The following is a 72,089-nucleotide window of genomic DNA, read 5'->3' on the forward strand; positions in this document are numbered from 1 at the left end:
GGCCAAAGGAGTTGTATACCAGAGTGGGATGGGGGGAAATCACTGAAGGGACGCTAGTGTAAAAAGGCCAAGGAATCCAAGATGGAGGATTGAGGGATGGGGACCACCAAGGAAAATGCTAGAAAAGATCCCCAGAGCCTGGGGCCAGGGGCTGCTCATGCAGTGCAGGGAGTATCAGTCCTGTGAGTGGGCAGGATGCCGAGGTCTCTGGCTGGACACAGGAACAGGAGCAGTCCAGTTAGGCATGCATCACCCTCCCGTGACCTGTGATAATCTGTCATGGTGACTGGGAGCTGTGAGGCACTCACCAAGCCCATGTGAAGCAATTAGTACCAGGCAGAGGGTGGGACCTGACAGAGTGGCTTGATGGAGTCTAATGAGATTGAAGAGGCTTCGCCTAGAGTCCTGCCTTCTAGCGGCATGGCCCAGCGTGTGACAGCATGCTCCCCACTGCAAGTTGGAATGCAACCATGACTCACTTGGGCTCACCATGGCATCTCCAACCAAGACATTGGACTCTGTAAGCTGTCACCACTCCAGGAGCTTGAGTCCATCCCTTTTCACTTAATCCCAAGGACAGGGAGGCTTGTGAGTGGTGCTTCCCAAACTTTACAGTGCATGCAAATCCCCGGGGGACCTGGTTAAAATGCAGATTCTGATTATGAAGTTCTGAGAGAGGTGGAGATTCCTTGATTCTAAACAAGTTCCCAGGGAATCACACATTGAAGACTTGAGAACCTTAATAAGAGTGAATGAAAGTGAACCTTCCCCTCTCCTTCATGAGTGAGTATGGTCAGATCTACCAACTATTACTCATTCAGCAAGTATTAGTTGAGCCTGAGGACTGGGATAATGATGGCACCAGTGGCAGAAGTAAGGAAGTCAGAGGTAGGAACTATTTTAGGGGGAAATAATAATAAAGGTTACCTTTGCTTGAATGCCTGTCATGTGCCAATGATCTTGTTTTATCTGTATGTTTGGCAAGGTAGATATTAGTAATCTTTATTAATTTCATAATGGAATAAAGTCTTGGAGAGGTGAAGTAATTTCCCCTAGGGTGTTATATCTGGCTGAAATTTGAACCTGGTCTGTCAAACTCCAAAACCTATCTGATCCCACAATGACACGCTTCCTCGTTTTGAAAGGTAAGGAATTAGAATTAGATTCAGTCCAGTGGTTCCCAATCTTGCCTTCATGTTAGAATCATCAAGAGGACTTTTAAAGCTGCCCCACCCCAAACCAATGACATCAGACTCTTTAGGAGAAGGAGCCACTATCAACATTTTTAAAAGCCCTTCAGGTAATTCCAACGTGCAGACAAGACTGAGAATCAATGAGTTAGTCCAACTCCTCTTCTGATAAGTGAGGCAGTTGAGAAGTGATGGATGAAGTGCCAATCTTGTCAGAAGTAGCACCTCTCAATTCCTACTCCAGGACTCTTTCCAATAAACCAGCTAAACAAAAATTATGTAGTGGGTTGAAGTAGAGCGGGAGAGGAAGTAGGATGGAGGTGCTTGCCAAAGGAATATACAGAGAGAAGAACAGAGAATTTTAGTGAACAAGAGGCATTTCACATTTAAGAGATGAGGGAAAGATTCAGAAAGATAGAAAAGCTCACCAAACGGAAATCCTTGAAGTTAGAACAACATCAAATTCATCCATGAGTCCTCTACTTAGCATACGTTAGACGATGGATGAGTGAATGGAGGGAACAAGAAGGACAGGGTGTGTCCAATGGGCAAGAAAGTCTAGAAGTCAAGTTGAGTAGAGAAATGGGAGCCACACTGGAATTGAGGAAAGAGATAATGATAGAACAAAAGGACTTTACCTGGGATGAAGCGACTAATGTAAATGTGAAGGGTCACTATCAGGAAACCATGTTTGGGGATTTTATTTTTAGGACTTGGATTATTTTTTATGATAGGATGAAATGCACCAAGTGGAAAATAAGTGGACAATGTGTTTGAAGCAAAAGAGGCTTGAGGCTCTTCTAGGGATTTCAGTGCTTCATCTCTTGCCATAATCAAGGTAAAAGGCTGAGGCTTCCCACCACCTCCACAAATAAAAATCTCAGATTCTACACTGAACAAAGCTCTGGGTCCTCCACCTGCCCCCCAGGCTGCCTTTAGGTAACTTTTTTCTCCCTTCAAGGCTGTAATGGATATTAATTTAAAGCTAGTTTCTTCTTGTAAGTTGTTGGGCATGAGAAGCTATTGAGAAATTGGTTGTCAGATTAACATGGCCGTTGACTCTTTCTGAGGTCTGTAAACCCCAGATTCTGCAAAAATGTGAGCCAGGAGGAGCCAAAAATCTAAATGATGCTGTGTATTAAGAATCCACATGGGGATATTGTTTTGCTCATCACTTACCAGTATGTTCCTTTAAATTTCTTACTGGATTTTCCCCCTCACTCAACAGTGTTTAACTCATCATCCATGTCATATCTGGGTTCAATCATGAGCCCACAGACCCTTGTCTTCAAAGATGGCATCCCTTGAGCTGTGTCCTAAGCATTCTTCTGTAAGGAGGAAGGACTTTTCCTCATCCATCCACTCTCCCTGGCCCACTCTGTGACCTCAGCTGACACGTGGGTATGGCTGGCCAGTGCATTGGGGGGCCAGAGAGCTTAGGTAACCTACTCAGGACTCTCATAAAACTACTCATAACTTCTGTGACTTCACTCACATCAGCACATCCTAACCGCCAAGGCCACCTGACATAATTAAATATTAGCTCTCTATTCAAATATGTCCCTTGATCCAGGTATTGGGAGAAAATAAACAACAACCTGGGCTGAGAGAGAAAAGGCTGTAGGCAGGGGAAGTGGATAAAGCAGTGGAAAATCTGTTCTTCCCTGTCTGTACCCTACTTCTTCACATATTAATATTTCTCCCAGTCCCAGAGTTACCCCTTAATTGGGAGAAGGCACCACTAGCTCCTAGAAGCTGAGTTCTAACCTGACTTCTTCCATTTAGAAACAAAGTGAAGCAAGTCATTTCTCCAACTAAGGATAACAACAGGGAAATTCTCTGGCTGTCCAGTGGTTAGAACTCCATGCTTTCACTGCCAGGGGCCTAGGTTCAGGCCCTGGTCGAGGAAATAAGATCCTGCAAACCGCACAGTTCAGCCAAAAAATAAAAAAGGATAAAAACAGTGTTGAGAATTGCTATATTTTATTTTTTTAAAAAGTGTTCGTGATTAATTATGAATATTTCTAGTTCTATCACTATTTTTGCATCATAATATTAATAAATTAATTTTTATTTCAAATAAGTATCTGCAGAGAATAATGGTGCTATAATGTTCAGCTGAATTTTTTAAGTTCTAATAAAAATGGTTGCATCAAAAAATATCTAAGTCCTTCTCCACCAGGTTTACTTTTTTTTTAATACAGCACATTCTTATTACTTATCTATTTTATACATATTAGTGTATATATGTCAATCCTAATCTCCCAATTCATTCCACCACCAACACCATCACACCCCCTGCTTTCCCCCGTTGGTGTCCATACATTTGTTCTCTACATCTGTGTATCTATTCTTGCCTTCTGAACTGGTTCATCTGTACTATTTTTCTAGATTCCACATACATGCATTATTATATGATATTTATTTTTCTCTTTCTGACTTACTTCACTCTGTATGACAGTCTCTAGATCCATCCACATCTCTACAAATGACCCAATTTTGTTCCTTTTTATGGCTAAGTAATATTCCACTGTATATATGTACCACATCATCTTTATCCATTAGTCTGTCAATGGACATTGAGGTTCCTTCCAAGTACTGGCTATTGTAAATAGCGCTGCAATGAACATTGGGGTGCATGTGTCTTTTTGAATTATGGTTTTCACTGGGTATATGTCCAGTGGGGGATTACTGGGTCATAAGTAATTCTATTTTCAGTTTTTTAAGGAACCTCCATACTGTTCTCCATAGTGGCTGTATCGATTTACATTCCCACCAGCAGTGCAACAGGGTTCCCTTTTCTCCACACCCTCTCCAGCGTTTGTGTTTGTAGATTTTCTGATGCTGCCTATTCTAACCAGTGTGAGGTGGTACCTCATTGTAGTTTTGATTTGCATTTCTCTAATAATTGGTGAAGTTGAGCAGCTTTTCATGTGCCTTTTGGCCATCTGTATGTCTTCTTTGGAGAAATGTCTATTTAGGTCTTCTGCCCATTTTTGATTGGCTTGTTTGTTTTTCTAATATTGAGCTGCATGAGCTGTTATATATTTTGGAGATTAATCCTTTGTCCATTGATTCGTTTGCAAATATTTTCTCCCATTCTGAAGGTTGTCTTTTCATCTTGTTTATAGTTTCCTTTACTGTGCAAAAACTTTTAAGATTCATTACGTCCGATTTGTTTATTATTCTTTTTCTTTCCATTACTCTGGGAGGTGGGTCAAAAAAGATCTTGCTGTAATTTATGTCAAAGAGTGTTCTGCCTAGGTTTTCCTCTAAGAGTTTTATAGTGTCCGGTCTTATATTTAAGTCTTTAATCCATTTTGAGTTCATTTTTGTGTATGGTGTTAGGGAGTGCTCTAATTTCATTCTTTTACATGTAGATGTCCAGTTTTCTCAGCAACACTTATTGAAGAGACTGTCTTTTCTCATTGTATATCCTTGCCTCCTTTGTCATAGATTAGTTGACCATAGGTGCATGGGTTTATCTCTGCACTTTCTATCCTGTTCCATTTATCTATATTTCTGTTTTTGTGCCAGTACCATATTGTCTTGATTACTGTAGCTTTGTAGTATAGTCTGAAATCAGGGATTCTGACTCCTCCAGCTTCATTTTTTCCCCTCAAGATTGCTTTAGCTATTCAGGGTCTTTTGTATCTCCATACAAATTTTAAGATTTTTTTGTTCTAGTTCTGTATAAAATGGCACTAGTAATTCGATAGACATTGCATTGAATCTGTAGATTGCTTTGGGTAGTACATTTTCACAATATTGATTCTTCCAATCCAAGAACATGGTATATCTCTTCATCTGTTTGTGTCATCTTGGTTTACTTCATCAATGTCTTATAGTTTTCTGAGTACAGGTCTTTTACCTCCTTAAGTAGGTTTATTCCTAGGTATTTTATTCTTTTTGTTGAAATGGTGAATGGGATTGTTTCTTCAATTTCTCTTTCTGATCTTTCATTGTTAGTGTATAGGAATTCAAGAGACTTCTATGCATTACTCTTGTATCCTGCAACTTTACAAAATTCATTGATTAACTCTAGTAGTTCTCTGATGACATCTTTAGGATTATCTATATATAGTATCATGTCATCTGCAAACAGTGACAGTTTTACTTCTACTTTTCCAATCTGTATTTGTTTTATGTCTTTTTCTTCTCTGGTTGCCATGGCTAGGACTTCCAAAATTATGTTGAATAATAGTGGCGAGAGTGGATATCCTTGTCTTGTTCCTGATCTTAGAGGAAATGCCTTCAGTTTTTCACCATTGAGAATTATGTTTGCTATGGGTTTGTCATGTATGGCCTTTATTACATTGTAGTAGGTTCCCTCTATTCCCACTTTCTGGAGAGTTTTTATCATAAATCAGTGTTGAACTTTGTCAAAAGCTTTTTCTGCATCTATTGAGATGATCATATGGTTTTTATTCTTCAATTTGTTAATATGGTGTATCACATTGATTGATTTGCATATATTGAAAAATCCTTGCATCCCTAGGATAAATCTCACTTGAACATGATGTATGATCCTTTTAATGTGTTGTTGGATTCTGTTTGCTAGTATTTTGTTCAGGATTTTTACATCTATATTCATCAGTGATATTGGTCTGTAATTTCTTATTTTTGTAGTATCTTTTTCTGGCTTTGGTATCAGGGTGATGGTGGCCTCATAGAATGAATTTGGGAGTGTTCCTTCCTCTGCAATTTTTTGGAAGAGTTTGACAAGGCTGGATGTTAGCTCTTCTCTAAATGTTTGATAGAATTCACCTGTGAAGCCATATGGTCCTGGACTTTTGTTGTTGGAAGATGTTTCATCACACTTTCAATTTCATTACTTGTGATTGGTCTGTTTATATTTTCTATTTCTTCCTGGTTCAGTCTTGGAAGGTTATACCTTTCTAAGAATTTGTCCATTTCTTCCAGGTTGTCCATTTTATTGGCGTAAAGTTGCTTGTAGTAGTCTCTTACATTGCTTTGTATTTCTGTGGTGTCTGTTGTAACATCTCCTTTTTCATTTCTGATTTTATTGATTTGAGTCCTCTCCCTCTTTTTCTTAATGACTCTAGCTAAAGGTTTGTCTTCTCAAATAATGAGCTTTTAGGCTTATTGATCTTTGCTATTGTGTTCTTTGTTTCTATTTCATTTATTTCTGCTCTGATCTTTATGATTTATTTCCTTCTACTCACTTTGGGTTTTGTTCTTCTTTCTCTAGTTCCTTTAGGTGTAAGGTTAGATTGTTTATTTGATATTTTTCTTGCTTCTTCAGGTAGGATTTTATTGCTATAAACTTCCCTCTTACAACTGCTTTTGCTGCATCCCATAGATTTTGTGTCATTGAGTTTTTGTTGTCATTTGTCTTTAGGTATTTTTTGATTTTCTCTTTGATTTCTTCAGTGATCTCTTGGTTATTTAGCTGCTTATTGTTTAGCCTCTGTGTGTTTGTGGTTTTTACGTTATTTTCCCTGTAAATTGTTTCTAATCTCATATAATTGTAGTTGGAAAAGACGCTTCATATGATTACAATTTTCTTAAATTTACCAAGGCTTGTTTTGTGACCCAGGATGTGATCTATCCTGGAGAATATTCCGTGTGCACTTGAGAAGAAATTGTAATCTGCTGGTTTTGGATGGAATGTCCTATGAATATCAGTTATGTCTATCTAGTCTTTTGTGTCATTTAAAGCTTGTGTTCCCTTATTAATTTTCTGTCTGGATGATATGTCCATTTGTGTAAGTGAGGTGTTAAAGTCCTCCACTATTTTTGTGTTACTGTTGATGTCCTGTTTTATAGCTGTTAGCATTTGCCTTATATATTGAGATGCTCCTATGTTGGGTGCATATATACTTATAATTGTTATATCTTCTTCTTGGATTGATCCCTTGATCATTATGTAGTGTCCTTCCTTGTCTCTTGTAACAGTCTTTATTTTAAAGTCTATTTTATCTCATATGAGTATTGATACTCCAGCTTTCTTTTAATTTCCATTTGCATGGAATATTTTTTTTCATCCCCTCACTTTCAGTCTGTATGTGTCCCCAGGTCTGAAGTGGGTCTCTTGTAGACAGCATATATATGGGTCTTGTTTTTGTATCCATTCAACAAGCTTGCGTCTTTCGTTTGGAGCATTTAACCCATTCACATTTAAGGTAATTATCGATATGTTTGTTCCTATTACCATTTTCTTAATTATTTTGGTCTTGCTTTTGTAGGTCCTTTTCTTCTCTTGTGTTTCCCACTAGAGAATTCCTTTAGCATTTGTTGTAGAGCTGGTTTGGTGGTGCTGAATTCTCTTAGCTTTTGTTTGTCTGTAAAGCTTTTGATTTCTCTGTCAAATCTGAATGAGATCCCTGCTGGGTAGAGTAATCTTGGTTGTAGGTTCTTCCCTTTCATCACTTTAAATATATCATGACACTCCCTTCTGGCTTGTAGAGTTTCTGCTGAGAAATCGGCTGTTAACCTTATAGGAGTTCTCTTGTACGTTATTTGTCATTTTTCCCTTGTTGCTTTTAATAGTTTTTCTTTGTCTTTAATTTTTGTCAGTTTTATTACTATGTGTCTCAGCTTGTTTCTCCTTGGGTTTATACTGCCTGGGACTCTCTGGGCTTCCTGTACTTGGGTGGCTATTTCCTTTCCCACGTTAGGAAAGTTTTCAACTATAATCTCTTCAAATATTTTCTTGGGTCCTTTCTCTCTCTCTTCTCCTTCTGGGACCCCAAAATGCTAATGTTGGTGCATTTAATGTTGACCCAGAGGTCTCTCAGGCTGCCTTCATTTCTTTTCATTCTTTTTTCTTTATTCTGTTCTGCAGCAGTGAATTCCACCATTCTGTCTTCCAGGTCACTTGTCTGTTCTTCTGCCTCAGTTATTCTGCTACTGATTGCTTCTACTGCATTTTTCACTTCAGTTATTGTATTGTTCATCTCTGTTTGTTTGTTCTTTAATTCTTCTAGGTGTTTGATCTTTCATTCTTCTAGGTCTTTCTTAACCATTTCTTGCATCTTCTTGATCTTTGCCTCCATTCTTTTTTCTGAGGTCCTGGATCATCTTCACTATCATTATTCTGAATTCTTTTTCTGGAAGGTTGCCTATCTCCACTTCATTTAGTTGTTTTTCTAGGGTTTTATCTTGTTCCTTCATCTGGTACATAGTCCTCTGCCTTTTCATTTTGTCTCTCTCTCTGTGAACATGGTTTTCATTCCACAGGCTGCAGGATTGTAGTTCTTCTTGCTTCTGCTGTCTTCCCTCTAGTGGATGAGGCTATCTAAGAGGTTTGTTGAAGCTTCCTGATGGGAGGGACTGGTGGTGGGTACAGCTGAGTGTTGGTCTTTTGGGCAGAGCTCAGTAAAACTTTAATCCACTTACTGATGTATTTCCTCCCTGTTGGTTGTTTGGCCTGAGGCAACCTAGCTCTGGAGCTTACAGGCCCTTTGTTGAGGCTAATGGCGGGCTCCAGGAGGGCTCATGCCAAGGAGTACTTCTCAGAACTTCTGCTGCCTGTGTCCTTGTGAGCCACAGCTGCCCGCCATCTCTGCAGGAGACCCTTCAACACTAACAGGTAGGTCTGGTTCAGTCTCCTATGGGGTCCCTGCTCCCTCCCCCTGGGTTCTGATGAGCACACTACTTTGTGTGTGCCATCCAAGAATGGAGTCTCTGTTTTCCCCAGTCCTGTCGAAGTCCTGCAATCAAATCCTGCTAGCCTTCAAAGTCTGATTCCTGGGAATTCCTCCTCCCATTGCCAGATCCCAAGGTTGGGAAGCCTGACGTGGGACTCAGAACCTTCACTCCAGTGGGTGGACCTCTGTGGTATAATTTTTCTCCAGTTTGTGAGTCACCCACCCAGCAGTTATGGGATTAGGTTTTATTGTGGTTGCTCCCCTCCTACCATCTCATTGTGGTTCTCCTTTGTCTTTGGATGTGGAGGGTTTTTTTGGTCAGTTCCAGTGTCTTCCTGTTGATTTTTCAGCAGTTAGTCATGATTCCAGTCCTCTCACAGAGGGAGTGAGTGCCCATCCTTCTATTCCACCATCTTGAACCAATATCCGGGTGCATATTTTTATAGACCGGGTTTAATTTTTGTTTTGAATAAAACATGGAATCAAGTTTATTCTTTAAGAATAGAATGCAATATCAGAGCTCCATGGGAATTCTCCTCCATGTCTGTCATAATAACCCCACACAACTGCATTTCCTTAGCCAATGTTATTATAGGATTACTAAGGCTCTGTTATAAATCTGTGGCCAGTTGAATCATAATAGCTCAATTTACCAACTCAAGAAGTTGAGGGTGCAGTGTAGTCCAACTTTAAGCCAATTGACCAGACATGTAGTTGAATAATGTCCTCTCAATGTCCCTCTGCCTTTGGTCCCCACCCCAGCCTTGGCAGGTGCCGACAGTAGAGAAAGAAGAGGCAAGGGGAATGGGAGGAGGAGTGAGAGCCAAGAGACTCTGAATCCTTCTGTAAATCTTGGCAGCCAATTGGTGTGAGGCAGGGAGATGATAATAGGGAGCATTTCTGATCTTTAAATCAGGCGGAGCTGGCAACACTGTGCAACCAGCAGACATTAAGCCTCTAGTTAGGGCAACTGTGAGGAGGCTGAGCCAACTGCCACCTCCTTAGCTCCCGAAAGCAACCTTAGTTTAACATATCTACCCTGGCCTTTGCAGCTTCTTGGCTGCATTAATGCCAGCTCTCTCCAAGAGGCCCCCTAGTGAGTAACCCCGATTCATGTGCCTGGCTAGGAGAGAGCCTCAGCCCATCCTACTCAACCTCCAGTGGCTGACGTCTTTGCCAAGAGCCTGTAACCCTTGGCCAGCCCACTGGCTCAGAGAGCCTCATTCGCAATGCTTGTGCTAGGCCATCCCCCTTCTCTTCCTGGCCCAATTATAAAATAAAGCTCGACTTCCTAAGTTTAGGAATATTACAGATAAACAGGGCCATGCCAGTCCCCAACACTCATTTTCCTCTACACTCCAATCTCTTCTTTCAACCTAGTCTATGTAGATTACAAAAACTCTCCTCCTACACTTTTCCCTATTGTCCCTCATTGGGAAATTATTATTATTATTATTTTTTTTTTTTTTTTTTTTTTGCGGTATGCGGGCCTCTCACTGCTGTGGCCTCTCCCGCGTGGAGCACAGGCTCCGGACGCGCAGCCCCAGCGGCCACGGCTCACGGGCCCAGCCGCTCCGCGGCATGTGGGATCCTCCCGGACCGGGGCACGAACCCGTGTGCCCTGCATCGGCAGGCGGACTCTCAACCACTGCGCCACCAGGGAAGCCCGGGAAATTATTATTTTTAATCCTGAATAAACAAAAGCACCAGCAGGACCATTGTTAGCCAGTATGACCCTTTCATTCAAAGGCACCCCAGCACCCCTTTCATCAAGACATTTTAGCACCATCTATAGGAGTTTTGTTGCAATAAATACATAAATGTCTAGGATGTTAAAGCTGCCCCTTTAGCCATGGTGCATTTTTGCAGTGCACACCCTTAGGTACTGGCTGAGGACACCAGATACCTACATGATGGGCCTGAAACTCGCCTGAGTTTAATTTAAGAGCTGGAAAGAAGGTGATGCATGGAAAGAAGGAATCTGATAGAAGTCATAGGTAGGGATGGAGGTTTTCTCACCCTTCTGCTGTGTGCAGAAGGACAAACAACCAGATACTCAATGGGGCTGAATAATTGCACAAGTGCATTTAAGAGCTAAAAATGTAGGTGCCTCAGTGCTTCCTACCATCTCCCATCCCCATGCTCCCCTGGCCAGGTGGAGAGATGTGTGCACTTAGCGCCTGCCTGCCTCTTGGCTCCACATCTAGGGAATGCCTACCACAAAGGGTACCCAGAGTGGTGTTCTGGGCCAATGGGGGTTTTGGCCCTTGTCTGGAGCCCCTTTGTCTGACTGTTTACCAAACCAAACACTGTGGTCCCAGAACACAGTGCAGAGGGACACTCTGTACTCCATGTGCTTTTCTCTGTGGGGGGCAGGAGGATAGGAGAAGAAGACTGAGGCTGCTTTTTCTTTAATGCTCTCTCTCCCATTTAGAAAAGCCCTGCTCAGGATGCAGAATAGCCCTCTGCTTGCTTGTTCCTCTTCTGCAGAATTCCTGAGTGTGGACACTGTCCTGTTATGCTGTGGTGCAAATTATTTGTAAAGTTAAATTGCCTATAGAAACATCAATATCAAGCAGCAACCAAAATGAAATAATGTTGGGATAATTTCTGAGTCAAACAATACATATTTTAAAATACCTACAAATGGGGGCTTCCCTGGTGGCGCAGTGGTTAAGAATCCGCCTGCCAATGCAGGGGACACAGGTTCAATTCCTGGCCCGGGAAGATCCCACATGCTGCAGAGCAACTAAGCCCATGCACCACAACTACTGAGCCTACACTCTAGAGCCCACGAGTCACAACTACTGAGCCTGCGTGCCACAACTACTGAAACCCACGCACCTGGAGCCCATGCTCCCCAACAAGAGAAGCCACGACAATGAGAAGTCTGCGCACACCCCACTCACCACAACTAGAGAAAGCCTGCACACAGCAACAAAGACCCAACACAGCCAAAAATAAAAACAAATAAATAAATTATAAAAAAATAAAAGTATCTCTTATAAAAAAAACCTACAAATGCAAGACATTGTAGGAAAAATACTTAAATCACATCATTATCCATAGTTTTTTCCTCCTTTCTTCCCCATTTATTTATCTAGTTCTTAATTCCTCTCACATATATTTTTATGAACTTCCTCAAAACCTTTCTGGAAAGAAAGAGATCTGTTATCAATAAAAAGAACAATTAGTATCCTCCAGCCCAGGTGGGACTGCACACCATAAAGTATTTTTTTAAATAAGAGACAATAGCAGAGCTGTCGCAGGGTCCAGGGGGATAGTCACTTCTCCAGTGAGGAACATGGACATAATTGCTTTCATTTCCCAGGAGCATAGTGTGGATGGGCGGAGGAAGAAAGCTGGGTGTGGATGCTTATGCAAAGTGGGTGGGGAGAGAGGAGAGAAAGAACTTTCTAGGGGCAGGAACTCTATGGAGAAAGTCAGAGGAGGGAAACCTCCTCATATGTTCATTGTGATTGAGGCAGAGAGAGGGTGACAGATGAGTTCCAAGAACGAGGAGAGGGGGGCACCTCCACCATGAGGAGGCCTGGGGACAACTCGGGAAGGAAAACAATGTCGGTGCTCAAACTCTCAATAAATGATACCAGGAGAGGCTGAAAAAAAGTCATTGAATTGTGTAATTAGAGCTGTTTAAAAGCACCTAAGAACCTATGTATGCACTTGTTATTGGGTGCCCAATTTTCCCTCTAATGTCCAGCTCAGTGTTCTCTCCAAAGCCACAGCCACTGGGCAAGGGCAGACCCTGGCACCTTGGGGTCTTGCAGTGTGAGAACTTGACTCCCACCTACCCACTTCAGGGTTCTTCCACACTCATAACTACACCACTTTGGATGTCAGAGCCAAGAAGTCTTTTCCCCTGGTTCAGGCAGGGAAGAGGGACCCTTTCAGGAATCCCCAAGGACAAACCAACCCAAATTGAGAAGAGCAGACATCCGAATGGTGACACCTCCATGTGTCAGGTAGAGATTTACATACATAGTTACAAAACTTCATCACAACCTTACAAAGTAAGTCAACTTACCCAGCTTTACAATGAGAAATCTGAGGTCCAGAGACAGTAACATATCTCAGGTCACACAACTAGTAAGGGACAAAGCCAGGATTCAAACTCAGGTCTGCCAGGATTCAAACTCAGGTCTGCCAGGATTCAAACTCAGGTCTGCCTGACTTGGAATCCCACGTGCTTTGCATTACTTTAAGTAAACCGTATAGTATGGCTCTATCTTGTAATCAGCAACTTAAGGTGTGCCTTTACAAAGATCAGGGAAGAGGGCAGGGAGGGAGGGTGGGTGGGGAGGAAGTTGCTCTGCAAGAAGACTTAAGACTCAGTACACACCCTCCACCCCTGAGCAGCCCACTCAGGCCACTGAGGCAGAAGGCTGCTTGGGTACCATGTGGAGGTGGCTTTAGGCTGAGTTCTAGAGATACATGTTGATGGCTGAGCTCATTGAGTTAATTAATGAATTAATGAAAGACAAACAATAGGCAGAAGTTGGAAATACTGGATGATACTAGAGTACATCCAAGTACAAACCTCAGCGTTAGACTTGGGGCAAGTTATTTAAATTCTGTGAGCCTGTTTCCTCCTCTGCAAAAAGGGGATAATGGCATTCACCTCAGAGGATTTTAGTGATGGTTAAATGACTAATGCATACAAAGCGCTTAGCCCAAAGTGCAGAGCCCAGCACATAGAGTGAATGCCCAACCATTTGTGCAATTCCAATCATTATCATTACTACCACTATTACTATTATTACCACGAGGGATTGTAGCCCATTTGCATAAGGAACTCATGGAAACACTAGTGTGATTCCTTTCATTCCTATACCAGGCCCTCAGACTATCCTCTTGTGATTCATTTTTCTCCTTCAGGGTAACCTGAGGAATTTATTTTCTCCTTATTTTACCAGGAAGAAAATGTTGAAGGGAGATTTGCCTGAACCTCAAAATTCTGGTCATAAACCTGGACCTGTGGTCTCCCTCCCAGGCCCCAGACACACATACCCTGAGCTGCAGGGGGACACTTGGAGGGAGGGAATCCCCCCACCCCCCCACCCCCCACCGCATGGAGCCCTGTGGTTTGGCTGGTGTCCAGGGGGTGGAGCCAGAGACTTGCTGGCCGCCTCCCTGATGAGGATTATCAGCTCGTCCAGGTGGGCGGGAGGCCCCGCTGACACCTGCACAGCTTTCTGTGTGTTTTATTGGTTTTTAAAATTCTGTGCTCATAGAAGTGAACCAGAGTTCCCGTGATTTCTGTCATCACAGAACAAGCCACAAAAATGAAATTTAAGAAAAATGGGGAAGAAAGGGATTTCTCACTTGAATTTTAGATTCCTCTGCTGTGTAGTGTTTGCCTCCTGACTTTTAAAGGCAGCAGAGTTTGTCCCGGGATTCTCACCTGGAAAGGGGGACAATTCCAGAGGAACATTTATATTTTTGTTTTCCTCCTCACTGGGGACAAGGGCAGGTTGGTTTCCAGAAAACAACTTGTGGACCCCGGTTCTCCCCCACGTTCGCACCACACTCTGCAAGGCTTTGCTGGATTCCTACACCTGTGCAGAAGCCACGTCAAGTCTGAGAGAACATTCCACCCCGGGAGCTGATACTTAGCTCCAGAGTCTACTGTGTAGCAACGTGTCTCTCAGTTTTTAGTTTGAGTGACACTTGTTGATCCTTTTCAGTTACAAATCTTCCCCAGAATATCTCAGGGTAGAGGAAACAGCACCGGGAAGACAACAATGAGCTTGAGCAGGATTGCTGCTGGACAAAGACCTGGGAACCCGCAGAAACGATGGCAAAGCTGCTGGCACCCAATCAAGAACAGAGACAGACAGACAGAAGGCACGGGACAGGGGGCCATTTGCTTGGCAGTACTTTGGCCCTGGTGCCTGAAGTGGGAGGAGAAAAAAAGCAGCACAGATACGCAGAGTGGGTTCTGAGTATCAAAGTGCTGGGTGCCTCCCCCAGCACCCTCCTCCTAAGCACCTCCCTTTTAATAGAGCCCAGCAGGGTTTTATCAGCCAGTGCCTTCTGCCCAGGAAGCCAGCTGCAGTGTGAGTACTCTCATCTCTGTTCATTTCTAACTGTTCCTTGTCGGGGGGTTGTCTTCTTAGACCTAATTTTTGCTCTTTTTCGCTTTTCTTTTTTTAATGGAGAAATATATTCAGATGATTGGAACTGAGTAAAAGCAGCAAAGACAGAGTTCTGGTATACTAGAAAGCCATTTACCCAAACCATGGGCTTCTTCCTGGACGCTTGCAAGCAGCGTCTTGGTTCATGGTTTCTACAGCAGGTGGATCAAACTACAGCATGGTTTCTTCCACCGGAGTTCGTGTGGAAGAGGGTTTCAGCAAGGAGTCCACTTGAGGTGCTAAAGGACTCAGCTCACCGACGCTCTATAGGAGTTTCAGGCTGTGTTTTTGAAATAAGTAAAATTGGAGATGTATCAATCCGACTCAAAAAAAAAAAGTGGGTACTGGGAATGACCCTTTCCAACTATGGTTTTATGTGCTGTCGTGCTGGAGGGAGAGTGCTGGAACACCCATTGGGAGAAAGAATCAGTCCCACTACAGGCACGAATCTGGCAGCTTCTTTGCAGCTACCCTTTCTGATGTGGAATTCAGACCTCAAGGCTTCTAGGGGAGTGTGTTCTGAAGAGAGAAGTGTTTTAATCAGGAGACAGGATAGCTGACAGCAGTTTCTTTGTTTCTGATTACAGCTTTAGAGAAACCTGAGCACCTCCCACCGCTTAGAATCAAAAACTACCTAAAATAAAGATTACTGTAAGTATCAGATAAATGTCAATGCTGAAAATTCTCTTATGTATGATAGAGCATGAATCTTTATATGCTTTCTTCTATATCTATATCCAAAACTTTGTATTATTTGTAAAAGTGATACTTGAGGCATAGAAAATTAACAACTTTCAGGGCTCTCTAATTGTACAAATTTCTAATGTATGTTGACAATAGAATGAGCTGTACTTCCTGTAATAAAACAAGGAATGTAGTTGAGCTGAAATCTTGATTTTTCAGAATGATGAGTACTGCTTTGTTGTACTAGTGATCTGGGCTATGAAAAGTGCTTTCTAACTCCTGCTGTAAGCTCATCGGGTGCAGCTTCCAGAACATTCTTGGGATGTTACCTTCAGCACATATAGGCCTTGTTGTAGATATGTCAGCGATGCAGGAGAGTGAGGCTTACTTTGAGGCACAGTGAGATGTTTGTCAGGAGAGTCACTGCTTCGGGCAAGGGCATGGGGTGAAACCAGACGTAGCAGAGCCCTTTGCTGCTGTGCAACACTCCCTCCCCAGGGTTATGTCAGGGAGGCCACGAAGGCTGTGTCTAGTGTGTCACTGAGCCCTAATGCCCCTTGCATCCCAGCATTCAGAAGCTGCTCCTTCACTGTGTGTTGACTTGAATAGAATCTTGGGGGCATCAATGTGTGTGGCTCCAGCCCGGAAGACGAAGAGCCACCAGGGCTTACCTATTCCATAAGGCTGACCCTGCTGAGTGAACGTGGATGGTCTCCACTCTGGACCCCAGTTTTCCCTTCTATAAAATGAAGCCTCAAATTATATGCTCTCTCAACTTTTTCTCTCTCTCTCTCGGCTAAGGAAATATCGTTGTTGAGCTCAAGGTTGTCATTCTCCAAGACGTGGTGATTTTGGTGGTGGGGAAATGTAAAAGGGGAATGTAACAGTCCTACCTGTCTCTTTCTCTCCTTTTTTTGTTTGTTTTGTTTTTGTTTTTGTTTTTTTTTGCGGTACGCAGGCCTCTCACTGTTGTGGCCTCTCCCGTTGCGGAGCGCAGGCTCCGGACGCGCAGGCTCAGCGGCCATGGCTCACGGGCCCAGCCGCTCCGCGGCATGTGGGATCTTCCCAGACCAGGGCACGAATCCGTGTCCCCTGCATCAGCAGGCGGACTCTCAACCACTGTGCCACCAGGGAAGCCCTCTTTCTCTCCTTTTTATTTCATTCATTCTTTCTTTTTTTTAAAGTTGTGTATGAGTGCCCTACAGTTGGGTTTCTGCATGTTGTTCTTTATCAAACAAAAATATACATAATGCAACCCACTGGTCAGGTATTTGCCAGATTGTTTAACCATGGATAAACATACACATACACAGTTTTTTCCTAAGAAATGTCAGTAATATTTTCCACGGTTGTGGATTTTTCTGAGTCACTCTAGTAGAGTGTAAATTTTCAGATTTCAAACCAAGCCAGTAGAAGAAAATAAAAATTAAATAAAAGAGGAAGAAAAAAAATAAAGAAATACCACACATACGACTTTCCTGGGACCTCTGAAGGAAGAATACTATCCTTGGATGTGATGGAATTTTTTTTTTAATAAAAAAAAAAAGGAAACAAAAAGTTGCCACACTTGTTGAATTCAACTAAGAATTGTTTCTTATAAACAAGGCGATGTCCAATTTTTAACAATTCCTAGTCAGATACAAGGAGGGGGAAAATGCCATTTAGCAGTTTCTTAGACTGGGCTTTTGCTATGCATACAAAGTGTGGCTAGCATCTTATCACAGAAAATAGAACCCATACCAGGCCTTCTCCTCACATTTGTAAAGATCAAGGCTGAGGGAATTTGTGGCATTGGCTTTGACCCCCAAGATGGAGCCCTGTTTGCCTGAAGTGTTTCAGAGCCTGAGCCCACCCCTCCTTTTGGAACAAGCTTCAGATCTGTCAACTTCCTGATAGTGGAGAAACGCAGCAGAACAAAACGTATGCATAGGTCTCTGTGCAGGATGATTTGCCATATTTTTCTTTTGTTCTAAGTGAAGTAAAATGAACATTCAATGTCTGCAGTCAGCTCATCATCTCTCTTTGCTGATGGAGCTCTTGTTTATGGAGAAGTTGGCCTTCTCTGTTAATATCTCCTCTCCCCAGGAACTCTCTGGGAGAGCTCCTGCCTCTCTCTACCTTGCATTTCACACCACAACCAGGGCACAAATCCTGCTGATTCATCTATTTTTGCCCTTTGTCATGTATGGAAAGAAAGGAAGGATGAATGGACGGTCTTTGATTGGCGCCGCTGGTGACGCCCCTCCTGGTCCTCTTTGGAGGGACCCTTTTGGAAAAAAAGCTGGTGAGGCAGCACGCAGAGGCTTCCCCTGGCTAAGCTTGGCCCTGGCCCATGGGCCACCAGAACAGGTATGCTACCTTTGTGCAGCTTCTCTCTGTGACTCTGCTGTGTCTTTTCTGAACAGAGCCTGGGAAGTGGGTCCTCATGCTCTGCTGAGCAGTGCAGCTTGGGCTGAGCCAGATGCACAGGGGTCTTGGTCAAGAAAGTCACAAGACACTCATCTGGGGTTGGATGCTGGACCTTTGTGCTGCAGAGTTTTGACAACCATGGAAAAGCTAGGAAAAAGTAGTCTGGGATTTTTAACTTATGCTCCTCCTATTTTATAGAGTTTTTTCCTTTTATTTTCTGGTCCTGTCTTTTTAGTTGAAATTTAATGACCTACTTAGATTTGAAAAGCTTGAGCATCAGTTTAAGTTCCTGCTTTATCACCTTGCATTGCCTTTCCAATTAGGATGTGTGGATTCTTAAAGTTCCCTAAAGAAATGCAAACAGTCTAGCATGATAAAATTCTAGGGTGAACCACAACCTTTAAGTTACTGGTTTCTCATAACCAATTCTCATGCCTAAGTTCTGGAGCAAGTAGTCAGGGTTCCCAGGGCTCCAGAGTATTCAGGATTTCAGAATAAATGGTTCCTGGGGGGTTCGGCCACAGCAGCAACTGTCTGCTCAACTCATGAGAAGACCCCTCTCTCTAGGACATGGCAACCACACAACCTACCCCAATATGTGGATACTGGAAAGACAAAGCACAGCAAGCCTTCTGTACGTTGGGCTGTGGATTCAGATAAATGATTCAATCTTTATTCAGCTTCGGGTGGCTAGGCAGGGAACTCTGGCCAGTCAGGTTCTCAGTCATATCTGGCCAGTTAGAATATCAGGTTTCATATTTGTTATCTCTAAAATCTCTGAGGTGATGATGTATTTAAAACCCTCTTAAATAAATGCTGGAAATTTTGAGAACATGAATTTGTTCACCCTGGAATAACCCATATACCTAATTGTTTCTGTGCTTGATGGAAAATGTCCACTTTAATGTTTTCATTCGGTGCTGCCTCTGTAGGGCCAGATCTACTCAGTCACAGAAACTCAAGGCAATTTCTTGTCATTGCCTGGACTGGAGCCTGATGCCTCTCATAAGATGCATGGCTTTGAGAATGGGGTCACTGTAGCTGAGGAAAGGGCCTTCCAAGCAATATTTTCAGTTATGATGTTTAAAGAGGGAGATAAATAAAAATAAATGATAGTCATCACTTAGATTATGAAATAAAATCCAATTTTTCACAATTGCTTAATAATTCAAACAGTTTTCCTTGTTTAACTTTGGGGCCAGCTGAGTTCCATATAGACTTAGTTTTGGTTCCTGACCTCCAGCAGTTTTCAGTTTAAGAATTTCTTAATGCAAATGTTCATTGGAAGTCTCACAAATGCTGGTTTCTATCACTATTTTGCCAAGACAAAATGACCTTGGTCTAGAATGCACTGCATGAACAGCTTCTACTTTGTGGAATGGTTGGCCATTGTTCAAAAGCAGAATGGTTAGTTGGGCAATGAAATAATACAATTGAAGTGAAATTGTGACTCAATAAAAAATGTTACATTGATTTCTGTACTGGGATTAATAGAAGCCAAAACTAAAATCTGGATTGCAAAAAATAAAAATTTTAAAAGCCATAACTTTTATTATCTGTTAATAGCCATTTGTTGGCTATGGTAAATGGAACAACGATGGGACCAAAAATAGCCACGAGAACCCCTTATTCACAGCCTGGCCACAGAGAGAAGACGAGCTGGTCTAACTGCACGAGTTTGGGGTATTTCCTTGGTCATGTCTTACGTGCCTGTGGCTTCCACATTCCACACTTGTGCCTTCTGGGGTCTGATGGTTTTGGTGTTCCCCTGCTTCACACTGGCCTGGCTGTGCTCCTTGCTTCCTTGCAAACTCAAGGTAGTTTTGCTATTGTCTTTCTCCCTTTGCCTGTTTCTGGGACAACATCATTGGTATTCTTTTATATCTACCATCGGCACCATAAAACCATTTTTGTCTACAGGGTACCATATTCTGTTGATGCTGGTACTTAGTCCTATTAACACTTATCATGAGAAGTGAAGAGTCTCATAGTGAGCGCCAGTCGCGGTTATACTGTTAATATTTCCCCGAGGCATGCTTACTGTAAGTATGCCCTGTACATTCTTATAGCACACAATTCTTTTTTTTTTTTTTTTTTTGTGCGGTACGCGGGCCTCTCACTGCTGTGGCCTCTCCCGTTGCGGAGCACAGGCTCCGGACGCGCAGGCTCAGCGGCCATAGCTCACGGGCCCAGCCGCTCCGCGGCATGTGGGATCTTCCCGGACCGGGGCACGAACCCGCGTGCCCTGCATCGGCAGGCGGACTCTCAACCACTGCACCACCAGGGAAGCCCCATAGCATACAATTCTTAAATTGTAATTTTTTGGTTTTCAACAGCTTGGTCCGCCTCCACCTTTCCCATTTTCTACACCTTTGTGGAATATTATTTTTCCAGTCTTTAAACATTTAAATAACAAATTCCAAAAATAAAGAATATCTGAGGCAGTTGCCTGATGTGATGACATAGTCAAGCAATCTTTGACTTGGAGAGTGTGTGAGAGGCGGTTTTCTTAGGCTGTGTTAACACACACACACTGTTTTGTAAACATTTCTTCTCTTTCAAACTTTTAAAAACAAAACTCTTTTTTGTAAAATAAAAATTCAATTTAAAATGACTGCTTGTCTTGGAAAGTAGCTGATTGGTCTGTAACCTGACATCTGGCTCCTTTCATTGGCAGCAAGAAGCTTAAGTACTTAGCTATTTCTATATCATTATCTGACTCCTTACGTTGAAATTAACTATTTTTCAGTCTTTCCCACTAGACTGAGCTCTTTGAGTGTAGGATATAGGTGCTCAATAAATATTTGTTGAGCTAGAAACTGAACCTTATGAAATGAAAGACCAGAACCTTTTTTCGTGATGGCATTGAAAACAGTGATAACAAAAGTAGTATGGGGTTTGGGTCTTGGTAATAATCTCCGTGACAACATTTCAAGAGGAAAATGGTGTTTTCTTAGTTCCATGGGATGTCATGGTCCAGATAAAGTGCCTTTAAACTCATCCTCTGTGGCTACTGTGACCAGGTCCCACACTGGCCAGTCCGAAGTGTTCTACATTAGGATGTTTATGAGTTCTGTTCTTTCCTTAAGGAGCCAGAGGAAGAGCTATCCATGGAGGACAGCCCCACTGTGGTTAAACTGGACCAGGGTGGAAATCAGGGTCCACCAGTTCGCAAGAGAAGATGCCTCCCCAAGGCACTTGGCTACATAACTGGTGATATGAAAGAATTTGCCAACTGGCTTAAAGGTATTTACTCTTCCATCCCTTGGAGCAGTGGCTTTGGGGGAAATGGTTTGCTGGTTCTTCTAGTCATATCTTTAGTTATACTCCCCTACCTTCTATCTATCTCTTTCCTCTCCCTTTTTTAACTTTTTATCTTATAACCAGCAAACTTCTTCAAATTTTTTTTAATGGAGATAGTGGTCAGGGCCGCAGTCCAGTTGATATCAGAGGAAGGCACCTGGTTCCTCCTTATAATTTCAGTACTTAAAAAGTGAAATTTTACTACTGGTAATTCATTCCTTTGCCGTATGAATCTGAACCTCTAAGCATGGTAAATAAGTTCATCCGATGCTTTCTGGAACTGAGATTCTAGTAGGGGCAGTTGGATTGAGAGGAAAGAAACTGGTTGCTTTCAGGGATCTGAAGGTCACTAAGGGGAAAGGGTTCAGAGAAAAAGCTTCAAGGAATATCAAAAATTAGCTTCACCTTCATGAGAGGGGATTTTGCTCAGGGTGGGCCCTGGACTTGGGAAGGAGCCCCATTTGCCTCGCTGTTTCCTTAGCTCTGCCCATCTCATCTCTTCCAGACAAACCCCAGGCACTCCAGTTCGTCGACTGGGTCCTTCGGGGCATATCCCAAGTGGTGTTTGTCAGCAACCCCATCAGCGGAATCCTGATTCTGGTGGGACTCCTGGTCCAGAACCCCTGGTGGGCGCTCAGTGGCTGTGTGGCAACTGTGGTCTCCACCCTGACAGCCCTGTTACTCGGTCAGGACAGGTAGGCGCGTCCCTCCAAGCCTCCGCTTCTTGCTTCTTAGAACACAGGAGCCAACCAGTTACTCTGGGCAACAGTGATAAAGCCCCACCCTCCCCAGGAGAAACAACCTTTATTGCACAGAATGCTTTATATGTGCCTTTAGTCAGAGGTCAGGAAATCATTTATATCCTCTTATTCGTGGTACCTGAATAAGCGGCCAGTCTGAATGATGCCAGATGCTCCTGGCACTACATGGTAACCAGAAGAAAGCTATAAGTAATTCCCAGGGTAGGGTCCAAAGGGATCTGCTTTAATGATTGATCAATTATTTATCATCAGCATTTTGTTTATTTACAAAAAATGAATATGGGTTCAGGAAAAGTTTTAGTGGCTTAAAAATCCCACTAATCCCATTATATCTTATTTCCATGCTTAGCTTAGTAAATTCATTCTTCATGGACAGTACAAAGATTAGCTCAGCTTCCAGAGAGACAAACTGACATAAATTCCAAGTAAGCAAGTTCTGACTTAAGTAATGTTAGTGTGTCTTCTGAACTATGTGTTAGGCTAAACATAGCGTGTACTTTATAAACTATCTGCCACTGAAGAATTGATGAGCTGACTCCTACCATGGGAGGAGACGGCTCCTGCCTGACCAGTTCCTTCAGGGAGGCTGCTGGTCTTCTAGGTGGCCAGGATCCATGCATCACCCCCAGTGAATGGTCATTATACAGCTAAGCTCCTGTAACACTTACTGCAAACTGCCTAAGGGGCTTCTCGGGGAGAGAGTCCAAAAATGCTCCACTTTCCCATCAGGCCCAAGGAGCCTGACTTGTTCTCTATGGAGGGTGATTTTGTACCTTAGGTCAAATTCTGTTCTAATGCACATCAAGAAACAGTCTGTCCAGTTTAGAGGTGTGGTCCAGGATTGTATCATATCAAATCTTCTTCATTGTTTTGCCCCAGTAGAAGTTGACCCATTGTCCTTATCACGTATGGTTTAAAACAGGGGTCCCCAACACCCCCTGTTAGGAACTGGACCACACAGCAGGAGGTGGGTGGCAGGCTAGCAAGCAAAGCTTCGTCTGCCACTCCCCATCGCCTGAACCATCCCCCCCCAACCCAGTCCATGGAAAAAGTGCCTTCCATGAAACCGGTCCCTGGTGCCAAAAACGTTGGGGATCAATGGTTTAAAAGACCAGCCATATTTACATGGGTTAGTTTTCAGATCTCTTTTACTCTCCTCGGTCCTAAAGGGCACATGAAACAGGTAATTCTGCTTTAAATGAATACACATCTTCCTGTTGATGAAACTGTGGCATTCCACAACATGTAGGCATTGCAGTTAATTTTTTGTTGATCAAACTCAAGCCTTCAATCCGAAAGTCAGTTGCTGAGAGGACAAGCCTTGCATAGCTCCCCACTGCCCTCAGGTATGGCCTCAATTATCATTTCCTGGGTTAAACCAATACAAGTCGCATCACCTGCCACATATCCTGAAGGATTGTTTAAGGGAGACAAAGGGCTTTTGAGCATGGAGTCTCACCTCTAATACTCTTGCCCAGATGAATATCACCCTGCTGTTGAACTGGTGCCTCCTGCTCCAGTGACAAACAGGCCGGGAGAAGCTTTCACACCATCCTGTACTGCCCTGTAGCGTGACTCATTGCTACATCACCTCCCCCTCAGGCCCTGTGTTCAACCTCGCCCACCCACTTCACCATCTGCAAACCCGTGACTCCTACAGACTTCATCCTTGAATGCTGGGTACCTTCAAGGTGCCAATTCTCAGAGCCCTGGGGGGCCTGGCTTGTCAGCCCCAGGGCTTATTCTATAGAAATCATTCCATTTCTTGGAGCTTCTTGTCCCCAAATATGAAATGGGAACCATTTTGGCCAGGAGTAGAAACTTACCCAGGACAACATTTAGAAGTGAGGTTAAATGCTGGGAAGCAAAAAGGACCCAAGAAATAATTAGGTGCTATATATGCACATAATTAAATGGAGTAATTTGCCAAGTAAAAGTAATTGTTTTTCTTTGCAATAACTTGGAAATGTATATCTGGAGACAACAAAATGGAAGCACAGGAAGATGAAAATATATGCTAAGTTGGAAGATCTGTGTTTATAAGATCAAAGACACCATGGAAGTAAATTTACATTTTAAGAATCTTACATCTCTCACCAAGAAAATCAGACTTAGGAAACAGTTTCACATCAAAGCTCTATTCAAGTCAGAGGTCCTAATGACTTAAAAGAAATAATAACTTTTGGAACAAAAGGGTAAAAGGAAGCAGAATAGGTTGGATTGCTGATTTCCCTTTCCTCCCCTAGATGCTGGAATTCTATCTTTAGCTATGACACCTCTATAGGGGTTGTTCTATGTGCACATTTGCATTTTATCCATGTATATTTTACTTTTTCATGCTTTTATTAGTATTTGGCTTCTACAGACTTTGCAATAAAATCCTAAATATAATCTCATTTTCAAATGTAAATATTATCTGGAAGTTACTAGTGTCATTTATGTGCACGTCCAGCCAACATCCTCCTGGAAGCTGTCCAAGCTGTGCCTTTTGCCCACAGGTCCGCCATTGCAGCAGGGCTCCAGGGCTACAATGCCACCCTGGTGGGAATCCTCATGGCTGTCTTTTCAGACAAGGGAAACTATTTCTGGTGGCTATTATTCCCTGTATCTGCTATGTCCATGACTTGGTAAGTTGTACCTGGTTTTCGAAATGCCTTTTTGAAAAATGTATAGGGGGAGAAGGCAGTGGGGGAAGTTATTATTTAGGGAGTATAGAGTTTCTGTTTTGCAAAATGAAAAATGTTCCATGAATGGATGGCGGTAATAGTTGTACAACAATGTGAATGTACTTAATGCCGCTAAACTGAATGCTTTAAAATGGTTTAAATGGTAAATTTTATGTTATGTATATAACACAATCTTTAGAAAAATATATTTTTAAATTTAGATTCAGGATATGTCTATTGGAAACATTCAAATACACCGATGCGTGTGGCCTCCACACACACCTCACAGCCAACCCCCCACAAGATTCTGATGTAATTGGTCTGGGGTGTTTCCAGGGCATTGGGAGTTTGAAGGCTCCCAGGAGGTTCTAAAGTACAACCAAAGTTGAGAACCACTCCCCACATCAGTGGTCCTCAAACATGCACACTATCAGCCTCACCTGCAAGGCCTGTTAAAACACGGACTGCTGCTCCCTCCCCCAGGCTTCCTGATTCAGTCCATCTGGGGCAGGGCCTCAGAATCTGCATCTCTAACAACTTCCCAGATGATGCTGTTGTGGCTGATCCAGGGACCTCACTGAGAACCCCTGTGCCTGTATGAACTCCCCTTACCACCTGCCCCTGTCCCCTTCAAAATAGTTCTTTACTGAATTCGATTCCTTTTTTAACCCTAAATCCTTCAAACTAGTTCTATGTTGACACTGTCTTAAATACTTTTTTTCTTTTTCGAAAACAAACATTTCCTTCTTACCATGGTATATTCAGAATATAAAATATTAGTACCCACACAAATGATACGTGTAGCCCACTATGGACAGCGTGCCCACCCTGGATACAGCACAGATGTGTGGAGGAGAACCTGCCGGCACGGCCAACCTGCTCAGGTGGGACTTCCCACCTATTCTGAAGATAAGGCTCAAGGGCAAGAGGCATCACCTGCACATGGTCACTCACCCTCTCCCCCAATTCCGGAAACCTGGGATTCTGACCTTAAAGTGATGGCTCCTTGATTGGATCAACAAGTGAGGGAACAAAATGGGCCCAGAGACCATATAATCCAATCTCCCAGTTTACAGATGAGGGAACTGAAAGTACCTCCCTGCCCTCGGCCACACAGTTCAACTGCTCAAGGACTTAGAACTCTGCCCTCCTGAGTTTAAGATCTCTTTCCTCCAGTCCACACCACCTGCATCCTTCCTGGGACCATCGTTTTTCTTTTTCAAGACTAAATATACTAAGACTCGTGGAGATGGTATACAAGTTCAAGATCAAGTTTGCCTCTGGTGGGGAGGGAGGTGCATATGATCAAGTAGGTTACAGAAGGGGCTTTAACTGTTTAGACAATATTCTTTTCAGATGTCTTAAATACTTCAAAAATATTTTTAAAACCTAGATTTATAACTCACTGTGAGCAAACCCAGAGCATAATTTTCCACAAGCCAAATAAGCTGAGAGTTTATTTTTGACTGTATGTAAGAATTATTCTATGACAGGATTTATTCCAGGTGTGTTTGGGTTTGGGTTTGTTTTTATTTTTGGTTTTTTTTCTGTGAAAAGTTTGGCAACACACTTCAGGGACATATTTGCCAATGAAACAAAGCCCCTCCATAGTATAGAGATTCAGTTTGTCAACCTGGCTTCCATTCCAGGGCATTGGGAGTTTGGAAGGCTTCACATGCATATTCTTCCATTCTGTTCTGTTGTTGTTTTTAGTCCAGTTTTCTCAAGTGCGTTGAACTCCGTGTTCTGCAAATGGGACCTCCCTGTCTTCACTCTGCCCTTCAACATGGCGTTGTCAATGTACCTTTCTGCCACGGGACATTACAATCCATTTTTCCCAAGCAAGTTGTTCACACCTGTAACCTCAGTTCCCAATGTCACCTGGTCTGACCTCAGTGCCCTGCAGGTAAGATACACTATCTTCTTACACCCCCACCCCCCCAACCCCACCCCCACCACTGGCTCTGGAAGACACCCCGTGTCCTCCTGGTTAATTATTCATGGGCATCAGAAGCTTATAGAGACTCAGCACTGGGGGGACCTTGCCACCTTCCTCTTTTTTTTTTTAAGAATTTTTTTTAAAATACGTATTTGGCTGCGCCAGGTCTTAGTTGCCGCACGCGGGATCTTCGTTGCCGCATGCGGCGTCTTGTTCCCTTACCAGGGATCAAACCCAGGCCGCCTGCACTGGGAGAGCAGAGTCTTAACCACTGGACCACCAGGAAGTCCTTTAACGCCTTCCTCTTGCCGTCTAAATGCTTATTTGTTCTACTCCAAAGCTTTGGGCTCTAAGGGATTTTTTAAATGACTATTTGGTCAAAGCTAATTTTTCTTCCTCTTTTCCTAAAATCTGCAGTGCTAACTCCAGAATATATCTCCACTGAAATTTAGACACTCTATTTCAAACTTGGCCCTTATTTGTGGGGTATGATGGAGGCCAGCCCTTGAGGCAGGGGCCTCCAGCCTGGTGTTAAGTCGTCCCTGACCTACCTCCTCCAATCAAAAGAACTGGCTGCTTACTGTTAGATCCTGTTGCAGAAGCTCTCTATTCTGCTTTTTCTTATGGTGGACCTCATAGAATATGTACAGTAATTCAGATTTCTCAGGCTTTGGAGGCATAAGAATCACTGTTTTTTAAATACTAATACAAGCTCCATCTCGACTCCCTAAATCATAATCATTGGGGTGGAGCCTAGGAGCCTGTATTAACAAGCTCCCCAGATAATAGTGACGTGGGCCAGAGTTTGAGAACCACTATCCTAGGATGTATGCTGTGTATTTCATTACAGTTGTGCATAGAGAGAGCACTATTTTTAAAAGCCTGGTTAACCCAAATCAAATTCCAGCTCTTTGTATTGGTGTTTATTTAATAAATCTGTTTAAGGTTTCTTGATTATTTAAAAAAAGAAAACACTTGAAATCAGAAGAAAACCAACCTTACCTTTTTTAGGGTGCAAGAGACTGATTTTTCCGCTATCAGGTTATAAAATACCTTTTGCTGTCCTCTTTGCTGAGCAGTCAAAACATGTGAGGAGTTCAAGTAGCCTTTTCTTTAGCTTCTTGCCCAGAAAATGAATGGGAGCATTTGGAAATAACTCAGAAGGAAAATTAAAAATTTATCAGAACTGCCCATGAAAAAATAGCATTAGTTTAACTATCTAAAACTGCCCTAATACAGTAGCTATTTTAATTTAAATGTAAAGTTAATTAACATTAAATAAAATTTAAAATTTAGTTCTTTAGCCTCACTAGCCACATTTCAGGTGCTCAATAACTGCACGTATTGGACAGCACAGATACAGAATATTCCATCACCACAGAAAGTGCTAGTGGACAGTGCTAACATGGGGAAGGGGAGTCTTGTCCTTCTCCTCACTCTGAACTACCTCTCCAACATCAGCATACTTATTTCCCATCTCATCAACTCCCCATTTCCCTGGGGAGGGATACCTGAGGGATAGTTCTGCTGTCCAGTTCTGTGATAAAAGACCACAGAGTCTGCCTGTGTCAAGTTCCCTGGTCTAGAAGAAACAGGAAATGATCCTGTGTAGACGTGAAAATCCAGCATGGGCTGGAAGAATTTAGGCCCATCTTAGGTTAGAATCAAACTCACAGTATGATCCTGTGCCCTGGGCAAGGACCAGACTAGCATCAGAAACCAGCATTGGATCCAGCCTAATTCATGGAAGGAGTGGACACTTCCTTGTGCCAAAGCTGGCCTCCCTGCATCAGAGTCACTGCCTCCCAAAGGTCCTTGCGAAAAGGTGGAAGGAGTGAGATGGGAGGTAGGGAGGACCCCTTTCAGTGATAGCCTTGGTCAAAACAGAACTAACACAATTAATTACGCCTATCCTAGCCCTACCAGAAGTGTTGTTATAAGGAATTATCATTTGTTAGCTTGAATCAAACCCTGTACCTTGTTCCTAGGAACTGCCACTCTGTGAACATATTACCTGAGTTCAGAACTCAGCCAGAAAGCTAGACTTGTGATATTTACATGGATTTTTGTGTTCTGAGGACTGGCAGTTGTTGATAACTGGAATAAGCTAAGGATATCTTGGTTTAAATTAATACAAGCTCTCTAAAAATGTATATATAATGAAAAATAAAAAGAATTTTTAATTAAAAAAATTTTAATAAAAACTAATCAAAACATAAAAAGTAAATAAATAAATATACATTTTAAAAAATAAAGTAAAATTAATTAACTAATACATGTTCTCATTAACAACAGAAGTGTAAATATGGTCCTGACTCATGAACCTGCCAATAATTGCTTCGGAGTTGTGGATAAGATAACCCGACTTTGGGTCTCTGCCCTTAGCACAAATAACTAAATTACGTGGGAGTAATAATACTTCTATTGACCATAGAGATGCATTGATTTATTGGCCTCAGATCTGATAGAGAGTTGAAAGCAATAGAAGTGTGAGCTGTGGTCCCTGCCATCCTCACTGGGAGGCGTGACCGATCCTCACAGGATCAGTGAGGAGCAGTGACACAGCACTGGGAGCTTATCAGTGACCAAAGCCAGGTGACAGTGCAAGCAGTAGAGCCAGTGAGTGAAGGGTCTGGGAAAGGCATGCTCAGCACGCAGCAGGGAAGGGCTGGTGTACCTCTGGGGATAAAGCAGAAGAATGACTGAGATTTTTCCATAGAGAGAGAGAATTTTAAAAATTAGTAGCACTGACCTTGAAAGATAAGATACGCTAAATCTAAAATGACATCGCATTGTGTTTGTGGGTGTCCTATGAGTTTCTGTACAGTAGTTTTAATGACCGCATTTTCTAAATTGTTTCTGCAGTTACTGAAGTCCCTGCCTGTGGGTGTTGGTCAGATATATGGCTGTGATAATCCGTGGACAGGGGGCATCTTCCTAGGCGCCATCTTCCTCTCCTCCCCACTCATGTGCCTACATGCTGCGATCGGGTCGTTGCTGGGGATGGCAGCAGGTGAGTGTAAGACTTGTTACCAGATACTGAGCGCCTCCTCTGCTCCATCCATTGTCTCAGGCATCTTCTATACCCCAGACCTTTCTTGAAGGTCTGCTTCCAAGGGACCAGTGGGAGTTCTCGGATGACTTCCCCACCCCAAGACTCCTTCCAGAGCATCCTGCATTTAGTCCAAAGTTCTGACTCCTCCTGTCTTGCCTAATAGGACTCAGTCTTTCAGCTCCATTTGAGAACATCTACGTTGGACTCTGGGGTTTCAACAGCTCTCTAACCTGCATTGCAATTGGAGGAATGTTCATGGCGCTCACCTGGCAAACCCACCTCCTGGCTCTTGCCTGCGGTGAGTATCCTGTTCATCTGGGGCATGGTTGCTTATGATTATGGGATCAACATCAAGAACAAACAGTCAGAAAGGACTGTGTGAGAAACTAGAGCAGGAGTTCTAGTTTGAGCCCCCTGCTATCTGCTGAGGATGGAACCAGGGCAACTGGCCTCCCCTCTCTGGGAGGGTTTGGGTCTGCTCTGTCTACCTCATTACTCATTTTGAAGATGAGAGAACCATTTTACAATATGTGTATGTTGAGGGATAGAAACTTGACTTGTCCTATGTTCTTCATACTAATTGTTTGACCCAAGAAACTAAAAGGAAACAAGCTTAGAGTCGGTTCTCCTGGTGAATCAGGTGGTATTAAAGGGCCCTTAGAGAATCACCTTAATCCAGCTGTTCTCAAAAATGGAGCAAACATCAGAATCACCTGGAAGCCTTGTTAAAACCCAGATTGCTGGGTCTAACCCCCAGTCCCTGACTCATTGTTAGAGGTAGGGGGAGGAGTTTGCATTTTTAACAAGGTGCCAGGTGGTGCTGATGCTGTAGCTCTGGGGACCACATTTTGAGAACTGCTATATTAATCCTTTCTAACCTCTGTTTTCTAGCCAGACTCAGCCTATGGGAGCTAGAAAGGGTTCTGGAGATCTCCACTCCATCCTTCTCATTTTACTGTTGGGGTTCTACATAAGGGCAGAGAGAGAAAGTGACACACGGAAAGGCATCCATTAGGGGTAAATATAAGTCCAGAATCCACATTTGCTAACAACTTCCAGAGTTACGCCCACTACACTACTCTCCTTCCCTTTAGTACCATTCAGGCACTTAGGTGAAAACAGACCTCAAGTGCTTTGGATATGAAAAGCTACCATGGATTTCTCTGGCCATTGGAAGGGGAGCTTATTCACTTATAGCTTCTGGCATCCCTAATTCAACACAAATAAAAGTGTGTAAGATAATGTGCTAGAATGAAGGAAATGACACTTCCTTGGGGACAAAGGGGTGGAGGGATATTGGAACATGCAGAAACTTCTGTAATCTCATGGAAACATTTGTCTAGAGTCATTTTATCACCAGATTAATCAATCCAGCCATTATTAAAGTGGTGGGCTACATGTCAGGCAGGATTTAGAGTGAGTTCCTGCATTGGGCAGGACATGGGATGGAACCAAAGATTTCTAAGGCCTAATCCAATTTTGACTGTCTGATGCTCTAGGAAGATTAACAAAACTCAGGTTGCTGTGGTGTTGCCATTCACATGTCATTTTGTCAATTTCTTTATAGTTACATAACTATTTCACCTAATAGTCCTGTTAAAATTTTTGCTCATTTTTCCATACTTGTTTAAAGCTTAGGGCAAAGGAGAAGGGTAGAAACAGATTATGTGGCCTCCTGAGCTCACCTGGGTTAGACTCTTTATTCTGAGGTTGGTTTGAGGTTTCAAACCTTTATTTTTTCTGTATTGGCAGTAGCAGCAAATATGTATTAAACACTCATGGTACAACCCAGACAGTACTAGGAAGAGCTAGAGGTTCAGAAGCTTTAGATCCCAGATGGTTTTCTGTACAGAAAACAGAAGCCAGGTGAGTAAGAGAGAGAAGCCCACAGAGACCACAAGATGCAGAGCTAGGAAACACCTACAGTGCAGAGTGAGTCCCTGGGGGAACATTATAGTTCAGAATCACCAAAAAGCACCTCCTAGAAAGGGTGGCTTTTCTGTAAGTCCTAAAAAGTAAGAGGAGGAATTCCAGTTGGTAGAAAGCATGGTCTGGGCCAGCATAGGGACAGTCTGAGCACATCCTTAAAGATAAGCAGAAACTGTCTTGGTCACGGGTGTTGTTAAGGTCTGTGAAGGTCTCTTCACGGACTATGGGAAAGGAAAAGCCAAAGATGTTTACAGATGTGTGTTTCCCAAAGCTGTGATATCATCATTATTTTCTTTCTATACTTCTATAGTTGTACAGGCCTATTCTACCAAACAAAACAAACAAAAATTCAATCAATACAGAAGTGTATAAAGCAGAGAATGAAAACACTCCATCCCACTCCCTAGACAGAACTTCCTTGCCTCCTTCTTATAAGGACCCTGTGATCACATTGGGTCAACCTGGCTAATCCAGGATAAACCTCCATCTCAAGATCTTTAACTTAATCACAACTGCCAAGTCCCTTTTGCCACATAAGGTAACATATTCACAAGTTCTGGGAATCAGGACATGGACGTCTTTGGGGGCCTTTATTCTGCCTATCACATCTCCCTTCCTTTGGATAGATCAGATTTTCATTATTAGTAGAGCATACTGGTTAAGTCAGTATATTGAACTAGTTAAGAGCCCAGACCCTCCCTGGTGCCCAAATCCCAGCTCTGCCTATTTTAATTTCAAGAGATGCCAAATGCAGCCCACAAAGGCCGTACCAATTTCCCCTGCCACTGACAGTATATGAGAGTGCCTGTTTCACCCACACTGGGCACTGTCTTTTTAATCTTTGGACATAAAGTTTTGAGACAGACCTCTAGTCCCTCTTAAAAAGCAAATCTCACAGCAAGTTTATGCTTGCCCATATCACCCCGATACTGCCAAACAAAAGGTAAACCTTGTCAGCCAAGGTAAATAAATAACAGGCATTTATCACAGAGGTGCTCTTTTATTAGCTCCTATGGCTTTATCGGAAAGAGGACTTCGGAGTCACTGATAGAGCCTGGTAAAGCTGCCTTCCCTGTGTCCCTAAGCCAGAAACTGCATGGCCAGGGAACTCCTCAATTTTGTTATTTTATCAGTGCAAACTGTAAACACATTTTGTATCTCTTCTTACAGTTGGGTTATCATAGTAGGACTCGCGCATGGTGGTCTGTGGGAAGGGACGTTGTCTATGAAGGACTAGGATCCAGTCCTCCCTTCCACACTCAAGGGCCTTTTCTCTCCCTCAACTACTCAGAACGCTGTCAGGGTCATCACCTCCAAACCATGGTGTACAGAACTTCACCTCTAATATAAGGCTTTCCCAGCCCAACCCAGCTAGTCTTAAGTGATGGGCAGCAACTGTTAGACAATCTGATACTCTTACTATAGAAAGAAAAGCAACAGGGAATTGAAACAGCATTACAATATGAGACTCGAGCACCAAAAGTACGTTAATAGGTATTAAGCTATTGCACTTCTAGGAGAGAAATAAGGTCTCACGTGTTCAAGGGAGTGTCATAGAAAAGCTGGTACTCAGGAGAGAAGGGACAGAGTGTCCCCTCTACTTAGCCAATGGCCAGTGAATATTTCTTGAATGAGTGAATGAATGAATGAACTAAATGGGGGGGAAAGAGAAAATCTTCTAACCCTTCTCCTCAGAGCAGTACTTCCAACCCATGGTGACAGAGATGAGTTTATAGCTACTGTTTGTGAAAATATACGATTTCATTTGAGATTCATTACCTCCCTGTAAAAAACCTCTTCAAGTTGCCTTTTTACAGATGATGAAACTAGATTCCTAGTTCAGTGATTTGTTGCACAGCAAACAAAATTGCAGAACTGGGATTTGAAGCCCAGATCATTTCCAAAGATGAGCCTTTCCCATTAGCATGAGACAATTCAGATGTGAAAGAATTAGGTATACTGTTGAACAAAAACTATCAGGATAAAAATATAAAATATTGATAAAAGGATGGAAGTCTATAGTAAAGGAGGATCATAAGGTCCCTCCCACCACCGCTGCCCAACTCCCCAGAGTAGCAGATGTGATTTCTCGATGGACTTGAGGATCAGATGATGAGTGTGTCTAACACTGAGTGTTGCTGGCCCAAGTGACCATGCGGCCATTGTAAGAAGGTTATTCTTCAGGCCGCCTCTGTGAAACCTAAGGGCTTCCACGAGCCCCCTTGGGGCCAGGAATTGAGTTAGCTAGTTGAGATCTTTGATTTTGTTGTTTTACATTGAAAGTCATACATATAACTCAAATTACCTACTCTAATTTGTGCTCAAAGTAAATAAAAACAGGATGTTAATTAATTCATTGACCTGTATGCCAACCTTAATGGTATTTGGGAAAATGTTATTATGGGGAGGAATCCCAGGTCTGTGTTCAGTTTCTGCCAATTTCTGAGTTACTACATATATATATATATATACACTATGATATTTGGAACTGTGAATTCTAACCATTGATCTGAGAATCCCAGATGCCATGAGATTGTATGCTGTCTCAAGGAACATAAGTTTAATTTTAATTATTATGCTTGGATAAAATAATGGGGAAGTTTATTTACCATGGAAGGCCTTTTCCTTAAGTGTTATCAATAATAGCAACAAAATAGTACCACAGAAAAGCTACCTTTATTGAGTACTCACTGTGTGCTAAGCCCAAGCATTATCTTCTTCACACTCACACCAACCCGTGAGAGAGAGATTCCTATTACCTCCTTGTACAGGTGAGGAAATGGGACTTCGAGAGGCAGCACCGAGCTCGTACAGGGTGGAGTCTGGATTTGAACCCAGAGCCGCTGACTCTAAGCTCATACTTGTAACCAGGATGCTGGGCTCGCTGGTGAAACGCACAAGTTTACATTCCAGGGATTTATACCTAAAGGCAGTCTTTCCTGTAATGAAAAGTGCACCTACCAAGCATTCTTCTTTCCTTTTTTTTTTTTTTTTTTTTTGGTAGCCCTGTTCACTGCCTACGTTGGAGCCAGCATGTCCAACCTGATGGCTGTGGTGAGTTTGCTTTAATCTCATTTTCTCATCAGTGTGATCGATCAGTTTTCAACGATATGGAAGCCCTCCTGAAGTCCACTTTCGTGGCATCCTGGGGCAGAATCCATGACAGATAGCCACTACTTTCCATCTGCCAGACCCACCTGTCCTCACTTACCCTCCAGCATCACAGTAAACCTTAGTCCAAACTACAATCACCAGGCTTGCTAAAAATATCAGATTGTTTGATTTAAAGGAGTGAAATTTAGGGTGTATAATATATTATCAAGTTCATACTTTAACTCTGAGTGTCAAGAAGTTGACTTTAGAATATCTTTCACTTAAACAGAAAACTGGGGCTATGTATTAGTTGATAAATCAGAAAAGAGAGGAAAAGGATAGTTGATTAAAGACCCAGATTTTTTTTTAATTAAGCCAACAGTTTTTCATACCCCTTATATTTTTTTAATCCCCAATCAGTCATCAGTAAGACTTTTTTAGACCCATGTCCTGGCTGAATTTTTTTTTTATTTTTGGCTGCATTGGGTCTTCATTCCTGTGTGCGAGATTTCTCTAGTTGCAGCGTGCAGGCTTCTCATTGTGGTGGCTTCTCTTGTTGCGGAGCACGGGGTCTAGGTGCACAGGCTTCAGTAGTTGTGGCTCGTGGGCTCTAGAGCACAGGCTCAATAGTTATGGTGCACCGGCTTAGTTGCTCCACAGCATGTGGGATCTTTCCGGACCAGGACTCAAACTTGTGTCCCCTGCACTGGCAGATGGAAGTCCCTGGCTGAATTATTTAGTAGCCAAAATGGTTGCCCATTAAGAGCCTCCTGCTACTCTCTCCTTCCTTTGACTTTGTTCTTCCCCTCCCCTGAGGAGCCCAGTATCCCCAGAGTATTCTGGGGTCCCCCACCTCTCAGTGCCCTTCCTCACCGACCACTGCAGATGATGCAGGGCCGGTTCATGATAACTCTATCCATGTAGATGTGGTCATGGCTGCCACTGGGTTAGGACAGCATCTAGCCCTCTCAACAGCAGCTTCGAGAGCTTACCTGGGAGGGTCCTTCTGGAGACACAGTATCTTTATGGTGGAATGTCAAAGCCCTGTTACAGGCATGATGGGATGCCTTAGAGCTTGTGGGGCCCTTCACATCCCAACAAAGGTTCACAGACCTTGGCCTGTGGGCCAGAATTGGACAGGCTGCGAAACAGAGTCAGCTAGGGAGATTTTGAAAAATGCAGGTCCTCAGACCCTGTCCCTTGGCATTTCTGGTAGAGTAGATCTTGTATGATGCCTAGGCATCTGTGTTTTATTAAACTCTTCCAGATGTGATGTGACGTCAGGTTTGTGTATCATCATACTCTGGGGGTCCATGTATAAGGCCAAACCTAACCAAGTACATGGTGTGTGCTCAGAATTGTGTGAGTTGCCATGGACGCACAGAAGGAAGAGCTACCATCAAGGAGCTTACAGTCTTTTTGAGAAATGAACAAAAAGCAGTAAAGCAAGTAGAGTCCAAGACCTAGACTGGGTAGAGGTCAAGGGGAGAGAGGGCTGAACTAATCAAAAATGGCTCTGTGGATCTGATGAGTGGTCAGGAGCCATTGGTGGTTGGCGAAGTGTCATCTCTGGGAGCAAGGTGTCATGTTAGCTCATCCAGTGTAGGAAGTCTGACTGCATGAGAGGGAGGGAAAGACATACATCAACACTAAGGAATGCATGCTGACATTTCAGCTGCAGAATGCCCTGAGATCTTAGACTCAGTCTCCACAGGGACAAGCAGAGTCCAGAGCAGTGCCCCCAGCAAGTCATCCCCTGAGCTGAATGACAGTGGAGTGAAGCATGGTTCCTTTGAGATCCTCCGACAGGATCTCAAAGGAATGTGTGACTTGTCTCTTTTGCTCCAGGTCGGATTGCCATCTTGTACCTGGCCCTTCTGTTTGGCGACACTACTGTTCCTCCTGCTGACCACGAAAAACCCCAACATCTATAAGATGCCCCTCAGTAAAGTCACTTATCCTGAAGAAAACCGCATCTTCTACCTACAAGCCAAGAAAAGGCTGGTTGAAAGCCCTTTGTGAATGCAACCCCCATCCACAGCCATGGTCACAAGTCATTTCTGACTAACTACCCCAGTTGACTTCGAGGGTCTCAAAACTGTTGTTTTTACTACTAACAAATTTCATACTAAGCCATCGGTGATCTCTTCTTTTTCCCATTTTGTATTTTTCTTTCAGACTCCAAAACATGCCCAAACAAGTGACAAGACACATCAAGGTGATGTGCTCTGGCTATGGAATTTAAACCCCAGTGGGGCATTGGCACTGAGACTGTACTGTATTTACAAAGTCAGAATGGTCCACCAGAAAGAGGAAGGAAGACCAAAGCTAATTATTGATATTTATTGATATTCTTGGTGCTTGGTTGCACATGATGTTAACAGTATTAAAAAATTAATCTCTATAAACCAACTAAGCCTTAAGTGAATGGAATTCAGAGTCACAAAATCAAAGTCAACCCAGAATTCTCAGATAAGCCATCTGGCTTATTTAAAATCAATGCAAGTTACACATTACAGCAGTGGTCAACATTGCAGGGCTCATCACTGAGCTCTTTCCCCAGCTCCTCAGCAGAACTGCCTCCATGCTGTCCCATGTGTGTGACATTCTCTTACAGGAGACGGTCGGTTTGTTTCAGGCTGGCAGAGCTGCAGGAGGGAGAATGGGATCCCATCCTTCAAAATTATTCTGTATTGTCACTTTTCTTGGATATTGCAAAGGATTTTTTAAGTAGTTTATTATCTTTTTTTTAGGAGGATAGATTTGTTTTCAATGAGGTAAAATAAGAGAAGTTCCTGGCTTTACCAGTTCCTAGGTATTAAAAAGAAAAAGTTACATTTTTCTAAAATACTCAGCATAGCTATTTTTACTTTAATCTACCTAAACTGATTTTGTAAATGCCACAAAAGCAGAGAATCGAATACCAAATCATCAACATCCAAGGGCCCTTTAAAGTCACATTTTCAATTCATTTAAGGATGTTATATATTATAAAGACTGAAGGTTAATGCCAGATTGCTTCTGGGTGTTTAGAAGTTGTTTAATTCTTACTTTAAAAAAAATCACTATTTTCTGCACGCTTACAATATTCTCACTCAGAAACCAATGGTATTTGAACCATCAAAAAGAAACACAGGTAGGGGGCTTCCCTGGTGGCACAGTGGTTAAGAATCCACCTGCCAATGCAGGGGACACGGGTTCAAGCATTGGCCTGGGAAGATCCCACATGCCGTGGAGCAACTAAGCCTGTGCGCCATAACTACTGAGCCCATGTGCCACAACTACTAAAGCCTGCACACCTAGAGCCACAACAAGAGAAGCCACCGCAATAAGCCCACGCACTAAAACGAAGAGTAGCCCCCACTGACCGCAACTAGAGAAAGCCCACGTGCAGCATCAAAGACCCAACGCAGCCAAAAATAAATAAAAATAAAATAAATTTATTTTTTAAAAAAAGAGAAATACAGGTAAAGGAGTCTCCTGTTTTGCTTTGTTTGTGTAAGTTATCAATCCTATAAAGATTCTATAACCAAACATGCTGAAGACGGCAGTGGGAAGCTCCGAAATTTTGGAGAATTGGAAAATGACACTGGAATCCTAAAGGTGTTTTTCTATTTGGGTTTGAAGTACTCAGTGCAAACTATACAGTTTGCTGAATGAACAAACAGAAGAAGGGAAGTAAACCTACAAATATTTTAGGGAAAAGTTCACTTCTTCATTTTCTCAGGGAAACACTGTTCCAATTTAAAAACCTTGTGACCAAAGCCTTTTGAAACCATGACTTTGCAGCTGTCATAGAGTCATGTCTATTCCTGTGGAAAAACTAAATTTTCAGTGTTGGAACTGAAATCTCCCTTGTTAGGGAATTTGTAAAATAAGAGTTGGGGGGGGGGGGGTACAAAAATGCAAGCAGACCAAAGATCACCAGGACTGGAGACCCTGGGGCAAGGTTGAGGGAACCAGAGCCTCTCAGTGTCTCCAAGTCCGTGTTCACAGGGAAGCCCTAGCGGGCTGACCATATGCCCTTTTCCCACGTGCTCACACAGACTTGTAAATAGGAACATTTTAAAACCTTGTACATTGTCTAATTTAAATAGTATTCATTTTCTCAAGCTATTTTTGTTGCTAAGTGTTATCCTAATAATTTTAGTGAATATTTTATTGATTTTCCTAAGGAGTGCTTATATTCTTTTCTATTGCCTGTATGACAAATTTCTATGTAAGAATATGAATAAATTATACGCACAGCTCAGTTTTGTGTAAATTTTGTTTAGAAGTCATATATGCCTTTTATAGCCATTGTGTACATTAACAATCACACGCATAGGTATGTATTGCTTATATTTCAATGTACTAGAATCCTTATTCCTTTCTTATACTTCATAGTCACACCAGATGCGTAGTTGAGAAAACCCTGTTCAATTTCAGATTTATGAGCCCATCCCCTTGGTTATCCCCTCAACTATCCATTGGTCTCCTCACTCAAGAATTAAAATGCATTACTGAGGACAGTTACAGATGTTCAGGGCACTCTCCTAACACTTGGAGAAGAATATCCTGAGAGCCAGCTTCTATGCATTCCCAGACAGGCCCTGGGTACCCATCAGGACTGACCCTGGGCCATGACCTGCCTCAGGGGTCAGTGTTCTAGGACAAACTACTGTTCAGAATGTCATCCCCCGAGGGTGAAGGCCAGTGCTTGTCTCTGCCTCCTTTAACCCATGATTAGCATATTTGAAAGAAAACACACTAAAAATGGAAAGTTAGTCCAACCAGTTTCAAAAAGCTGCCCAAACAGGAAGCAAAAGGAAGCCACAATGACTTGGACCCTTGGAGTGCTCTCTGTCAAAACAAAACCACTCCCACCTATCGTTTCAAGATAATAAATTTTACAAGAGTGATCTGCCTCCTTTGGTATGAGGTAGAAAACAGCGAGAAGGTTTTGAGCCCTTTTTGCTAAAGACTCCAGACACTATATAATTTCTGAGTTACAGGTGCCAATTTTCTTGCTACCCAGACACTTGATTACTGTGGAATATGTTGAGATTGGAAGGTTAAGCTCCAGGAGATCAGGAATTTCCAAGGGGGCTTCTTACAAACAAGCTTGCAAGAATATTTTCAAGCTTGTTAAGTATAGAACGAGGTTTTACATATGTGACTGTGTTCAGCCTCCCCCTTATCTAACAACTTCCTTCCAAAAAGCTTTAATCTTTAGAGTTAAATATCCTTCTTGAACGTGCATTGACAACCCCCCGGACCATTAGAAGACTTGTAGATTCACAGCTACAGAGTTCCGTTTGCTAAAAAAATCTGCAGTGCAGATCTTGAAGGAATCTAAACAAATACAGTGAATGAAAGACTCTTAAAGAAGTGAATATAAGTCCTATAATAGTCTGCTTTCACAGCTCTTAAAATTGAACTATGAAATACATATAATAGGTCAGAGCAGACATATGCAAAGTCATCTAAAAGAAAAGAATACTTCCAGATCTGACCTTAACCTTATTAAGTATTAACCAGGTAGGTGTTAACATAGCTGAAGCAAGCTTACATCTGATGCAGTAGCAGGTCAACCACTGAAACTTAGGATTTGGAGGCAAACATACGCAGGGGTCTTCAGCACAGGGGGTGGTGGTCCAAGAACAGGTGTCAAGGGAGATCTCTGTGGTGGAAAACGATGCACTGGGGTATCATGGTTTAGCTAATGATCATTTAATCAAGCAGCAAATGCCTCTTATATAATCCTGTATGCACAAGCTACCTGGCTTCCTGTGTAGATTTGTCTTCCAGAGGAAAAATGTACTTGTTCACACTCATGAGTTTCTGATCCTCGATAGTTACATTTCTCATTTTAATTAATAATTTAATTCAGATACATAAGTCTTTACAAGTTTTATTTGATGTTATATGTCACCAAAAAGCAAATCACCCAGGGTGTTCCAACAAATTTAAATTTCTGAGGCTACAAAGGTGGGTGGGGTTGGGGGTAGTCAGGGAAGGCCTCCCTGAGGACATGACATTTAGGCTGAGACATAAAAAATAGACTGGAGTTGTGCAGATGGAGGAAGGTAGAGGATGGAGGGAGCAGAGTTATTGGTGGAAGAAGTCCTCGTGGCCTTTAAGCCTTGAGATGGGAAGGAGATTTGTGCTGTCAAGGAGAGAAAGAAGATCAGTGTGGCTAGAGCATGATGAAGGGAAAAAGCATCAGAGTGAACTCAGAAAACCAGTTAGAAGGCCACTGCGATAGTGCGGAAGAGAGGAGGTTGGATTGGACTCCAGTGGTGGCAGGGGGGGATGGAGAGAAGTCCATGAGAATAGAGGGTCATTCTCTTCCCATGCTCCACAAACCCATCTTTCTCAAGCTCCAACACAGACCCTATGTCCAACTGTCTACAGGGACCATGCCAAAAATGTCCCCTCAGTTTCAACACATCTAGGACAAAACCCAACTCCTTCAATTATTCTGCTCCCTCCCATGGTGGCTCATGGTGGAGGCAGCACCCTCCAGCCAACCACACAAGCCAGAAACACTGTGCCAGCCCTGACTCATTCCCTCACCTCTAGGCGACAGCCACATTCTAGGGATTCTACTTCCTGGACAGACCCATTCATTCATCAATTGGCAAATATTTATTGAATGACTATTTATTACATAATAGGAACCAGGACTACAGTAGTGCACCAGACAGTCAAAATTTCTTCCCTCAACAAGAGCCTTATGAGGTGAACTGACAAGTAAATGAGTAGATGGAGGAGTGTGGTGATGAGGATGAGAAATGCCAAGTGACAAGTTTGAGGGAAGAGTATTCCACTAACCTCTTCTTTCCAAGAAACAAGAAACAGGAACATATCATTAAATATCAGGCATGCATACCAGTCAGGATGCTTTTGGCTGCCAGCAACAGAATACCTGACAAAAAGTGGTTTAAACAGCATCCTAAAAGTAGGAAGTTCTGTTCCAAGTTCGATGTAGCTGTTCAACAATGTCATCAAGGATGTGACCTCTTTCCACCCATCAGCATCCTCAGATGGCTTCACTTTCATCCTCAGGTTTGTTAGCTCATGGTTCCAAAACAGCTGCCTTATTTGCAAACATCACAACCACATCAGGAAGAAGGAGGAAACCAGAGCTTCAAGAGAGTCATTCTCTCACGTTTCTCTCTTCTTATCAGGGAGAAAAATCTTTCCCAGAAGCTCTCCAAAAATACTTTCCCTGGGACTTCTCTGGTGGCGCAGTGGTTAAGAATCCGCCTGCCAATGCAGGGGATACAGGTTTGATCCCTGGTCCAGGAAGATCCCACATGCCGTGGAGCAACTAAGCCCATGCACCACAACTACTGAGCCTGCACTCTAGAGCCCATGAGCTACCTCCTGGAGAGCCCCCATTCAGGGGGCAACTACTGAAGCCCACTCGCCTAGAGCCTGTGCTCCGCAACAAGAGAAGCCACCACAATAAGAAGCCCGCGCACCCACTCGCCACACGCAGCAACAAGAGCCCACGTGCAGCAACTAAGACCCAACGCAGCCAAAAATAAATAAAATAAAATAAAATAGTTTATTAAAAAAATAAAAGTACTTTCCCTTGAGTCCTTTTGGCAGAACTGGGTCGTATGGCCATTCCTGGCTACAAAGGAGTCTGGGAAAGCATCTATCTGGCACACTTCTATTATTTGCAGGACACTTGTTATTGCAAGTGAGCTCTGCCATATTGCAGCAAAAGCAAGAGGAATGGCTACTGGACAGGTGCCAACATGCCTGCCTCAGTGGTATATGGTACCACTATACAGCATACAGTACCTTTGTGCCCAGACCACACTGGAGAGAGGCCATGGTGACAGACAAGACTGTCTATTTTGGGATTCACAAAGATTTGGACAGACACCTAAACTATTACCTTTTACACAGTGATACTTTGTTGAATACTTACTGAAATATTCCCACAGTACTTTAGATACCCCAGCCTCACAAGGTTTTATAGCCTCTGACTAATAGGATTCTAAACAAAGGGTGAGACAACCAGTGATAACGATCAAAGCAAGGAAACTTAGGGTCCATTCATGTTCTAATCAGCCCTCTTAATCCAACAGTTGAATCCTGTAAATCATTCCACGTTGGAAGGCCCTTTTGGAAACAGCTGAGTTTCAGTTCAGTTCCAGCTCAATGAAACACTGAAAACAAATGTCCAACGTTTTCTACTTCTTGGTTCCAAATAAACAATGAGAAAGCCAGTTTTTTCCTGTTTGGGTTGGGTCCGTGGGATCCTAGCCCATAGAAGCTTTGAATTATAGCTCAGTGACATGCAAGGACTTGAAGGGATAGAAATGAAGCACAGAGGAAAGTTGGCACAATACCAGGAAACCTGGTTAAAATTAAGCCCATCAGACCAAGGAAACAATAGCAGCCAGGACATGAGTTAGTGACCCAAGAGCAAGCACATCTTAGGGCAACAACACGGGGGCCACAGGAGGAGCCAATCCAACAAGGAGGACTTTCTACATTCTGAGACCCCAGGTTGTCCTCTCAGCAAGAGGCTAGATCTGTGATAGCAACTAGCCACACACAGCACTTGAAATAAAGCTAGCCCAAATTGAGGTGGGCTTTAAGTATAAAATACACACTTCATTCAAACGTGAAGGACAAAAAACATGTAAAATATCTCGATAATTGTTTTTTAAGATTTTTTATTTATTTATTTATATTTATTTTTGGCTGCGTCAGGTCTTAGTTGCGGCACACAGGATCTTCATTGAGGCATGCAGGATCTTTCGTTGCAGCACGCAAGCTCTTTGTTGTGGTCCGCAGGCTTCTCTCCAGTTGCGGCGTGTGGGTTTTCTCTTCTCTAGTTGTGGCGCGCAGGCTCCAGGGCACGTGGACTCTGTAGCTGTGGTGTGTGGGTTCCAGAGCGCATGGGCTCTGTAGTTTGTGGCACATGGGCTTTAGTTGAGGCTCGTGAGCTCCATAGTTGTGGCACGCAGGCTTAGTCGCCCTGCAGCATGTGGGATCTTAGTTCCCTGACCAAGGATCAAACCCACATCCCCGAAAAACAAATACCATATGCTAACACATATATATGGAATCTAAAAAAAAAAAAAAAAAATGGTTCTGAAGAACCTAGGGGCAGGACAGGGATAAAGACGCAGACATGGAGAGTGGACTTGAGGACATGGGGAGGGGGAGGGGTGGGCTGGGACGAGGTGAGAGAGTGGCATGGACATATATACACTACCAAATGTAGAATGGATGGCTGGTGGGAAGCAGTTGCATAGCACATGGAGATCAGCTTGGTGCTTTGTGACCACTTAGAGGGGTGGGATAGGGAAGGTGGGAGGTAGACACAAGAGGGAGGGGATATGGAGATACGTGTATACGTATGGCTGATTCACTTTGTTATACTAATGCACCATTGTAGAGCAATTATACTCCAATAAAGATGTTGAAAAAAAATCATTATGATGCGACATAATCATCCATTTTAAAAGTACAAGACAAGCTCTTTAACAATCAGACATTTTACATCATTCCTTTTACTCTTTGAAACTATATTTCCATTTCACTTCTCCCACAGAATTTTATCCTGATGTAATACATTGATATTTTTATGCTTGACAGTCTTTTATTGATCACTCTCTCATATATCACAGCAACAAAACATGTATGCAAATTTGTTTAAAATTTGTTTCCTATAACCGTAAATAATAAATAATTATTAAAAAAAAAAAAGTGTCCCCTGCATTGTAAGGTAATTCTTTACCACTGGACCACCAGAGAAGTCCCTCAATAATTTTTTTATATTGATTAAAAGTAGAGATGACAATACTTTGGATACAGTGGGTTAAATAAAATATATTATTAAATTAATTTTACCTTTAAAAAATTTTTTAATGTGGCCACTAGAAAATTTTAAATCATATATATGACTTGCAGTTGTGACTCACGTTATATTTCTATTGGGCAATGCTGGGCTAGACCATGCCCAAGCCCTGGGTTCTTAATGGTTTATAAAGCCTCCATGGCAACTCAAATGGCACTGAGTTGTCAGAACTCACTTCCAGAGAATTCATTCTTCCCTTTGAAAGAATGAATGGGTAAAAAGCCTTTCCTCTATTACATTGCTAGCTAATTCTGGAGTCTTTATCACAAATCTGCGAGTTCAAAGACTATAAATGTCAATTTCAGGTAAAATTTTATACATTTCCAGGACTACCCTGTGCACAGCAAGTGTGTCATTTTTTAAAATAATTATTATATAGCTACAGAATGAGGAGACTGATTTTCTTGTGTGTGGTATGAAGTTATTCTGAAGTTAGTGCCTGAAAAGGACCCTCAGAAACACTGAGAGCTAGGGCAGCACCGCTGGAAGAAGTGGGGTGCCTCCCAATGTGCCCATGTAGGGATGCCATCACCCAGATGTACTAGTACCCATCAGTCACAGGCAATGAAAAGAGTGGCGCACTAAGGAATAGTGGGAGACTGGCGAATTGAAGATTGCACCCCCCCCAACCTAAAAGCATTCACATTCAGATTTTTTTAACACTGTGCTAGGCAAACAAATCTCATTTGGCAGCTAAATTTCTTCTAATGGGCTCCATTTTACAAGTTCTGTTCCTAGGCACCTCTTATAAATGCTCTACAATGCTTCTCAACCAAGGGCATTTATCAGAATTATGCATAATAGTCTTTGAAAAATGCAATTGTTCCCATCCCATCCTGGACCTACTGAATCTTTAGTGACTCTACAGATGTTTCTAGTGTGCCTTCCTATGTAAAAGTGACTGCAAACTCAGAAAACTCAGAGATCCATGGAAGCTGGAGTCATTAAGGATGGCTTCCTGGAGGAGGTGTGACTCTGCTCTTTTTCTGAACATTCCCTCCCTGACTCACCTGGACTTGGTCTTGGAAGCTCATTTGGGTTCCTCCTGGATCCCCTGACTACCAACCTTTCCAGAAAAACTGCTAGGGTCCCAGAAAATGATGCTCTTACCAAGGGGCCATGTTTTGATGGGCCCTGAGACTGACAGTGTAGACAGTGTATATAGAAGGTGGTCAGGGGCAAAAGGAAGTGCCTGTAGTGGAGAATCTATTTCCTTAGGTGCACAAAACTTACATGCGCCAAGTCAGCCCATATTGACCATCATTCCCGTCTCGCTCTTACCCTTAGCCAAGGTGATGGCACAGAGTTCATCTTGCCCACCCTAATGGGCTACTGCTTTTCATCTGTAAGAATGAGCTAGAAATAGCCAACCAGATTTTACATAGACACAAAAAAAGCCAAGAGAAGAAGGCTGACATTGTGATTCGCCAGGCCCTGCCCCTCCCCCTGCCTCTACCTCTCCACTCATTGTGTGAGGAAGGCTTGTGCTTCTCTCTCCTTATACTGGGGACCTCCCTCAACATCCACACCTGTCCCACGTGTCCCGCCTCTGACCTTCCTTTCCTCATCCAATCACCTGCAGCCCCGCCCACCACTGCTCATTACAGGGCCCTCAAAGGCCCCAAGACACAGGCCCACTGCAGCCTGAGGAGCCCCTTCCTCAGCATCCTGGATCTGATGGATCAATACCCTTACCAGACCAGTGGATAATGTTTTTATTTTATTTGTATTTATTTATTTTTGCGGAACGCGGGCCTCTCACTGTTGTGGCCTCTCCCGTTGCGGAGCACAGGCTCCGGACGCTCAGGCTCAGTGGCCATGGCTCACGGGCCCAGCTGCTCCACGGCATGTGGGATCTTCCCGGACTGGGGCACGAACCCGTGTCCCCTGCATCGGCAGGCGGACTCTCAACCGCTGCGCCACCAGGGAAGCCCGGATAACATTTTTGATGGTCACCCTGGAATACACTTGGTCAAACAGTCCAATGCAGACAGACTTTGTGTGCTTAATGCTGTGTTATAATTTGGTGCAAAGCATTATTTCTTTCCAGGCCATGAGGTGAGGTCTAAGGATCAGTGTTAGGTGCCTGAGAGTTATGCATGCACCTGGCATCAGGATCAGCACGGTCATACCTGGACTGGATCAGGCCAACGCTTCCATGATCTAAGAGGTACCAAGACCCTAAGATGCCTTCACCAGCAGCCCCCTCCCATAGAGCCTGAAATTTCTCCACTGAAGTCTCAGTAAAAGAGCATTACGCTGTGACAGCAGCAACTCATTAAGATCTCAGATGTTAAAGCCCTAGTGGAATTAGTTTATCTGGTCTCTTCCCACCTAATAGCTGGTAAGATCAAATCCTACAGCAAAGAGATTCTACACAGATTTGTTGTTTTGTTTGTTTGTTTGTTTTTGCGGTAGGTGGGCCTCTCACTGTTGTGGCCTCTCCTGTTGCGGAGCACAGGCTCCGGACATGCAGGCTCAGCGGCCATGGCTCACGGGCCCAGCTGCTCCGCGGCATGTGGGATCCTCCCAGACCACGGCACGAACCCGTGTCCCCTGCATCGGCAGGCGGACTCTCAACCACTGCACCACCAGGGAAACCCTAGACAGATTAGTTTTTTTTTTTTTTTTTTAACATCTTTATTGGGGTATAATTGCTTTACAATGGTGTGTTAGTTTCTGCTTTATAACAAAGTGAATCAGTCATACATAAACACATGTTCCCATATGTCTTCCCTGTTGCGTCTCCCTCCCTCCCACCCTCCCCATCCCACCCCTCCAGTCTGTCACAAAGCACCGAGCCAATATCCCTGTGCCATGCGGCTGCTTCCCACTAGCTATCTACCTTACTGCGTTTGTTAGTGTGTATATGCCCATGACTCTCTCTCGCCCTGTCACAGCTCACCCTTCCCCCTCCCCATAACCTCAAGTCCATTCTCTAAGAGGTCTGCGTCTTTATTCCTGCTTTACCCCTAGGTTCTTCATGACATTTTTTTCTTAAATTCCATATATATGTGTTAGCATACGGTATTTGTCTTTTTCTTTCTGACTTACTTCACTCTGTATGACAGACTCTAGGTCTATCCACCTCATTACAAATAGCTCAATTTCGTTTCTTTTTATGGCTGAGTAATATTCCATTGTATATATGTGCCACATCTTCTTTATCCATTCATCCAATGACGGGCACTTAGGTTGTTTCCATCTCCGGGCTATTGTAAATAGAGCTGCAATGAACATTTTGGTACATGACTCTTTTTGAATTTTGGTTTCCTCAGGGTATATGCCCAGTAGTGGGATTGCTGGGTCATATGGTAGTTCTATTTGTAGTTTTTTAAGGAACCTCCATACTGTTCTCCATAGTGGCTGAACCAATTCACATTCCCACCAGCAGTGCAAGAGTGTTCCCTTTTCTCCACACCCTCTCCAGCATTTATTGTTTCTAGATTTTTTGATGATGGCCATTCTGACTGGTGTGAGATGATATCTCATTGTAGTTTTGATTTGCATTTCTCTAATGATTAATGATGTTGAGCATTCTTTCATGTGTTTGTTGGCAGTCTGTATATCTTCTTTGGAGAAATGTCTATTTAGGTCTTCTGCCCATTTTTGGATTGGGTTGTTTGTTTTCTTGTTATTGAGCTGCATGAGCTGCTTGTAAATTTTGGAGATTAATCCTTTGTCGGTTGCTTCATTTGCAAATATTTTCTCCCATTCTGAGGGTTGTCTTTTGGTCTTGTTTATGGTTTCCTTTGCTGTGCAAAAGCTTTGAAGTTTCATTAGGTCCCATTTGTTTATTTTTGTTTTTATTTCCATTACTCTAGGAGGTGGGTCAGAAAGGATCTTGCTTTGATTTATGTCATAGAGTGTTCTGCCTATGTTTTCCTCTAAGAGTTTGATAGTTTCTGGCCTTACATTTAGGTCTTTAATCCATTTTGAGCTTATTTTTGTGTATGGTGTTAGGGAGTGATCTAATCTCATACTTTTACATGTACCTGTCCAGTTTTCCCAGCACCACTTATTGAAGAGGCTGTCCTTTCTCCATTGTACATTACTGCCACCTTTATCAAAGATAAGGTGTCCATATGTGCATGGGTTTATCTCTGGGCTTTCTATCCTGTTCCATTGATCTATCTTTCTGTTTTTGTGCCAGTACCATACCGTCTTGATGACTGTAGCTTTGTAGTATAGTCTGAAGTCAGGGAGCCTGATTCCTCCAGTTCCTTCTTTCGTTCTCAAGATTGCTTTGGCTATTCGGGGTCTTTTGTGTTTCCATACAAATTGTGAAATTTTTTGTTCTAGTTCTGTGAAAAATGCCAGTGGTAGTTTGATAGGGATTGCATTGAATCTATAGATTGCTTTGGGTAGTAGAGTCATTTTCACAATGTTGATTCTTCCAATCCAAGAACATGGTATATCTCTCCATCTATTTATATCATCTTTAATTTCTTTCATCAGTGTCTTATAATTTTCTGCATACAGGTCTTTTGTCTCCTTAGGTAGGTTTATTCCTAGATATTTTATTCTTTTTGTTGCAATGGTAAATGGGAGTGTTTTCTTGATTTCACTTTCAGATTTTTCATCATTAGTATATAGGAATGCCAGAGATTTCTGTGCATTAATTTTGTATCCTGCCACTTTACCAAATTCATTGATTAGCTCTAGTAGTTTTCTGGTAGCATCTTTAGGGTTCTCTATGTATAGGATCATGTCATCTGCAAACAGTGACAGCTTTACTTCTTCTTTTCCAATTTGGATTCCTTTTATTTCCTTTTCTTCTCTGATTGCTGTGGCTAAAACTTCCAAAACTATGTTGAATAATAGTGGTGAGAGTGGGCAACCTTGTCTTGTTCCTGATCTTAGTGGAAATGTTTTCAGTTTTTCACCATTGAGGATGATGTTTGCTGTGGGCTTGTCATATATGGCCTTTATTATGTTGAGGAAAGTTCCCTCTATGCCTACTTTCTGCAGGGTTTTTATCATAAATGGGTGTTGAATTTTGTCAAAAGCTTTCTCTGCATCTATTGAGATGATCATATGGTTTTTCTCCTTCAATTTGTTAATATGGTTTATCACATTGATAGATTTGCGTATATTGAAGAATCCTTGCATTCCTGGAATAAACCCCACTTGATCATGGTGTATGATCCTTTTAATGTGCTGTTGGATTCTGTTTGCTAGTATTTTGTTGAGGATTTTTGCATCTATGTTCATCAGTGATATTGGCCTGTAGTTTTCTTTCTTTGTGACATCCTTGTCTGGTTTTGGTATCAAGGTGATGGTGGCCTCGTAGAAGGAGTTAGGGAGTGGTCCTCCCTCTGCTATATTTTGGAAGAGTTTGAGAAGGATAGGTGTTAGCTCTTCTCTAAATGTTTGATAGAATTCGCCTGTGAAGCCATCTGGTCCTGGGCTTTTCTTTGTTGGAAGATTTTTAATCACAGTTTCAATTTCAGTGCTTGTGATTGGTCTGTTCATATTTTCTATTTCTTCCTGATTCAGTCTTGGCAGGTTGTGCATTTCTAAGAATTTGTCCATTTCTTCCAGATTGTCCATTTTATTGGCATAGAGGTGCTTGTAGTAATCTCTCATGATCTCTTTTATCTCTGCAGTGTCAGTTGTTACTTCTCCTTTTTCATTTCTAATTCTATTGATTGACAGATTAGTTTTGATGGGAAATCCAAGAAGGTGGTCATCCAGAACTAAGACGGTGATCATGTAAAGGGAAGGAAAGAGGAGGAGAGACAAATAAAAAGAAAGCAAGGACAATGCATGATTAAAACACATTCCCCATTGAGCACATCTCCATGAATAGAAAAGGTAGTAGAAAACAAAAGAGAGAAAAGGCAATAGGCGAGGACCAGGGAGTTTAATCAGGTGTGTACCTATGCCAGCAGGGCAGTGTATGGGTCCACGTGGGTTAAGAAGCAGCTTTCCTCCTCCATGCCATTTAGAACGTGGTTACTTCCTCTTCTCCTACTCCCTCTTCAAGGGATCACCTTGAAATCCCAGCTTGCCTGCCCTGAAAGCCATTTGATGTTTTCATCTCCCCAACATACTTCCCACCTTCTTCTGGTAACAGCACCTCCCTTTCTTTGGGAAATCTGTTTCGTCCCCATCCATGTGATTCCCTTGGGGCTGCCAGCCTCGACACCCTGCTCCCAGGCACAGGAAAGTCAAAGGACTCAGACCTGGTTTATCATATACTCCAATCCCCTGGCCACAGGGATTGGCCCAGGGAATAGCCACCTGACCCAAGCTGAGCCAATCAGATTCTGCACTGCAGGAATTTGAAATCTGAGCAGACATCCAGGATAGAAGGAAATTGGAGCTGGGTCTGACAACAGTGATCTGGAGAAAGGCTCTGAAATACTCAGAGTCACCATGGCTTCTCCCCGCAGCCAACCCCCTGAGGCCAGGTTACTATTACTTTCACATAGTGAACTATCCCCATATCTTTCCATTAAAATCACTTGGTACTTCGGTGAGTCAGAATCTGTTTCTGTTGTTGCAACCAACAACCAAAACTGATACAGAATATTGCAAGTGACATACCTAGAAGAAGAAATAAGCTAAGATGGGGTGGGGAGCTGAGGGAGGACCCTCACCCCCATAGATCCCCATCCCAGGCTGGGAATCTGATAATCTGATACATGCTTAAACTATTAACTGATGTACGTTGTGACCCAAACCATCTGTCCCCATGGTGAAAGCTTTAGAAAAGGCTTTGGCAGAAAAACATTAGCACATTGGAGTACTCTGGCTACTTTGGGGGGCTTACATTAAAGCAGGATGCACGGGCCTGTTGAGATTGTCTTTCTGCCTTTAGCAAATGCAACAGATCCTTGGGGTTGAATAACTGTGCCCTCCTCCTGTACACGTTATTGAGCTATTGGTTCTCAGTTCCAAATGCACCCTTCTGCACTCTGCTCTGTGATGCCAGGGCTGGGACTCTGCAACCCCCATTTCTCCCTTGCCTGTTGATTTCTACCGATGAAGTAGATCAGAGGGAGACTGGGAGACAAGATGAAGGGAGAGGGATTCGCTATTTTCACCAGCAGTCTCCAGTTTCTTGTCACTCCCCAAAATCTGACCCAGCAGGCTCCCTGGGAGGTCCCTTCCTTAGCTGAGTTCTGTCCCTGTGCTGAAATTAATGTCCTGAGTAGCAAACAGCTATCTGGGAGGATGAAGAGAAATGGGGAAGTCTGATCCCCAGGCTAAATACCTTCTATTATAAATTCGTCCCTTGCCAAAAAAGCTTAGGAATTCCTAGCCATGATTGAGTGTCAGCAACTAGGGAGCCACCTGGGGACAGAGGCAGTACTGGCTATAGACCTGAGCAAGAAAGGTCCTGTCCTGATTCCCCCCCACCCCCACCCCATGCTTTAAAGTGTCCTAATCTGACCTTCCTCTGGCCACGTCCTTCTCCATGGGACTAATAACACTGGCCCAGGGGATATGTCCACCTGGAGCCTGGGACCCTCTTCTAGACCATGCTTCAAGCACCTCAGATCACAGAACGTCCTTCCCAAGTGTCCTACAGCCTGCTTCCTGGGCCCGTGAAGGCCGCTTCCCTACGTTATTCTTCTGAGTAGATCCTACGCCCCCAAGTTACACACCCCTTGATCCCTTGCTGCTGAGAGATGGCTGATGAAGGGTAGGGGCAAACAGAGCTTGGATGTGCTCACTGAATTGACCACATGAGGGCATGAGGCAGAGCAGAGCTGAGTGGAAAGAAAAAGTGGGGGGACCACGGCGTTCTTGCTCCAGCCCCACAAATGTTAGGGGATGGCCTGACAAAGTAAATTGTCCCTGGATCCAAGGCAAAGGCCAGACAAAGCCATTAAACTGAGGACTGGGGGTATGGGCTAAGAGACAGTAATGCAAGGCTGGAGCCAGACTCAAATATCATGACTCACCAGTCAATGATGCTCCCTCAAATGTAACCAGTGAGAGTTTCATTGAGCTTTATTGCCAGAGACACTGCAGACTGGACAAGCAGAAGCTTAAGGCAAACTCAGGCCCCAGAGCCCATGCCAGGAGGGAGTGGGCTTCAAGGCAGGCTAGCCCCAGCAGCAACACCTGTCCAGTGCCCCTCAGGTGTGGCCGAGGTGAGCCCTGGATGGAGGGTCCAGCAAGCAGAGTGCAGGGAGACCACATTGGCTGATGGAGGACTCACCCGTGGCCAGGGCAGTGAGTCCACAAACACGTGTACCCACTTACTCACCAGCCAGCAGCCATCATCTCCTGTTCCCTTTCCCCTTTTTTTTTTTTTTTTTTTTTTTTTTTGCCATACGCGGGCCTCTCACTGCTGTGGCCTCTCCCGTTGCGGAGCACAGGCTCCAGGCGCGCAGGCTCAGCGGCCATGGCTTACGGGCCCAGCCGCTCCGCGGCATGTGGGATCTTCCCAGACCGGGGCACGAACCCATGTCCCCTGCATCGGCAGGCGGACTCTCAACCACTGCGCCACCAGGGAAGCCCACCCCTTTTTTAAGTGGACATTTTTATTGTTCTCCTGCTCCTCCCCATAATGGCTACATATTGGCTGTGTTGTGGGTGGCACATTTACCCCTTCGCGAGGTCACGAGGAGTACATCCAGACCTGAGGGGGAAGGGTATTCAATAGACTTCTGGATGTCTCCCATGGGAAGGAGGTCGGAGCAACGCAGTTTTCTCTTAAGCAGGGACATTTTTGGAATTGTGTATATGGGAAGAAGAGGGTGTGTGAGCTGAGTGGCAAAGTGACTGTCATCTTTGTCCAGTCTGTGCCCACCTCCCAACCCTGACCCTCTGGTTACAGACCTTGAACCCCTGGCCACTGAGGGAGGCCCATGAGCCAGGTTAGGACAATCACTGCACTTTACCACAGTGATTGATTCAGGAGGTCATATGACAGCAGTTGCCGGAGTCGGTGAGAAAGAACTCCTTTCTTTCACAATGATGCAGCTGCTGAAATGTGAGTTCAAGGCTGTCAGTAGCCACGTTCCCTGCTGTGTGGAGAAAGTCCCCTGGGAGTAGGAGAGACCGAGGAACAGGTAGAGAGAGACACAGAGTACGCTCTAGAAGGCTCAAGTCCCTGACGTCCCTATAAATTCACTGACTCCTGCGTGTCTTCCTCACCTTTTGATTCTGTGAGCTTCCTCACCTTTTCTGCTTAAGCTCGTGTAAAAAGTATAACTGTCTCTTTCACCTAAGACTCCCAACTAATCAACCAACCCGAACATTTGAGTTGAACTTTCTTAAACCATGACCTTTTACAATACTTTTTCATTCTGTTTGTCTGTCCTTGCCAACCAAATAAATTTTATTGAGCTTTATTTTCAATAGTTTGTGTTTCAAAAGAAAATAGATAATTGACTTAATTAGAATTAATTATGACTGGAGGGATATTTCTGTCTCCTCGTGGATAAGTCTAGAGGTAAGCTGTCCACAGTTGTGTGCCCCCAACTGCTCGGGGACCCAGGCCCCTTCTGTCATTCCCCAGGGAACCTCCTGTTCTCAGGTGACTGTTCTAGATCAGCAGTTGTCAATGAATGGCATTTCCCCCCTGAGAACAATAGGCAATGTGTGGAGACAATTTTGAGTGTCACAGCCGGGTTGGGGGGAGGGGAGGGGTGCCACTGGCATCTAGAGAGTACAGGCTAGGGGTGCTGCCAAATGTTGTACAACAGCACACCCTGGAGAATCGTACAAGCCCAAAGTGTGAATAGTGTCAGGGCAGGGAAACCCTGTCTAAATCTAGCTATAACACCTGTGATCCAACACTGTTGGTGGGAATGTAAATTGGTGCAGCCATTATGGAAAACAGTACAGAGGTCCCTCAAAAAACTAAAAATAGAGCTACCATATGATCCAGCAATCCCACTCCTAGGCATATATCCAGACAAAACTATAATTCAAAAAGATACATGCACCCCAATGTTCATAGCAACACTATTTAAAATAGCCAAGGCATAGAAGCAAACTAAATGTCCATGGACAGATGAATAGATAAAGAAAATGTAGCATATATATATGTATACATGTATATATATACACATGTGTGTGTATATATATATACATGTATACATATATATATATATATATATATATATATATATATATGATGGAATACTACTCAGCCATAAAAAAGAATGAAATAATGCCATTTGTAGCAACATTGTTGGACCTGGAGAATATCATACTAAGTGAAGTAAGTCAGAAAGAGAAAGACAAATACCATATGATATCACGTATATGTGGAATCTAAAATATGACACAAATGAACTCATTTATGAAACAGAAACAGACTCACAGAGGTACAGAACAGACTTGTGGTTGCTAAGTGGCAGGAGGGGTAGATTGGGAGTTGGGATTAGCAGATGCAAATTATTATATATAGGACGGATAAACAACAGGGTCCTACCGTATAGCACAGTGAACTATATTTGATATCCTGTAACAAACCATAATGGAAAAGAACAAAAAAAGCTGGAAAAGTGCAAATGACCCAAATGGAGAGAGCGGAGAGGAAAAAGGGAGCTGGCGAGTCCCCGGGGTTGTTTCTGTTTGCGGAATAGAGGGAGGTAGAAGAATCAGTGAAGACAGGAGGTAAATAATTCTGAGTAAACCTCAACTTAATTAAAAATAAATAAATTTTAAAAAATAAAGCACTTTGGGAGGTAGAATTAAGACTTAATAATCGATTTCATGTGGGGAATAAGACAAAGGAAGTCGCCAAGGATGACTGTCCTGGACAACTGAGGTGATGGTGACACTCACTGAAAAGCGAAACACAGAAAAGAAGCAAGTTGCAGCCAAATCCTAGTAGAGGCTTCCAGGAGGCAGCTGGCCATAGTGTCTGGGCCTTAGGAAAGTGATTTGGACTGCAAGTGATGATTCAAACCATGAATCAATAAAATGACCTCAAGGAGTGAGAAGATGAACAAGCGACCCCAGAGAAAACCAGCCTTTAACCTGAAACAGAAGAAAAAAGGCATTAGAGAGGCCAAGAAGCAGTAACCAGAGAGGTGGGAGGAGAACCAGGAGAGTGGGCACCGCAGAATCCAAAGCGAAACAGATTTAAAGAAGGGAGTGCTAACAGTGGTTTCTGTTTCTGAGAGGTTGTCCATGTGATTCCACAACAAGGAGGTCCCTGATGACCTTAGGAGGAAGAGCTTGGCATGGTGGGAGCAAAGGTTGGAGAGCCTTGGATTTAGGGGAGAGTGGGGGAGAGGAAGTAGAGACACTGAGTTGGAAAATATTTGCTAATCTGTAAATAGTTTTTATAGGTTACATTTTTTCTTTTTTTTTTTTTTGGCGGTACACGGGCCTCTCACTTTTGTGGCCTCTCCTGTTGCGGAGCACAGGACGCGTAGGCTCAGCGGCCATGGCTTACGGGCCCAGCCGCTCCGCGGCATGTGGGATCTTCCCGGACCAGGGCACAAACCTGTGTCCCCTGCATCGGCAGGCAGACTCTCAACCACTGCGCCACCAGGGAAGCCCACTAATGCTGTTTTTTTATAAACACTGACTGCACACTAGGCAAAGTTTGTGTCTAGCGCCTTCCCAGCTCCTTGTCAATGCTCAATGTCAATGTCAATGCTCCTTGTCACTCAAGATCCAGTGCTCTTCTACTGCCACACCCAAGTATCTCCCTGCAGACACCCTCCCAGATCCCCCTCCTTCAAGATGCCCCACACCTCAGAATCCTTCTTATCTCCATCCCTCTTATCTCCGTTTCCCAATCTCCTGTCATCCTTTCCCTCTCTCCTTTAAGGAGTGTTCCAGGTGTTTGTACTTTAAAGGAAGACTTTGGCAACCCCAAAGAGACTCCAAGTTGGAGACTAGAAAGAGGTAAATTCAAACGGCATCTTTTGGGGAGGTTTGGGAGGAGAGCGCTTGAACAATCAGCAGTCTCCCTGGTGTGTCTTCTCCATCTTCTGGCCATAGCCTCCTACACGAACCAGAAGACCATCAATTTTACACCAGCTGTGAGAAGATACTTACTCCCAGTCCCCACCCCCAGCAGTAGGTTCTCATTAATACTTGCTACCTTCTAAATCTAAAAATGACTCGGGGACTTCCCTGGTGGCGCAGTGGTTAAGAGTCCTCTTGCCAATGCAAGGGATACAGGTTCGAGCCCTGGGCTGGGAAGATCCCACATGCCACCAAGCAACTAAGCCTGTATGCCACAACTACTGAAGCCCACACTCCTAGAGCCCATGCTCTGCAACGAGAGAAGCCACCACAATGAGAAGCCCGCGCACTGCAACAAAGAGTAGCCCCCTGCTCGCCGCAACTAGAGAAAGCCTGTGCACAGCAACGAAGACCCAACACAGCTAAAAATTAAATAAATAACGTGTTTTTTAAAATGACTTGACACCTCCTTTCCTTTGAAGTTGGGGTGTTCTTTTCAGGGAGAAAGTCTGTTAGGATAAATAAAACACTGGTATATGTAAGTATTTTTCAAAGCGTCTCTGAAACATCAGTCCTTCCCTGGGAAGCCTCTCTCTTCCAACCCTGCTCTGATTATTAACTAAGAACCCATTGAAACTGAGATTTCCTTCAGCCCTGCATAACTGGCATTTGAATAAGCCATTAATGGTGTCTGAACAGGTCTTCTTAATAAAAAGGATCACCCTGGAAGACAAATGTCACACTCCTATTATGCAGCTGCCCATAAAACCCCAGACAGCTTCCTGCTTCCCAGTTTGGACCTCCTGTGCCCACCCAGGGCAGGTGCCATTTCCCCAGTGGCTCAGTCTTTGTTCTAGGTCTCAGGTGTCACACCCTGTGGTCTTACTGAGGTCACTTGAAATTTAAAGGCAGCACCATATCTGCTGGAGGAGAGGAGGTCTCACAGGCCAGCACACACTTCCCCCCAACGAGAGAATCCCCCCACCCCCGCCTTGGTCATACCTCATTATCCCTCAACTCGCTCGCCTCCTACTCTACTCCCAACCAGGAAGAGCCCTCCTTCTGTCCACCCAGCTAAGGGCTGCCTGTTCCTCCAAAGTCCGCTACAAGCCCCACCTCCTCTCTCAAGCCTCTGTTGCGCACTTAAGTGACCTTTCCTTCCAACACTCACACTGCAGATGGCAACATGTGTTTGGTTTGTGTAGCTCCTGGAGACACCTCCGAGAAGATGCAGTAGAAAGGAGGGCGAACTCTGCCAGCGGTAACTGTCTCCCGACATTAAGTTCCCGGAGGAGAGGAAGTGCGCGCTGCCACATGCCTAGCAAAGGGCAATGTAAATGGCAGACACATGATAAATACTTTCTGGTTAAAGAGAACGGGGATGACACCGTTCAGTCATTTGTTCATAATATAACCAATAATATTAGTTGCTTAAGCCTGTCGTGGACTGAGGACATCAGGACAGACACGGGACCGCGCTCCAAGCTGTAACACTCCGAGAACTCCGCCAGCTGGAGAAACCGCTCTGGGGAAGGATGCTGCCCTCGCTGGGGGCTGGGAGGCCGGCAGGTGGGGACCCCGGCGGGGCGGAACCACGGGGCAGGCAACGGGCGGGAAGGAAGGGCGCTCGGGCTGCCGAGGCCCGTCCCCGCCATGCCCAGCCCCTTCTGCAAAGTCTCTCTTGCGACCAAGGACTCAAGACCCCCGGAGCCTGCGGCCGGCGCTCGGCGGTGCGAGACCGCGGCGGACGGGGCGGCACCGGGAGCGGCGGAGGTGGCAGCGGGGCCTCGAGCGCGGGGGTCTCGACCGTCCTGCCAGCCCGGGTGGTCACCGTCTGCAAAGACCGCTTTTCTCGGCGGTGTAGGGAATCGCCTGCCGCCGTGCTGGCTGAAAACCCGACGGCTTAAATGCATTTTCTTAGGTTCAAACGTTGCCTTCTTTAGGGACCTTTTTAAAAACTGAAATAAGGCCACTTAAGGCCCTCACTAGTCTGGTACTGATGAGACTGCCCAGTTCCTTAAGTCAACAGACCTCCTCAGATGCATAAAACTGCTAAAAATTTCCTTAAGCACACTTGCTCTTTGAAACTCCGTGCTTTTTACATGTGCTCTTCCTTCTTCTGAAACAGCCTTTTTCTTCTATCTCCTATTTGTCCTTCAAGACTGTTTTAGTGGTCACCTCTTCTAAGAAGGCCTCCTAATACCTCCCTTTCCAGGTCAGGTGCCTCCCCTCTGTGCTCTTTCAGCACTTTAGAAATATCTCTGTTACATCACTTGCCACCTTTATCTAGTCTCTGTCACTGAAAAATTATTCACAACCTAAAAGTTGAGAGTTATGTTTTATTTGACGGGAATTTTTAGGTCTTCAAGCCTGGGAGGCTGCATCTCAAGTAACCCTGAGAGAACTGCTCCAGGAGGTGAGGGGGGAGCCAGGAGACATAGGAGTTCTGCAACAAAGGGCAGGTAGTCTGAACAGCAAAAGATTACTGTTAATTAAAGAAAACCAGATCGCTCAAATTAAGGAATTTAGTGCTTTTCTATGTATGGGAAGAGGCAAGAGTCTGGGCTCACTGAAATCATTCCTTTGATATGTACCTCAGCTATTTGGGGCCAGTATCCTGTGTTCTCCTGTCCTGAGTTTCCTCAGCACTCGCTGTGGGTAGTGGCCGCAGTCTGATGGCTGCTAGATGGCAGGTATCCTTTTCCTTCCTGAGTTCCCTCAGGGCTCACCACAGGCTATGGCTGCAACTGTTGATGACTATGACATCCTTCATCCCCAGCAAACTGAGCTGCGTGTCGGCAGAAACTTTATTTCTGCACACCCAGTGCCTGACCCAATGCCAGGCACGTAGTACATCTCAGTAAACATTGCACGTATGAGGGAATGGATGACTTGAATCCTGGTACCAGCTACCCAAGGGCTCAGAGAATGACTTTTGGTTCTTATTAATCTCTAATTATTGAGAGTTTAATGTTCTTCATGCTATAAATTTCCAATAATTGCTTAATCACTGCTTTATAGAAAATTTATAATCCAGGTTCTTTCACATCTGTTAAACCATCTTCTGGTCTTTCACCGAGTTTGATTTGACAGTTGAGGAAAGTGGGGGCTCCCTGGCAGAACTGAAGCAGCTCATTCTCGGAGATGTAATAGGTTTGTCTCGGTGCTTGAATGACATCTACATCTCCAGGGCCAGAGAGGAGTAGAGGATCATGTGTTAAATTGCTCAGCAGCACCAATCACTGGTACAGGAGACCAAAGAAAGGAGAAGTCCTCAGAAGCAGCAGGAGCCAGAGCAAGGTTCAGGGAGAAGGTGGGACTTGAGGGAGGTCACAAAAGATGAATAAACCCCAAATGGATCCGTGGTTCCATTGTCCCCCAAGGGGTATCTGGCAATGTCTAGAGACAATCTGTATATCACAACCAATGGCAGGGGCTGGCATCTAGTGGGAAAAAGCCAAGGATGCTGCTAAAAAGTTCTACAGTGCACAACACAGCCCCTGCAACAAAGAATTACCCAGCCCAAAATGTCAATAGTGCTGAAGTTGAGAAACCCTGGAAAAGATGGAGAGAGGAGGGAGAGAAGGCCGAGCAGAGAAAATGGTGTGAGCAAAGGCACAGAGGTAGAAATGCGCAACAAGTTACTTGAGAGCAGAGACTGCATCTTCTCTGTATCCTCAACATATCAGTATGGGTAATTATTTGTTGGATAAATGAATGAACACTGGCCATCCTTGAATCCTATCCTACCTCTTTGGCAGCAAAGTCCTCTGCTCAGAATAAAGAAAGAAGTCAGCCTGTCTGATGGTTCTTTTCCTGATTTCACCTGCCCTGCTTTTTTCCTCAACCCGAATCTTCAGAAAAGGAAGGTTGCCTCTCTTACCCAGTTACTCATCCTCCTCAATTCACTTATCTCCTCACACCCAGCCCACTCTCAATACTCATCAAAGCTGACGCCTGGTGTCATCCTGCAGGTTTCAGGAAAGAGCAGTGCCGGCCCTTAACCCTCACTGAGCAGGCAGGTGGCAGGTGCTGGGAAACGGTATCCATCCATTTCATCCACTATAGGCCTTTTGTGACTCCCAGCAGCTCAGCCCGACCTCCCAGCCCCCAGCGTGTCACCAGGGTGGAGCCTCAGGCCCTAAGAGTTCCACCCTCTTCTGGAGGACTTTTGAGTAAATGATAGGTGCCCTGTGGGCCCAGATCCATTGAACATCTTTTTATGCATATCTCAATCAGGGCCATCTCCTTAAAATCTAATTGCTTCACAGAACTTAACACCACCCATTTTAATGTGTACAGAATGGCCAGTGAAACTGCTCAAGACAACAAATGTAGGCAGAGCAAGCCCATGCCTCAAGGCATCTGGCTCAGTAAACAAGTCCGAGAAACAGAAGAGGATGAAACACGCATCAGCACATGCAAAGCCAGGAGGACCCTGTCTATTGCCTGCCTCCAATCTGTCTACTTCCTGATTTTCCCACTCCTGCTCTCTTTTCAGGCCTCATAGCCCTCAAGGTATCTCCCTCTCTCTCTCTCTCCCTCTCTCTCTCTCTCTCTCTCTCTCTCCCTCTCTCTCCTTATCGAAACACACTTTCATGAGATTTGCTATCAGTCACCGACCCTCAGGCTAGTGTAGCCTGTGGCTCCAGAGGGCTAGAGTCTCTTATCTCTGGTTATAGAAGAAAAAACAGTTTGTCCTCCACAAAATTTATTTCAGGCTCTGGAGCACAGAGAATGTGGGATTTTGTGTGGTGTTTGTGTGGGGTTGGGTGGGGGACCTCCCTGGGATTCCCGAGGAAACAGCATCATCACCTCCTTCACAGAAGCCCAACTCTGACTCTTCTAGATCAATTCATTCCTCAGATGAGCCACAGCAGTTCCAAAGCTAAGTCACATAGTTTAGTGGCAAAAACAGTATTTAAATTCAGATCTGTTCCACCCCAAGGGCTGCAGCCATAACTCCTAAGCAGGGGGAACAGGAAGTGGCACCGAAGAGGACAGAAGTATGCACGCAGATTGAAATCTATAGCAGGCCTGGCAGTTCAGGCAGGGTAAATGGAGTGTCAGACGTGCACTCATACAAACAGACACGCACGCACGCAGGCAAACACGCAGGCACACGGCCAGATCAAGGGAAGGGCCTGGAATTTCCTCCCCTAATAGACATCATAGAGCCAGATGCAGCAAGCTGGCTGGTGGGGATACGGGAGGAGCCTCCATAAGCAATCACGTGCTGCTAAGTATTGCCTTATCTCTCTGACAATTTTAAGTTAGAAAAGAGAAACATTAACAAGTAGAAGTGGTGTGGCAACATACTCTGTAATGACCTATGTAGTAAAAGAATCTAAAAAAGAGTGGAGAGCTTCCCTGGTGGTGCAGTCATTGAGAATCTGCCTGCCAATGCAGGGCACACGGATTTGATCCCTGGTCCGGGAAGATCTCACATGCTGCGGAGCAACTAAGCCCGTGTGCCACAACTACTGAGCCTATGCTCTAGAGCCCATGAGCCACAGCTATTGAGCCCATATGCTGCAACTACTGAAGCCCGCGCACCTAGAGCCTGTGCTCCACAACGAGAGAAACCACTGCAATGAGAAGTCCACGCACTGCAATGAAGAGTAGCCCCCTCTCGCCGCAACCAGAGAAAGCCCACATGCAGCAACGAAGACCCAACACAGCCAAAAATAAATAAATAAAATAAAAAAGAGTGGTTATGAAACAGGAGGGAAGGAAGCCAGGCACAACTTTTGAAAGAATGACAGAGCCCAAGGACACGACATAAACTGAATAGAACCAAATGGGTCCAAGATGGCAGACAAGTCGACTTCCGTGAGACCTTGAGCCTAAGTATACACTCATATCAGCAAGCTAAATGACACACCTATAGGTGCCATGACAGTTCCAAGACCAACCATAAGGATCAAAAAGTGGACGGTGGCCCAATTCCTGGAAATCCCCGCCCCTTCCTAAAATAGCTGGAATACTCTTCCCACTCATTAGCCTATGAAATTACCCTCCCCTATAAAAACTGACAACCCCATACCCTGGTGCCTTTCTCACCTTCTGAGATGGCCCACACTCTGTCTGTGGAGTGTGTTTCTCTCTAAATAAATCCACTTCTTACCTGTCACTTATTCTCTCACTGAATTCTTTCTGTGATGAGACATCAAGAACCTGAGCTTCATTAAGTCCTGAGACCAGGACCTTGTCTATTGCCTGCCTCCAACCTGTCTGCTTCCTGATTTTCCCACTCAGGTGTGTGATCTCAGTTGGAAGACCATGGGTTTGGGCTGGATTCGAGTCCCAGCTGCATGGATTCAAGTCCCAATCTGGGTTTTGGCCAGGTTCAAGTCCCGGGTGCATGGGTTCAAGTCCCAATCTGAGGTGCACGGTTTCAGATATATGTATGTGTATAACTGATTCACTTTGCTGTACAGCAGAAACTAACACAACATTGTAAATCAACTCTTCTCCAATAAAAATTAATTACAAAAAAAAAAGTGGTGTGGCTTCTCAGTACTTCTGTCTGAGTACAAAGAAAGAACTAGCTGAGGCCATGAAAGTGACAGAAAACTCGTGAGATGGTGATTTCTCTCCTAATGTTGAAAGTGGACTTTAAAATACATAGATGGATTTTAAGATACATACGTGGATACATAAATATGTATAGAAAAAATGACAAGCCCAAATAAACATACATTAACAGTATTTTTCTATGATGCAGGGATTACATTGTTTTATTATTTTGTTATTTTTCTCTTTTGGATTTTCTGGATTTTCATGTTTGTTATAATAAACAAATATTACTTTCATAATACACATATAATATATAAATATATATATGTTTTGAAATTAATGATAATAAACAGCCAGGACTTGCCTATCTGTCTCCATCTTATTACTGCCCGCCATTTTGTCCTTTCCCTCACTTTTGCTCTCTCTTGATCTGTCTCATCAAGACAGCCTCTAGGAGGCAGAGTCCCTGGCACGCTGGGCATTGCAGGTGGCACAGATTTCCCGGCTCTGACCCTGAGGACACCAGGCCACCCTGTGTGCTGCAGGCTACCACCCTGAGCCTCCAGCGGCCCCGGGTCCCCATCACTGCACATCAGCCAAGCAGCTCCAGGGATTTGGATGTCTGTGTCTTTGGGGGACCATTACTTTACCTGCCACAAGCCATGTGGCTGACAGGGTCTTGGTGCTCAAGCCAATGTCAGGCCTGAGCCTCTGAGGTGGGAGAGCTGAGTTCAGGACATTGGACCACCAGAGACCTCCCAGCCTAACATAATATTAATCAGCGAGAGCTCTCCCATAGATCTCCCTCTCAACACTAAGATGCAGCTCCACCCAACGAGCAAGAAGATCCAGTACTGGACACTCCACACCAAACAACTAGCAAGACAGGAACACATTAGCAGAGAGGGTGCCTAAAATCATAAGTTCACAGACACCGCAAAACACACCACTGGATGTGGTCCTGACCACCAGAAAGACAAGATCCAGCCTCATCCAGTGGAATACAGGCATCAGTCCCCTCCAACCGGAAGTCAACACAACCCACTCAACCAAACTTACCAACTGGGGGCAGACACAAAAAAAACCAGTAACTACGAGCATGCAGCCTGAGAAAAGGAGATGTCAAATACAGTAAGTTAAGCAAAATGAGAAGACAGAGGAATACACAGCAGATGAAAGAGCAAAGTAAAAGCCCACAAGACCAAACAAATGAGAGGAAACAGGCAGTCTACCTGAAAAACAATTCAGAGTAATGAGAGTAAAGATGATCCAAAATCTTGGAAACAGAATGGAGAAAATACAAGAAACATTTAACAAGGACCTAGAAGAACTAAAGAGCAAACAAACAATGATGAACAACACAATAAATGAAATTAAAAATTCTCTAGAAGGAATCAATAGCAGAAGAACTGAGGGAGAAAAATGGATAAGTGACCTGGAAGATAAAACAGTGGAAATAACTACTGCAGAGCAGAATAAAGAAAAAGGAATGAAAAGACTTGAGGAGAGTCTCAGAGATTTCTGGGACAATATTAAACACACCAACATTTGAATTGTGGGGGTCCCAGAAAAAGAAGAGAAAAAGAAAGGGACTGAGAAAATATTTGAAGAAATTATAGTTGAAAACGTCCCTAATATGGGAAAGGAAATAGTCAATCAAGTACAGAAAGCTCAGAGAGTCTCATACAGGATAAATCCAAGGAGAAACATGGCAAGACACATATTAATCAAACTATCAAAAATTAAATAGAAAGAAAAAATATTAAAAGCAGCAAGGGAAAAACAACAAATAACATACAAGGGAATCCCCATAAGGTTAACAGCTGATCTTTCAGCAGAAACTCTGCAAGCCAGAAGGGAGTGGCAGGACATATTTAAACTGATGAAAGGGAAAAACCTACAACCAAGATTACTCTACCCAGCAGGGATCTCATTCAGATTTGATGGAGAAATTTAAATCTTTACAGACAAGCAAAAGCTAAAAGAATTCAGCACCACCAAACCAGCTTTACAACAAATGCTAAAGGAACTTTTCTAGGCAGAAAACACAAGAGAAGGAAAAGACCTACAATAACAAACACAAATCAATTAAGAAAATGGTAATACAAACATACATATCGATAACTACCTTAAATGTAAATGGATTAAATGCTCCAACCAAAAGACATAGACTGTATGAATGGATACAAAAACAAGACGAGTATATATGCTACCTACAAGAGACCCACTTCAGACCTAGGGAAACATACAGACTGAAAGTGAGGGGATGGAAAAAGATACTCCATGCAAATGGAAAACAAAAGAAAACTGGAGTAGCAATTCTCATATCAGAAAATATAGACTTTAAAATAGAGAATGTTACAAGAGACAAAAAGGAAACTACATAATGATCAAGATATCAATCCAAGAAGAAGATAAAACAATTGTAAATATTTATGCACCCAACATAGGAGCACCTCAATACATAAGGCAAATGCTAACAGCCATAAAAGGGGAAATTGACAGTAACACAATCATAGTAGGAGACATTAACACCCCACATTCACCAATGGACAGATCATCCAAAATGAAAATAAATAAGGAAACACAAGCTTTAAATGACACATTAAACATGATGGACTTAATTGATATTTATAGGACATTCCATCCAAAACAACAGAATACACTTTCTTCTCAAGTTCTCATGGAACATTCTATAGTATACATCATATCTTGGGTCACAAATCAAGTCTTGGTAAATTTAAGAAAATTGAAGTCATATCAAGTATCTTTTCCGAACACAACACTATGAGACTAGATATCAATTACAGGAAGAGAACAGTAAAAAATACAAACACATGGAGCCTAAACAATACACTACTTAATAACCAATAGATCACTGAAGAAATGAAAGAGGAAATCAAAAAATACCTAGAAACAAATGACAATGAAAACACGACGACCCAAAACCTATGGGATGCAGCAAAAGCAGTTCTAAGAGGGAAGTTTATAGCAATACAATCCTACTTCAAGAAACAAGAAACATCTCAAATTAACAACCTAACTTTAAACCTAAAGCAATTAGAGAAAAAAGAACAAAAAAAAACCCAAAGTTAGCAGAAGGAAAGAAATCATAAAAATCAGAACATAAATAAATGAAAAAGAAATGAAGGAAACATAGCAAATATCAATAAAACTAAAGGCTGGTTCTTTCAGAAGATAAACAAAATTGATAAACCATTAGCCAGACTCATCAAGAAAAAAAGGGAGAAAACTAAAATCAATAGAATTAGAAATGAAAAAGGAGAAGTAGCAACTGACACTGCAGAAATACAAAGGATAATGAGAGATTACTACAAGCAACTATATGCCAATAAAATGGATAACCTGGAAGAAATGGACAAATTCTTCAAAAAGCACAACCTTCTGAGCCTGAACCTGGAAGAAATAGAAAATATAAACAAACCAATCACAAACACCGAAATTGAGACTGTGATTAAACAACTTCCAACTAACAAAAGCCCAGGACCAGATGGCTTCACAGAAGAATTCTATCAAACATTTAGAGAAGAGCTAACACCTACTCCTCTCAAACCCTTCCAAAATATAGCAAAGGGAGGAACACTCCTAAACTCATTCTACAAGGCCACCATCACCCTGATACCAAAACCCAACAAAGATGTCACAAAAAGAGAACTACCAATATCTCTGATGAACATAGATGCAAAAATCCTCAACAAAATACTAACAAACAGAATCCAACAGCAGATTAAATGGATAATACCTCATGAGGAAGTGGGTTTTATCCCAGGAATGCAAGGTTTCTTCAATATATGCAAATCAATCTATATGATACACCATATTAACAAACTGAAGGATAAAAACCATATGATAATCTCAATAGATGTAGAAAAACCTTCTGACAAAATTCAACACCCATTTGTGATAAAAACCCTCCAGAAAGTAGGCATAGAGGGAACTTACCTCAACATAATAAAGACCATATATGACAAACCCACAGCCAACATCATCAATGGTGAAAAACTGAAACCATTCCCTCTAATATCAGAAACAAGACAAGGTTGTCCATTCTCATTGCTATTATTCAACATAGTTTGGAAGTTTTAGCCACAGCAATCAGAGAAGAAAAAGAAATAAAAGGAATCCAAATCGGAAAATAAGAAGTAAAACTGTCACTGTTTGCAGATGACATGAAACTATACATAGAGAATCCTAAAGATGTTACCATCCTAATGATGTTTACTAGAGCTAAACAATGAATGTGGTAATGTAGCAGGATACAAAAGTAATGCACAGAAATCTCTTGCACTCTTATACACTAATGATGAAAAGTCTGAAAGAGTAATTAAGGAAATACTCCCATTTACCATTACAACAAAAAGAATAAAATACCTAGGAATAAACCTACCTAAGGAGACAAAAAATCCTGTATACAGAAAACTATAAGACACTGATGAAAGAAATTAAAGATGATACCAACAGATGGAGATATATACCATGTTCTTGGATTGGAAGAATCAACATTGTGAAAATGACTCTACTCCCCAAAGCAATCTACAGATTCAGTGCAATCCCTATCAAACTACCACTGGCATTTTTCACAGAACTAGAACAAAAAATTTCACAATCTGCATGGAAACATAAACACCCTGAATAGCCAAAGCAATCTTGAGAAGAAAAACAGAGCTGGAGGAATCAGGCTCCATGACTTCAGACTATACTACAAAGCTACAGTAATCAAGATAGTATGGTACTGGCACAAAAATAGAAATATAGATCAGTGGAACAGGATAGAAAGTCCAGAGATAAACCCATGCACATATGATCACCTATCTTTGATAAAGGAGGTAAGAGTATACAATGGAGAAAAGACAGCCTGCTCAATAAGTGATGCTGGGAAAACTGGACAGCTACATGGAAAAGAATGAAATTAGAACACTCCCTAACACTATACACAAAAATAAACTCAAAATGGATTAAAGACCTAAATGTAAGGCCAGACACTGTAAAACCCTTAGAGGAAAATATAGGCAGAACACTCTTTGACATAAATCACAGCAAGATCTTTTTTGACCCACCTCTTAGAGAAATGGAAATAAAAACAAAAATTAAAAAATGGGACGTAATGAAACTTAAAAGCTTTTGCACAGCAAAGGAAACCTTAAGCAAGACAAAAACACAACCCTTAGAATAGGAAAAAATATTTTCAAATGAAGCAACTGACAAAGGATTAATCTCCAAAATATACAAGCAGTTCATGCAGCTCAATATCAAAAAAACAAACAAACAACCCAATCCAAAAATGGACAGAAGACCTAAATAGACATTTCTCCAGAGAACATATACAGATTGCCAACAAACACATGAAAGGATGCGCAATATCACTAATCATTATAGAAATGCAAAAGTATCACCTCACACCAGTCAGAATGGCCATCATCAAAAAATCTACAAACCATAAATGCTGGAGAGGGTGTGGAGAAAAGGGAACCCTCTTGCACTGTTGGTGGGAATGTAAATTAATACAGCCACTAAGGAGAACAATATGGAGGTTCCTTAAGAAACTAAAAATAGAACTACCATATGACCCAGCAATCTCACTACTGGGCATATACCCTGAGAAAACCATAATTCAAAAGAGTCATGTACCACAATGTCCATTGAGCTCTATTTAGAACAGCCAAGACGTGGAAGCAACCTAACTGTCCATCAACAGATGAATGGATAAAGAAGATGTGGCACATATATACAATGGAATATTACTCAACCATAAAAAGAAATGAAATTGAATTATTTGTAGTGAGGTGGATGGACCTAGAGTCTGTCATACAGAGTGAAGTAAGTCAGAAAGAGTAAAACAAATACCGTATGATAACACATATATATGGAATCTAAAAAGAAAAAAAAATGGTTCTGAAGAACCCAGGGTCAGCATAGGAATAAAGATGCAGACGTAGAGAATGGACTTGAGGACACATGGAGGGGGAAGCATAAGCTTGGACAAAGTGAGAGAGTGGCATGGACAGCTAGTGGGAAGCAGCTACACAGCACAGGGAGATTAGCTCTGTGCTTTGCGACCACCTAGAGGAGTGCTATAGGGAGGGTGAGAGGGAGACGCAAGAGGTAGAGGATATGGGGATATATGTATACGTACAGCTGATTCACTTTGTTATACAGCAGAAACTAACACAACAATGTAAAGCAATTATACTCCAATAAAGATGTTAAAAAAAATAGACATCCTCTAGCCTTCCTTATTCAAAGACCCTCTCCACATGACAAGGAAGGTGACCACCAGAGGCTCTATCACACCTCCCCTCCCCCCAGCCAAGCAACCTCAAGGAGAGAGAAGATTTCTCTCTCCCAGTGTCCATAGACAAATCCCAGGCTCTGACCATACTTCAGTCCTCACAGATGAAACCAATCACTGTTTCCAAGAATGTGGGTTCCACAATTAGCCTTTGTCATGACAAGCCTTGTCATGACAATTAGCCCAAATCATGAGCCCTTGCCTGTGGCCAGGTACCTGGATGATATCTCCAGTGCCAACAAACAGCCTAGGTCCATAAACACATAATAGAAGAGAGCCAGAAAGCTCCTACTACTCTACCTGAGTTTCTCTTTAGGATCAAATATTTTGCACCTTATAATTTTAGAATAAATGTCCAGAGTGTCATCAGATTCACCAGAAATAATGATTGATAAATTACAGAAAATAAAACACATGCCAAACGGAGACATATTTCCTTAAGTGAAACAAGTTGTATTTTGAAAGACCCTCTGGAAAATCCCCAACACAGAGCCTGATTCCCCCTGACACTTCCACGCAAAAGTCTTCTCCTTCTCCAGGGAAGTAAATTTAGATCAATGGTTGTCATTGTCTATTGTTCTTCCATAAGGTCCACCAAGGCCACTGTGACCCTTCCAAAAAACCGATTGCACATGTGCAGTGAGACAGAAAGCATGAAGCATCTGCAAACCTACCACTCAGTGTCCCTTTTGTTTAGAAGTCATGCTGGCTATGTTTCTAAAAAGAAATCATGGAAAACTTGTCTATCAGTGTTTCAAATAAAAATAAAAGAAGGTTGTGTTTGGATGTCATCTTCAACCCCTAACGTCTGCCCTGAGGACCATAATAAAAGAATTCAAAACATTCTCACCCCTTCCCCCAGGAATAGTCAGTCAAGGGACAACACTGGCTTCAGGGCAGGCCCTGGACAAGCCTCTGTCCTCTCCTTCACTATGGAGTGAGCTCTTTTTAAACCTGAGAGCGCATTCTGATTGCTGGCAAGCCCCAGGGAAGGGGGGAAGGACAGGGCAGCAACAGCAGGCATTAAAACTAACAGGGAAAGTGTTAGTTTTAGTTAGTAAGTGAAACCACTTGACCAACCTCAGATACTTGGGTTCTCAAAATTCCCATTCATTACAACCAAGGAATTAAAAGAGGACTTGCCTAGGAGGGCTTCCCCAGTTTGGGCTGACCCATAAACAAGGAAAGTTCCGAAACTACAGATCTTTTAGTTTCATTTGACTGCCTGCAAAATTATAGGATGATTTGTTACCTAAGACTCATGATCCAATATTCCTGTATTAGAATGCCACACTTCAGGGAGAAAGTGTAGCTGGTGTTGGGCACAGGCCCAGACAATGATGAAGTGCATTTATTGTCATTTGCAAGTGTTCCTTGCAGGGACATTTCTCTCAGGAACCTTGTGGAAGGAAGACAGAGTGGGCATAAACAATCTAGATGTTCTCCTCAAATAGTTAATGTCTAACAAGTCATTCATTCCTGCCACTGCATGGCGGCCACAGTGCAGAACTTGGAAGATGTAAAGATGAAAGACAATTCAAAGTTATTTCACAGATGGAACAATGGACTGAAATGAACAAGAGAAAATTTAATGTGAAGTCTTGCATTTCAGTTGTGAAAATTCAAATCATACTATTATGCAGAAGGAAGAGCACCTTCATACCCCTCTGCCCACACTTTCTCAGGCTTCCCCTAAGAAGAAGAAATAGCAATCCTATTGGTGACATTTCAGGATGTAGAGTAGACCATGTCACTATGGTACAAAGATCAAGGTTACTGAGAGTCCCCCATGTACCAGCTCCTGATCAGACCCCATTTGGAGCAGTGCTCAGCTCTAACCCTGCTTACAGGGACACCACTTAAATAGTGAAGGATCTAGAAAGTAACTGTTGGGTTTAGAAAACAGAAGACTTGGGGGTGGTAAGGAGGATGTGGGGAATAAGACAGTTTTTGTATCAGCCTTAGTTCTTGGCAATAATAAAAATCAACTCTGGGTTAGGCAAGAAAGAACCTATTGGTAAACAACAGAAATGACTGGAAGGCTTGGGAACTAGGCTTGGAAAAGAGACTGAAACAGAGAGACTGGGCAGCAAGTGATGCAGCCAACGTGCTGCAGGAAAGAAAGTGGGACTGGAGAAGATGGTCACATTCCAGGTCTCAGGTGAGTCCCTGGGACTGCCACCAAGTGTCAGTTCTTGGCTTCATGCAGGAAAGAATTCAAGAGCAAGCCATAGTAAAGTGAAAGGCTTATTCAGGGAAATGCACACTCCATAGACAGTGTGGGCCATCTCGGAAGGCAAGATGCCCCAGGGGGTGGGATTGTCAGTTTTTATAGGGTTGGGTAATTTCATAGGCTAACGAGTGAGAGGATTATTCCAACTATTTTGGGGAAGGGGCGCGGATGTCCAGGAATTGGGCCCTCCACCCACTTTTTGGCCTTTTATGATAGTCCTCAGAACTGTCATGGCACCAGTGAGTGTGTTATTTAGCTTGCTGATGTCACTTAGCTTGAGCGTATACTGAGGCTCAAGGTCTAGTGGAAGTCAATTCGTCCGCCATCTTGGACCTAGTTAGTTCTAACCAGTTTATGTTGTGTCCTCCACGGCTATGTCATTCTTTTAAAGGTTGTGCCCTGCCCCTTTCCTGTCTCAAATGCAGCCCCAGGGGACAGTCTAGTTGGGACAGCAATGTTGGCAC

At 43.2% G+C, this 72,089-nt stretch overlaps 1 protein-coding gene across 1 annotated transcript; it reads left to right on the forward strand.

Annotated features, from left to right (window-relative positions):
• The first annotated feature begins 17,806 nt into the window (after positions 1 to 17,806).
• On the forward strand, positions 17,807 to 37,917 carry SLC14A1 (solute carrier family 14 member 1 (Kidd blood group)). Its single transcript, XM_027118852.1, has 9 exons — positions 17,807 to 17,991; positions 21,141 to 21,297; positions 21,860 to 22,049; positions 24,614 to 24,742; positions 26,495 to 26,687; positions 29,586 to 29,733; positions 29,939 to 30,073; positions 34,709 to 34,758; positions 36,646 to 37,917. Exons 1-9 carry the CDS (start codon positions 17,824 to 17,826, stop codon positions 36,817 to 36,819), a joined length of 1,344 nt encoding a protein of 447 aa, XP_026974653.1. The 5' UTR covers positions 17,807 to 17,823; the 3' UTR covers positions 36,820 to 37,917.
• Positions 37,918 to 72,089: the final 34,172 nt, after the last annotated feature.

This window comes from Aethalodelphis obliquidens, unplaced genomic scaffold, assembly GCF_003676395.1.
Source record: "Aethalodelphis obliquidens isolate GAN/ISIS:26980383/991018 unplaced genomic scaffold, ASM367639v1 scaffold19, whole genome shotgun sequence".
NCBI lineage: Eukaryota > Metazoa > Chordata > Mammalia > Artiodactyla > Delphinidae > Aethalodelphis > Aethalodelphis obliquidens.

Excerpts from the sequence above, each read along its gene's own strand:
- SLC14A1 (XM_027118852.1), top strand. The coding sequence starts at position 17,824 with ATGTATGGAAAGAAAGGAAGGATGAATGGACGGTCTTTGATTGGCGCC. Across the intron at positions 30,074-34,708 it reads CCTCCTGGCTCTTGCCTGCG|CCCTGTTCACTGCCTACGTT; the intron begins GTGAGTATCCTG and ends TTTTTTTGGTAG. Across the intron at positions 34,759-36,645 it reads TGTCCAACCTGATGGCTGTG|GTCGGATTGCCATCTTGTAC; the intron begins GTGAGTTTGCTT and ends CTTTTGCTCCAG.